The sequence below is a fragment of the Dendrobates tinctorius genome, unplaced genomic scaffold, assembly GCF_039654945.1.
Source record: "Dendrobates tinctorius isolate UK_male_01 unplaced genomic scaffold, ASM3965494v1 ptg000127l, whole genome shotgun sequence".
Taxonomy (NCBI): domain Eukaryota; kingdom Metazoa; phylum Chordata; class Amphibia; order Anura; family Dendrobatidae; genus Dendrobates; species Dendrobates tinctorius.
In genome coordinates this window covers 409,690-481,778 of record NW_027361795.1, presented here as the reverse complement: position 1 = coordinate 481,778, position 72,089 = coordinate 409,690, and the positions used below count along the sequence as shown (strand labels likewise).

The following is a 72,089-nucleotide window of genomic DNA, read 5'->3' as shown; positions in this document are numbered from 1 at the left end:
AATTCATTTGGTACTGCTATGTTGTTTGCTTGTGCATTGAATGCAAGGCCTGCCCTGCACCAAAGTTGCACACACCCCAATAAGCCTTTGAACTGAGGTACTGGATGGCCACATGCAACCAACATTCCCAAAATTCATTTGGTACTTCCATACTGTTTGATTATGCATTGACAGCACGGCCAATGTAAAGAGGAAGTGGCAAAACTCACATATTGCTGAAATAGCTCAGTTGGGATAGCGTTAGACTGAAGAGCTAAAGGTCACTGGTTCGATCCCGGGATTCGGCACATGTTTTTTAACCCCTTCACTACCAAGGGTGGTTTGCACGTTAACTCCCGGGCCAATTTTTACAATTCTGACCACTGTCCCTTTATGAGGTCATAACTCTGAAACGCTTCCATGGATCCCGGTGATTCTGACACTGTTTTCTCATGACATATTGTCCTTCATGTTAGTGGTAAAATTGCATTCAAACAACTTGCGTTTATTTGTGAAAAAAAACGGAAATTTGGCGAAAATTTTGAAAATTTCGCAATTTTCCAACGTTGAATTTTTATGCCCTTAAATCACAGCGATATGGCACACAAAAAACTTAATAAATAACATTTACCACATGTTTACTTTACATCAGCACAATTGTGGAACCAAAATTTTTTATTGTTAGGAAGTTATAAGGGTTAAAAATTGACCAGCGATTTCTCATTTTTGCAACACCATTTTATTTTTAGGGACCACATCACATTTGAAGCCACTTTGAGGGGTCTATATGATAGAAAATACCCAAAAGTGACACCATTCTAAAAACTGCACCCCTTAAGGTGCTTAAAACCACATTCAAGAAGTTTATTAACCCTTTAGGTGCGTCACAGGAATTTTTTGAATATTTAAAAAAAAAATGAACATTTAAATTTTTTTCACAAAAAAAATACTTCAGGTTCAATTTTCTTTATTTTACCAAGGGTAACAGGAGAAATTGGACTGCAAAAGTTATTGTGCAATTTGTCCTGAGTACGCTGATACCTGATATGTGGGGGGAACCACTGTTTCGGCGCATGGCAGAGCTCAGAAGGGAAAGAGCGCCGTTTGACTTTTTCAATGCAAAATTGGCTGGAATTCAGATCGGACGCCATGTCGCGTTTGGAGAGCCCCTGATGTACCTAAACAGTGGAAACCCCCCCCAAGTGACCCCATTTTGGAAACTAGACCCCCAAGGAACTTATCTAGATATGTGGTGAGAACTTTTAACGCCCAAGAGCTTCACAGAAGTTTATAACATATAGCCGTGCAATTAAAAAATCATATTTTTTCGAGAAAAATGATCTTTTCACCCTCAATTCTTATTTTTCCAAGAGGAACAGGACCCTAAAAGATATTGTGCAATTTATCCTGAGTGCGCTGATACCCCACATGTGGGGGTAAACCACTATTTGGGCGCATGGCAGAGCTCGGAAGGGAAGCAGCACCATTTGACGTTTTTGTCTGGAATTGAGATCGGACACCATGTCGCGTTTGGAAAGCACCTGATGTACCAAAACAGTAGAAACCCCCCACAAATGACACCATTTTGGAAACTAGACCCCCCAAGGAACTTATCTAGATGTGTGGTGAGCACTTTGAACCCCCCCAGTGCTTCACAGAAGTTTATAACACTCGGGCGTGAAAATAAAAAAATCGTATTTTTTCCACAAACATCATCAACCCCAAAAGTTGTTGTCCAATTTGTCCTGAGTATGCTGAAACCCCATATGTGGGAGAAAACTACTGTATGGGCACACGTCGGGGCTCGGAAGGGAAGTAGTGACGTTTTGGAATGCAGACTTTGATGGAATGGTCTGCGGGTGTCATGTTGCCTTTGGAGAGCCCCTAATGTACCTAAACAGTGGAAACCCCCCACAAATGACCCCTAGGATCGCCTAGTGTGACAGGTAAGTAGCGACCCCCGTCCCCAGCGATGTCGCTGGTGAGATCTGTCTGTGTGGCAGCTCACTAGCGACCACTTAGCGATGTACCAGCGATCCTGACCGCGTCATATTGCTGGTCGGGATCACTGGTGCATCGCTAAGTGTGACAGTACCTTTACACCAATTTTACAGACTCACAATAAAACATACAGAAACGAAACCAAAATGGATTTTCCTGGTAAATTTGGTAAGGAACATCCGTTCCAGGGTAATGACTTTTATATAAGGCAAAATAAATAAGCCAAAACAAAAATGTTCCTCCACCACTTGGGCTATGTTCACACGTAGCGTTTTTGATGTGTTTTTCAACTTTATCATTGCTTTCAAGCAAGACAAATGCATTCACTGGGAAATGTCATTTTAACAGTTTACAATCTTACTTGGGCATGTGGTGTGTGACACATCATCAGACACATCCTGTTTTTTTATGAGGGAGGGACTCTGAAAGTCACTAAGTCTATTTTATAAGGCCAGCCGTCGGACCTCAATTTTCTTAGAGAGCCATCAGCCGGCTATGCTTTGTTGTTCCCATTATTAAACATTGGGTCCCTTATACTGTTTTTACCTATGCAGTGAGTGGCAAAATTTGGATGCACCCCAACAACCCATTTAAAAGACATCATGGATGACCACATCCAACCAAAAGTTCCAAGTATTCATTTGGTACACCATACTGTTTGCTTATGCATTGAAGGCAAGGCCTGCCCTGCAACAAAATTACACTCATCCCAATTAGCCTTTGAACCCACATACTGGATGGCCACAGGAAAACTAAGTTCACATAATTCATTTGGTACTGCCATATTGTTTGCTTGTGCATTGAATGCAAGGCCTGCCCTGCACCAAAGTTACACACACCCCAATAAGCCTTTGAACAGAGGTACTGGATGGCCACATGCAATCAACGTTCCCAGTATTCATTTGGTACACCATACTGTTTGCTTATGCATTGAAGGCAAGGCCTGCCCTGCACCAAAATTACACTCATCCCAATTAGCCTTTGAACCCACATACCGGATGGCCACAGGAAAACTAAGTTCACATAATTCATTTGGTACTGCTATGTTGTTTGCTTGTGCATTGAATGCAAGGCCTGCCCTGCACCAAAGTTACACACACCCCAATAAGCCTTTGAACTGAGGTACTGGATGGCCACATGCAACCAACGTTCCCAAAATTCATTTGGTACTTCCATACTGTTTGATTATGCATTGACAGCACGGCCAATTAGCATGTAAAGAGGAAGTGGCAAAACTCATATATTGCAGAAATAGCTCAGTTGGGATAGCGTTAGACTGAAGATCTAAAGGTCCCTTGTTCGATGCCGTGTTTCGGCACATGTTTTTTAACCCCTTCACTACCAAGGGTGGTTTGCACGTTAACTCCCGGGCCAATTTTTACAATTCTGACCACTGTCCCTTTATGAGGTCATAACTCTGAAACGCTTCCATGGATCCCGGTGATTCTGACACTGTTTTCTCATGACATATTGTACTTCATGTTAGTCGTAAAATTGCACTCAAATAACTTGCGTTTATTTGTGAAAAAAATGGAAATTTGGCGAAAATTTTGAAAATTTCGCAATTTTCCAACTTTGAATTTTTATGCCCTTAAATCACAGCGATATGGCACACAAAAAACTTAATAAATAACATTTCCCACATGTTTACTTTACATCAGCACAATTGTGGAACCAAAATTTTTTATTGTTAGGAAGTTATAAGGGTTAAAAATTGACCAGCGATTTCTCATTTTTGCAACACCATTTTATTTTTAGGGACCACATCACATTTGAAGCCACTTTGAGGGGTCTATATGATAGAAAATACCCAAAAGTGACACCATTCTAAAAACTGCACCCCTTAAGGTGCTTAAAACCACATTCAAGAAGTTTATTAACCCTTTAGGTGCGTCACATGAATTTTTTGAATATTTAAAAAAAAAATGAACATTTAACTTTTTTTCACAAAAAAAATACTTCAGGTTCAATTTTCTTTATTTTACCAAGGGTAACAGGAGAAATTGGACTGCAAAAGTTATTGTGCAATTTGTCCTGAGTACGCTGATACCTGATATGTGGGGGGAACCACTGTTTCGGCGCATGGCAGAGCTCAGAAGGGAAAGAGCGCCGTTTGACTTTTTCAATGCAAAATTGGCTGGAATTCAGATCGGACGCCATGTCGCGTTTGGAGAGCCCCTGATGTACCTAAACAGTGGAAACCCCCCCAAGTGACCCCATTTTGGAAACTAGACCCCCCAAGGAACTTATCTAGATATGTGGTGAGAACTTTGAACCCCCAAGAGCTTCACAGAAGTTTATAACATACAGCCATGCAATTAAAAAATCATATTTTTTCCACAAAAATGATCTTTTCACCCTCAATTCTTATTTTTCCAAGAGTAACAGGACCCTAAAAGATATTGTGCAATTTATCCTGAGTGCGCTGATACCCCACATGTGGGGGTAAACCACTATTTGGGCGCATGGCAGAGCTCGGAAGGGAAGCAGCACCATTTGACGTTTTTGGCTGGAATTGAGATCGGACACCATGTCGCGTTTGGAAAGCCCCTGATGTACCAAAACAGTAGAAACCCCCAACAAATGACACCATTTTGGAAACTAGACCCCCCAAGGAACTTATCTAGATGTGTGGTGAGCACTTTGAACCCCCCAGTGCTTCACAGAAGTTTATAACGCTCGGGCATGAAAATAAAAAAATCGTATTTTTTCCACAAACATCATCTTTTAGTCCCCATTTTTTTATTTTCCCAAGGGTAACAGAAGAAATTGGACCCCAAAAGTTGTTGTCCAATTTGTCCTGAGTATGCTGAAACCCCATATGTGGGAGAAAACTACTGTATGGGCACACGTCGGGGATCGGAAGGGAAGTAGTGACGTTTTGGAATGCAGACTTTGATGGAATGGTCTGCGGGTGTCATGTTGCCTTTGGAGAGCCCCTAATGTACCTAAACAGTGGAAACCCCCCACAAATGACCCCTAGGATCGCCTAGTGTGACAGGTAAGTAGCGACCCCCGTCCCCAGCGATGTCGCTGGTGAGATCTGCCTGTGTGGCAGCTCACTAGCGACCACTTAGCGATGTACCAGCGATCCTGACCGCGTCATATTGCTGGTCGGGATTGCTGGTGCATCCCTAAGTGTGACAGTACCTTTACACCAATTTTACAGACTCACAATAAAACATACAGAAACGAAGCCAAAATGGATTTTCCTGGGAAATATGGTAAGGAACATCCGTTCCAGGGTAATGACTTTTATATAAGGCAAAATAAATAAGCCAAAACAAAAATGTTCCTCCACCACTTGGGCTATGTTCACACGTAGCGTTTTTGATGTGTTTTTCAACTTTATCATTGCTTTCAAGCAAGACAAATGCATTCACTGGGAAATGTCATTTTAACAGTTTACAATCTTACTTGGGCATGTGGTGTGTGACACATCATCAGACACATCCTGTTTTTTTTTGAGTGAGGGACTCTGAAAGTCACTAAGTCTATTTTATAAGGCCAGCCGTCGGACCTCAATTTTCTTAGAGAGCCATCAGCCAGCTATGCTTTGTTGTTCCCATTATTAAACATTGGGTCCCTTATACTGTTTTTACCTATGCAGTGAGTGGCAAAATTTGGATTCACCCCAACAACCCATTTAAAAGACATCATGGATGACCACATCCAACCAAAAGTTCCAAGTATTCATTTGGTACACCATACTATTTGCTTATGCATTGAAGGCAAGGCCTGCCCTGCACCAAAATTACACTCATCCCAATTAGCCTTTGAACCCACATACTGGATGGCCACAGGAAAACTAAGTTCACATAATTCATTTGGTACTGCCATATTGTTTGCTTGTGCATTGAATGCAAGGCCTGCCCTGTACCAAAGTTACACACACCCCAAAAAGCCTTTGAATAGAGGTACTGGATGGCCACATGCAATCAACGTTCCCAGTATTCATTTGGTACACCATACTGTTTGCTTATGCATTGAAGGCAAGGCCTGCCCTGCACCAAAATTACACTCATCCCAATTAGCCTTTGAACCCACATACCGGATGGCCACAGGAAAACTAAGTTCACATAATTCATTTGGTACTGCTATGTTGTTTGCTTGTGCATTGAATGCAAGGCCTGCCCTGCACCAAAGTTACACACACCCCAATAAGCCTTTGAACTGAGGTACTGGATGGCCACATGCAACCAACGTTCCCAAAATTCATTTGTTACTTCCATACAGTTTGATTATGCATTGACAGCACGGCCAATTAGCATGTAAAGTGGAAGTGGCAAAACTCCTATATAGCTGAAATAGCTCAGTTGGGATAGCGTTAGACTGAAGATCTAAAGGTCCCTGGTTCAATCCTGGGTTTCGGCATGTGTTTTTTAACCCCTTCACTACCAAGGGTGGTTTGCACGTTAACTCCCGGGCCAATTTTTACAATTCTGACCACTGTCCCTTTATGAGGTCATAACTCTGAAACGCTTCCATGGATCCCGGTGATTCTGACACTGTTTTCTCATGACATATTGTACTTCATGTTAGTGGTAAAATTGCATTCAAATAACTTGCGTTTATTTGTGAAAAAAACGGAAATTTGGCGAAAATTTTGAAAATTTCGCAATTTTCCAACTTTGAATTTTTATGCCCTTAAATCACAGCAATACAGCACACAAAAAACTTAATAAATAACATTTCCCACATGTTTACTTTACATCAGCACAATTGTGGAACCAAAATTTTTTATTGTTAGGAAGTTATAAGGGTTAAAAATTGACCAGCGATTTCTCATTTTTGCAACACCATTTTATTTTTAGGGACCACATCACATTTGAAGCCACTTTGAGGGGTCTACATGATAGAAAATATCCAAAAGTGACACCATTCTAAAAACTGCACCCCTTAAGGTGCTTAAAACCACATTCAAGAAGTTTAATAACCCTTTAGGTGCGTCACAGGAATTTTTTGAATATTTAAAAAAAAAAATGAACATTTAACTTTTTTTCACAAAAAAAATACTTCAGGTTCAATTTTCTTTATTTTACCAAGGGTAACAGGAGAAATTGGACTGCAAAAGTTATTGTGCAACTTGTCCTGAGTACACTGATACCTGATATGTGGGGGGAACCACTGTTTCGGCGCATGGCAGAGCTCAGAAGGGAAGGAGCGCCGTTTGACTTTTTCAATGCAAAATTGGCTGGAATTCAGATCGGACGCCATGTCGCGTTTGGAGAGCCCCGATGTATCTAAACAGTGGAAACCCCCCCAAGTGACCCCATTTTGGAAACTAGACCCCCAAGGAACTTATCTAGATATGTGGTGAGAACTTTGAATCCCCAAGAGCTTCACAGAAGTTTATAACATACAGCCGTGCAATTAAGAAATCATATTTTTTCCACAAAAATGATCTTTTCACCCTCAATTCTTATTTTTCCAAGAGTAACAGGACCCTAAAAGATATTGTGCAATTTATCCTGAGTGCGCTGATACCCCACATGTGGGGGTAAACCACTATTTGGGCGCATGGCAGAGCTCGGAAGGGAAGCAGCACCATTTGACGTTTTTGGCTGGAATTGAGATCGGACACCATGTCGCGTTTGGAAAGCCCCTGATGTACCAAAACAGTAGAAACCCCCCACAAATGACACCATTTTGGAAACTAGACCCCCGAAGGAACTTATCTAGATGTGTGGTGAGCACTTTGAACCCCCCAGTGCTTCACAGAAGTTTATAACGCTCGGGCGTGAAAATAAAAAAATCGTTTTTTTTCCACAAACATCATCTTTTAGTCCCCATTTTTTTATTTTCCCAAAGGTAACAGGAGAAATTGGACCCCAAAAGTTGTTGTCCAATTTGTCCTGAGTATGCTGAAACCCCATATGTGGGAGAAAACTACTGTATGGGCACACGTCGGGGCTCGGAAGGGAAGTAGTGACAATTTGGAATGCAGACATTGATGGAATGGTCTGCAGGTGTCATGTTGCCTTTGGAGAGACCCTAATGTACCTAAACAGTGGAAACCCCCCACAAATGACCCCTAGGATCGCCTAGTGTGACAGGTATGTAGCGACCCCCGTCCCCAGCGATGTCGCTGGTGAGATCTGCCTGTGTGGCAGCTCACTAGCGACCACTTAGCGATGTACCAGCGATCCTGACCGCGTCATATTGCTGGTCGGGATCGCTGGTGCATCGCTAAGTGTGACAGTACCTTTACACCAATTTTACAGACTCACAATAAAACATACAAAAACGAAACCAAAATGGATTTTCCTGGGAAATATGGTAAGGAACATCCGTTCCAGGGTAATGACGTTTATATAAGGCAAAATAAATAAGCCAAAACAAAAATGTTCCTCCACCACTTGGGCTATGTTCACACGTAGCGTTTTTGATGTGTTTTTCAACTTTATCATTGCTTTCAAGCAAGACAAATGCATTCACTGGGAAATGTCATTTTAACAGTTTACAATCTTACTTGGGCATGTGGTGTGTGACACATCATCAGACACATCCTGTTTTTTTTATGAGGGAGGGACTCTGAAAGTCACTAAGTCTATTTTATAAGGCCAGCCGTCGGACCTCAATTTTCTTAGAGAGCCATCAGCCGGCTATGCTTTGTTGTTCCCATTATCAAACATTGGGTCCCTTATACTGTTTTTACCTATGCAGTGAGTGGCAAAATTTGGATGCACCCCAACAACCCATTTAAAAGACATCATGGATGACCACATCCAACCAAAAGTTCCAAGTATTCATTTGGTACACCATACTGTTTGCTTATGCATTGAAGGCAAGGCCTGCCCTGCAACAAAATTACACTCATCCCAATTAGCCTTTGAACCCACATACTGGATGGCCACAGGAAAACTAAGTTCACATAATTCATTTGGTACTGCCATATTGTTTGCTTGTGCATTGAATGCAAGGCCTGCCCTGCACCAAAGTTACACACACCCCAATAAGCCTTTGAACAGAGGTACTGGATGGCCACATGCAATCAACGTTCCCAGTATTCATTTGGTACACCATACTGTTTGCTTATGCATTGAAGGCAAGGCCTGCCCTGCACCAAAATTACACTCATCCCAATTAGCCTTTGAACCCACATACCGGATGGCCACAGGAAAACTAAGTTCACATAATTCATTTGGTACTGCTATGTTGTTTGCTTGTGCATTGAATGCAAGGCCTGCCCTGCACCAAAGTTGCACACACCCCAATAAGCCTTTGAACTGAGGTACTGGATGGCCACATGCAACCAACGTTCCCAAAATTCATTTGGTACTTCCATACTGTTTGATTATGCATTGACAGCACAGCCAATGTAAAGAGGAAGTGGCTAACCTCACAAATTGCTGAAATAGCTCAGTTGGGATAGCGTTAGACTGAAGAGCTAAAGGTCCCTGGTTCGATCCCGGGTTTCGGCACATGTTTTTTAACCCCTTCACTACCAAGGGTGGTTTGCACGTTAACTCTCGGGCCAATTTTTACAATTCTGACCACTGTCCCTTTATGAGGTCATAACTCTGAAACGCTTCCATGGATCCCGGTGATTCTGACACTGTTTTCTCATGACATATTGTACTTCATGTTAGTCATAAAATTGCATTCAAATAACTTGCGTTTATTTGTGAAAAAAACGGAAATTTGGCGAAAATTTTGAAAATTTCGCAATTTTCCAACGTTGAATTTTTATGCCCTTAAATCACAGCGATACGGCACACAAAAAACTTAATAAATAACATTTCCCACATGTTTACTTTACATCAGCACAATTGTGGAACCAAAATTTTTTATTGTTAGGAAGTTATAAGGGTTAAAAATTGACCAGCGATTTCTCATTTTTGCAACACCATTTTATTTTTAGGGACCACATCATATTTGAAGCCACTTTGAGGGGTCTATATGATAGAAAATACCCAAAAGTGACACCATTCTAAAAACTGCACCCCTTAAGGTGCTTAAAACCACATTCAAGAAGTTTATTAACCCTTTAGGTGCGTCACAGGAATTTTTTGAATATTTAAAAAAAAAATGAACATTTAACTTTTTTTCACAAAAAAAATACTTCAGGTTCAATTTTCTTTATTTTACCAAGGGTAACAGGAGAAATTGGACTGCAAAAGTTATTGTGCAATTTGTCCTGAGTACGCTGATACCTGATATGTGGGGGGAACCACTGTTTCGGCGCATGGCAGAGCTCAGAAGGGAAAGAGCGCCGTTTGACTTTTTCAATGCAAAATTGGCTGGAATTCAGATCGGACGCCATGTCGCGTTTGGAGAGCCCCTGATGTACCTAAACAGTGGAAACCCCCCCAAGTGACCCCATTTTGGAAACTAGACCCCCCAAGGAACTTATCTAGATATGTGGTGAGAACTTTGAACGCCCAAGAGCTTCACAGAAGGTTATAACATACAGCCGTGCAATTAAAAAATCATATTTTTTCCACAAAAATGATCTTTTCACCCTCAATTCTTATTTTTCCAAGAGTAACAGGACCCTAAAAGATATTGTGCAATTTATCCTGAGTGCGCTGATACCCCACATGTGGGGGTAAACCACTATTTGGGCGCATGGCAGAGCTCAGAAGGGAAGCAGCACCATTTGACGTTTTTGTCTGGAATTGAGATCGGACACCATGTCGCGTTTGGAAAGCACCTGATGTACCAAAACAGTAGAAACCCCCCACAAATGACACCATTTTGGAAACTAGACCCCCCAAGGAACTTATCTAGATGTGTGGTGAGCACTTTGAACCCCCCAGTGCTTCACAGAAGTTTATAACGCTCGGGCGTGAAAATAAAAAAATCGTATTTTTTCCACAAACATCATCTTTTAGTCCCCATTTTTTTATTTTCCCAAGGGTAACAGGAGAAATTGGACCCCAAAAGTTGTTGTCCAAGTTGTCCAGAGTATGCTGAAACCCCATATGTGGGAGAAAACTACTGTATGGGCACACGTCGGGGCTCGGAAGGGAAGTAGTGACGTTTTGGAATGCAGACTTTGATGGAATGGTCTGCGGGTGTCATGTTGCCTTTGGAGAGCCCCTAATGTACCTAAACAGTGGAAACCCCCCACAAATGACCCCTAGGATCGCCTAGTGTGACAGGTAAGTAGCGACCCCCGTCCCCAGCGATGTCGCTGGTGAGATCTGCCTGTGTGGCAGCTCACTAGCGACCACTTAGCGATGTACCAGCGATCCTGACCGCGTCATATTGCTGGTCGGGATCACTGGTGCATCGCTAAGTGTGACAGTACCTTTACACCAATTTTACAGACTCACAATAAAACATACAGAAACGAAACCAAAATGGATTTTCCTGGGAAATATGGTAAGGAACATCCGTTCCAGGGTAATGACTTTTATATAAGGCAAAATAAATAAGCCAAAACAAAAATGTTCCTCCACCACTTGGGCTATGTTCACACGTAGCGTTTTTGATGTGTTTTTCAACTTTATCATTGCTTTCAAGCAAGACAAATGCATTCACTGGGAAATGTCATTTTAACAGTTTACAATCTTACTTGGGCATGTGGTGTGTGACACATCATCAGACACATCCTGTTTTTTTATGAGGGAGGGACTCTGAAAGTCACTAAGTCTATTTTATAAGGCCAGTCGTCGGACCTCAATTTTCTTAGAGAGCCATCAGCCGGCTATGCTTTGTTGTTCCCATTATTAAACATTGGGTCCCTTATACTGTTTTTACCTATGCAGTGAGTGGCAAAATTTGGATGCACCCCAACAACCCATTTAAAAGACATCATGGATGACCACATCCAACCAAAAGTTCCAAGTATTCATTTGGTACACCATACTGTTTGCTTATGCATTGAAGGCAAGGCCTGCCCTGCAACAACATTACACTCATCCCAATTAGCCTTTGAACCCACATACTGGATGGCCACAGGAAAACTAAGTTCACATAATTCATTTGGTACTGCCATATTGTTTGCTTGTGCATTGAATGCAAGGCCTGCCCTGCACCAAAGTTACACACACCCCAATAAGCCTTTGAACAGAGGTACTGGATGGCCACATGCAATCAACGTTCCCAGTATTCATTTGGTACACCATACTGTTTGCTTATGCATTGAAGGCAAGGCCTGCCCTGCACCAAAATTACATTCATCCCAATTAGCCTTTGAACCCACATACCGGATGGCCACAGGAAAACTAAGTTCACATAATTCATTTGGTACTGCTATGTTGTTTGCTTGTGCATTGAATGCAAGGCCTGCCCTGCACCAAAGTTACACACACCCCAATAAGCCTTTGAACTGAGGTACTGGATGGCCACATGCAACCAACGTTCCCAAAATTCATTTGGTACTTCCATACTGTTTGATTATGCATTGACAGCACGGCCAATTAGCATGTAAAGAGGAAGTGGCAAAACTCATATATTGCAGAAATAGCTCAGTTGGGATAGCGTTAGACTGAAGAGCTAAAGGTCCCTGGTTCGATCCCGGGTTTCAGCACATGTTTTTTAACCCCTTCACTACCAAGGGTGGTTTGCACGTTAACTCCCGGGCCAATTTTTACAATTCTGACCACTGTCCCTTTATGAGGTCATAACTCTGAAACGCTTCCATGGATCCCGGTGATTCTGACACTGTTTTCTCATGACATATTGTACTTCATGTTAGTCGTAAAATTGCATTCAAATAACTTTCGTTTATTTGTGAAAAAAACGGAAATTTGGCGAAAATTTTGAAAATTTCGCAATTTTCCAACTTTGAATTTTTATGCCCTTAAATCACAGCGATATGGCACACAAAAAACTTAATAAATAACATTTCCCACATGTTTACTTTACATCAGCACAATTGTGGAACCAAAATTTTTTATTGTTAGGAAGTTATAAGGGTTAAAAATTGACCAGCGATTTCTCATTTTTGCAACACCATTTTATTTTTAGGGACCACATCACATTTGAAGCCACTTTGAGGGGTCTATATGATAGAAAATACCCAAAAGTGACACCATTCTAAAAACTGCACCGTTTAAGGTGCTTAAAACCACATTCAAGAAGTTTATTAACCCTTTAGGTGCGTCACATGAATTTTTTGAATATTTAAAAAAAAATGAACATTTAACTTTTTTTCACAAAAAAAATACTTCAGGTTCAATTTTCTTTATTTTACCAAGGGTAACAGGAGAAATTGGACTGCAAAAGTTATTGTGCAATTTGTCCTGAGTACACTGATACCTGATATGTGGGGGGAACCACTGTTTCGGCGCATGGCAGAGCTCAGAAGGGAAAGAGCGCCGTTTGACTTTTTCAATGCAAAATTGGCTGGAATTCAGATCGGACGCCATGTCGCGTTTGGAGAGCCCCTGATGTACCTAAACAGTGGAAACCCCCCCAAATGACCCCATTTTGGAAACTAGACCCCCCAAGGAACTTATCTAGATATGTGGTGAGAACTTTGAACCCCCAAGAACTTCACAGAAGTTTATAACATACAGCCGTACAATTAAAAAATCATATTTTTTCCACAAAAATGATCTTTTCACCCTCAATTCTTATTTTTCCAAGAGTAACAGGACCCTAAAAGATATTGTGCAATTTATCCTGAGTGCGCTGATACCCCACATGTGGGGGTAAACCACTATTTGGGCGCATGGCAGAGCTCGGAAGGGAAGCAGTACCATTTGACGTTTTTGGCTGGAATTGAGATCGGACACCATGTCGCGTTTGGAAAGCCCCTGATGTACCAAAACAGTAGAAACCCCCCACAAATGACACCATTTTGGAAACTAGACCCCCCAAGGAACTTATCTAGATGTGTGGTGAGCACTTTGAACCCCCCAGTGCTTCACAGAAGTTTATAACGCTCGGGCATGAAAATAAAAAAATCATATTTTTTCCACAAACATGATCTTTTAGTCCCCATTTTTTTATTTTCCCAAGGGTAACAGGAGAAATTGGACCCCAAAAGTTGTTGTCCAATTTGTCCTGAGTATGCTGAAACCCCATATGTGGGAGAAAACTACTGTATGGGCACACGTCGGGGCTCGGAAGGGAAGTAGTGACGTTTTGGAATGCAGACTTTGATGGAATGGTCTGCGGGTGTCATGTTGCCTTTGGAGAGCCCTTAATGTACCTAAACAGTGGAAACCCCCCACAAATGACCCCTAGGATCGCCTAGTGTGACAGGTAAGTAGCAACCCCCGTCCCCACCGATGTCGCTGGTGAGATCTGCCTGTGTGGCAGCTCACTAGCGACCACTTAGCGATGTACCAGCGATCCTGACCGCGTCATATTGCTGGTCGGGATCGCTGGTGCATCGCTAAGTGTGACAGTACTTTTACACCAATTTTACAGACTCACAATAAAACATACAGAAACGAAGCCAAAATGGATTTTCCTGGGAAATATGGTAAGGAACATCCGTTCCAGGGTAATGACTTTTATATAAGGCAAAATAAATAAGCCAAAACAAAAATGTTCCTCCACCACTTGGGCTATGTTCACACGTAGCGTTTTTGATGTGTTTTTCAACTTTATCATTGCTTTCAAGCAAGACAAATGCATTCACTGGGAAATGTCATTTTAACAGTTTACAATCTTACTTGGGCATGTGGTGTGTGACACATCATCAGACACATCCTGTTTTTTTTATGAGGGAGGGACTCTGAAAGTCACTAAGTCTATTTTATAAGGCCAGCCGTCGGACCTCAATTTTCTTAGAGAGCCATCAGCCGGCTATGCTTTGTTGTTCCCATTATTAAACATTGGGTCCCTTATACTGTTTTTACCTATGCAGTGAGTGGCAAAATTTGGATGCACCCCAACAACCCATTTAAAAGACATCATGGATGACCACATCCAACCAAAAGTTCCAAGTATTCATTTGGTACACCATACTGTTTGCTTATGCATTGAAGGCAAGGCCTGCCCTGCAACAAAATTACACTCATCCCAATTAGCCTTTGAACCCACATACTGGATGGCCACAGGAAAACTAAGTTCACATAATTCATTTGGTACTGCCATATTGTTTGCTTGTGCATTGAATGCAAGGCCTGCCCTGCACCAAAGTTACACACACCCCAATAAGCCTTTGAACAGAGGTACTGGATGGCCACATGCAATCAACGTTCCCAGTATTCATTTGGTACACCATACTGTTTGCTTATGCATTGAAGGCAAGGCCTGCCCTGCACCAAAATTACACTCATCCCAATTTGCCTTTGAACCCACATACCGGATGGCCACAGGAAAACTAATTTCACATAATTCATTTGGTACTGCTATGTTGTTTGCTTGTGCATTGAATGCAAGGCCTGCCCTGCACCAAAGTTACACACACCCCAATAAGCCTTTGAACTGAGGTACTGGATGGCCACATGCAACCAACGTTCCCAAAATTCATTTGGTACTTCCATACTGTTTTATTATGCTTTGACAGCATGGCCAATTAGCATGTAAAGAGGAAGTGGCAAAACTCCTATATAGCTGAAATAGCTCAGTTGGGATAGCGTTAGACTTAAGATCTAAAGGTCCCTGGTTCGATCCCGGGTTTCGGCACATGTTTTTTAACCCCTTCACTACCAAGGGTGGTTTGCACGTTAACTCCCGGGCCAATTTTTACAATTCTGACCACTGTCCCTTTATGAGGTCATAACTCTGAAACGCTTCCATGGATCCCGGTGATTCTGACACTGTTTTCTCATGACATATTGTACTTCATGTTAGTCATAAAATTGCATTCAAATAACTTGCGTTTATTTGTGAAAAAAACGGAAATTTGGCGAAAATTTTGAAAATTTCGCAATTTTCCAACTTTGAATTTTTATGCCCTTAAATCACAGCGATATGGCACACAAAAAACTTAATAAATAACATTTCCCACATGTTTACTTTACATCAGCACAATTGTGGAACCAAAATTTTTTATTGTTAGGAAGTTATAAGGGTTAAAAATTGACCAGCGATTTCTCATTTTTGCAACACCATTTTATTTTTAGGGACCACATCACATTTGAAGCCACTTTGAGGGGTCTACATGATAGAAAATATCCAAAAGTGACACCATTCTAAAAACTGCACCCCTTAAGGTGCTTAAAACCACATTCAAGAAGTTTAATAACCCTTTAGGTGCGTCACAGGAATTTTTTGAATATTTAAAAAAAAAAATGAACATTTAACTTTTTTTCACAAAAAAAATACTTCAGGTTCAATTTTCTTTATTTTACCAAGGGTAACAGGAGAAATTGGACTGCAAAAGTTATTGTGCAATTTGTCCTGAGTACACTGATACCTGATATGTGGGGGGAACCACTGTTTCGGCGCATGGCAGAGCTCAGAAGGGAAGGAGCGCCGTTTGACTTTTTCAATGCAAAATTGGCTGGAATTCAGATCGGACGCCATGTCGCGTTTGGAGAGCCCCGATGTATCTAAACAGTGGAAACCCCCCCAAGTGACCCCATTTTGGAAACTAGACCCCCCAAGCAACTTATCTAGATATGTGGTGAGAACTTTGAATCCCCAAGAGCTTCACAGAAGTTTATAACATACAGCCGTGCAATTAAGAAATCATATTTTTTCCTCAAAAATGATCTTTTCACCCTCAATTCTTATTTTTCCAAGAGTAACAGGACCCTAAAAGATATTGTGCAATTTATCCTGAGTGCGCTGATACCCCACATGTGGGGGTAAACCACTATTTGGGCGCATGGCAGAGCTCGGAAGGGAAGCAGCACCATTTGACATTTTTGGCTGGAATTGAGATCGGACACCATGTCGCGTTTGGAAAGCCCCTGATGTACCAAAACAGTAGAAACCCCCCACAATTGACACCATTTTGGAAACTAGACCCCCCAAGGAACTTATCTAGATGTGTGGTGAGCACTTTGAACCCCCCAGTGCTTCACAGAAGTTTATAACGCTCGGGCGTGAAAATAAAAAAATCGTTTTTTTTCCACAAACATCATCTTTTAGTCCCCATTTTTTTATTTTCCCAAAGGTAACAGGAGAAATTGGACCCCAAAAGTTGTTGTCCAATTTGTCCTGAGTATGCTGAAACCCCATATGTGGGAGAAAACTACTGTATGGGCACACGTCGGGGCTCGGAAGGGAAGTAGTGACGTTTTGGAATGCAGACATTGATGGAATGGTCTGCGGGTGTCATGTTGCCTTTGGAGAGCCCCTAATGTACCTAAACAGTGGAAACCCCCCACAAATGACCCCTAGGATCGCCTAGTGTGACAGGTATGTAGCGACCCCCGTCCCCAGCGATGTCGCTGGTGAGATCTGCCTGTGTGGCAGCTCACTAGCGACCACTTAGCGATGTACCAGCGATCCTGACCGCGTCATATTGCTGGTCGGGATCGCTGGTGCATCGCTAAGTGTGACAGTACCTTTACACCAATTTTACAGACTCACAATAAAACATACAAAAACGAAACCAAAATGGATTTTCCTGGGAAATATGGTAAGGAACATCCGTTCCAGGGTAATGACGTTTATATAAGGCAAAATAAATAAGCCAAAACAAAAATGTTCCTCCACCACTTGGGCTATGTTCACACGTAGCGTTTTTGATGTGTTTTTCAACTTTATCATTGCTTTCAAGCAAGACAAATGCATTCACTGGGAAATGTCATTTTAACAGTTTACAATCTTACTTGGGCATGTGGTGTGTGACACATCATCAGACACATCCTGTTTTTTTTATGAGGGAGGGACTCTGAAAGTCACTAAGTCTATTTTATAAGGCCAGCCGTCGGACCTCAATTTTCTTAGAGAGCCATCAGCCGGCTATGCTTTGTTGTTCCCATTATTAAACATTGGGTCCCTTATACTGTTTTTACCTATGCAGTGAGTGGCAAAATTTGGATGCACCCCAACAACCCATTTAAAAGACATCATGGATGACCACATCCAACCAAAAGTTCCAAGTATTCATTTGGTACACCATACTGTTTGCTTATGCATTGAAGGCAAGGCCTGCCCTGCAACAAAATTACACTCATCCCAATTAGCCTTTGAACCCACATACTGGATGGCCACAGGAAAACTAAGTTCACATAATTCATTTGGTACTGCCATATTGTTTGCTTGTGCATTGAATGCAAGGCCTGCCCTGCACCAAAGTTACACACACCCCAATAAGCCTTTGAACAGAGGTAATGGATGGCCACATGCAATCAACGTTCCCAGTATTCATTTGGTACACCATACTGTTTGCTTATGCATTGAAGGCAAGGCCTGCCCTGCACCAAAATTACACTCATCCCAATTAGCCTTTGAACCCACATACCGGATGGCCACAGGAAAACTAAGTTCACATAATTCATTTGGTACTGCTATGTTGTTTGCTTGTGCATTGAATGCAAGGCCTGCCCTGCACCAAAGTTACACACACCCCAATAAGCCTTTGAACAGAGGTACTGGATGGCCACATGCAATCAACGTTCCCAGTATTCATTTGGTACACCATACTGTTTGCTTATGCATTGAAGGCAAGGCCTGCCCTGCACCAAAATTACACTCATCCCAATTTGCCTTTGAACCCACATACCGGATGGCCACAGGAAAACTAATTTCACATAATTCATTTGGTACTGCTATGTTGTTTGCTTGTGCATTGAATGCAAGGCCTGCCCTGCACCAAAGTTACACACACCCCAATAAGCCTTTGAACTGAGGTACTGGATGGCCACATGCAACCAACGTTCCCAAAATTCATTTGGTACTTCCATACTGTTTTATTATGCTTTGACAGCATGGCCAATTAGCATGTAAAGAGGAAGTGGCAAAACTCCTATATAGCTGAAATAGCTCAGTTGGGATAGCGTTAGACTTAAGATCTAAAGGTCCCTGGTTCGATCCCGGGTTTCGGCACATGTTTTTTAACCCCTTCACTACCAAGGGTGGTTTGCACGTTAACTCCCGGGCCAATTTTTACAATTCTGACCACTGTCCCTTTATGAGGTCATAACTCTGAAACGCTTCCATGGATCCAGGTGATTCTGACACTGTTTTCTCATGACATATTGTACTTCATGTTAGTCATAAAATTGCATTCAAATAACTTGCGTTTATTTGTGAAAAAAACGGAAATTTGGCGAAAATTTTGAAAATTTCGCAATTTTCCAACTTTGAATTTTTATGCCCTTAAATCACAGCGATATGGCACACAAAAAACTTAATAAATAACATTTCCCACATGTTTACTTTACATCAGCACAATTGTGGAACCAAAATTTTTTATTGTTAGGAAGTTATAAGGGTTAAAAATTGACCAGCGATTTCTCATTTTTGCAACACCATTTTATTTTTAGGGACCACATCACATTTGAAGCCACTTTGAGGGGTCTACATGATAGAAAATATCCAAAAGTGACACCATTCTAAAAACTGCACCCCTTAAGGTGCTTAAAACCACATTCAAGAAGTTTAATAACCCTTTAGGTGCGTCACAGGAATTTTTTGAATATTTAAAAAAAAAAATGAACATTTAACTTTTTTTCACAAAAAAAATACTTCAGGTTCAATTTTCTTTATTTTACCAAGGGTAACAGGAGAAATTGGACTGCAAAAGTTATTGTGCAATTTGTCCTGAGTACACTGATACCTGATATGTGGGGGGAACCACTGTTTCGGCGCATGGCAGAGCTCAGAAGGGAAGGAGCGCCGTTTGACTTTTTCAATGCAAAATTGGCTGGAATTCAGATCGGACGCCATGTCGCGTTTGGAGAGCCCCGATGTATCTAAACAGTGGAAACCCCCCCAAGTGACCCCATTTTGGAAACTAGACCCCCCAAGCAACTTATCTAGATATGTGGTGAGAACTTTGAATCCCCAAGAGCTTCACAGAAGTTTATAACATACAGCCGTGCAATTAAGAAATCATATTTTTTCCTCAAAAATGATCTTTTCACCCTCAATTCTTATTTTTCCAAGAGTAACAGGACCCTAAAAGATATTGTGCAATTTATCCTGAGTGCGCTGATACCCCACATGTGGGGGTAAACCACTATTTGGGCGCATGGCAGAGCTCGGAAGGGAAGCAGCACCATTTGACATTTTTGGCTGGAATTGAGATCGGACACCATGTCGCGTTTGGAAAGCCCCTGATGTACCAAAACAGTAGAAACCCCCCACAATTGACACCATTTTGGAAACTAGACCCCCCAAGGAACTTATCTAGATGTGTGGTGAGCACTTTGAACCCCCCAGTGCTTCACAGAAGTTTATAACGCTCGGGCGTGAAAATAAAAAAATCGTTTTTTTTTCCACAAACATCATCTTTTAGTCCCCATTTTTTTATTTTCCCAAAGGTAACAGGAGAAATTGGACCCCAAAAGTTGTTGTCCAATTTGTCCTGAGTATGCTGAAACCCCATATGTGGGAGAAAACTACTGTATGGGCACACGTCGGGGCTCGGAAGGGAAGTAGTGACGTTTTGGAATGCAGACATTGATGGAATGGTCTGCGGGTGTCATGTTGCCTTTGGAGAGCCCCTAATGTACCTAAACAGTGGAAACCCCCCACAAATGACCCCTAGGATCGCCTAGTGTGACAGGTATGTAGCGACCCCCGTCCCCAGCGATGTCGCTGGTGAGATCTGCCTGTGTGGCAGCTCACTAGCGACCACTTAGCGATGTACCAGCGATCCTGACCGCGTCATATTGCTGGTCGGGATCGCTGGTGCATCGCTAAGTGTGACAGTACCTTTACACCAATTTTACAGACTCACAATAAAACATACAAAAACGAAACCAAAATGGATTTTCCTGGGAAATATGGTAAGGAACATCCGTTCCAGGGTAATGACGTTTATATAAGGCAAAATAAATAAGCCAAAACAAAAATGTTCCTCCACCACTTGGGCTATGTTCACACGTAGCGTTTTTGATGTGTTTTTCAACTTTATCATTGCTTTCAAGCAAGACAAATGCATTCACTGGGAAATGTCATTTTAACAGTTTACAATCTTACTTGGGCATGTGGTGTGTGACACATCATCAGACACATCCTGTTTTTTTTATGAGGGAGGGACTCTGAAAGTCACTAAGTCTATTTTATAAGGCCAGCCGTCGGACCTCAATTTTCTTAGAGAGCCATCAGCCGGCTATGCTTTGTTGTTCCCATTATTAAACATTGGGTCCCTTATACTGTTTTTACCTATGCAGTGAGTGGCAAAATTTGGATGCACCCCAACAACCCATTTAAAAGACATCATGGATGACCACATCCAACCAAAAGTTCCAAGTATTCATTTGGTACACCATACTGTTTGCTTATGCATTGAAGGCAAGGCCTGCCCTGCAACAAAATTACACTCATCCCAATTAGCCTTTGAACCCACATACTGGATGGCCACAGGAAAACTAAGTTCACATAATTCATTTGGTACTGCCATATTGTTTGCTTGTGCATTGAATGCAAGGCCTGCCCTGCACCAAAGTTACACACACCCCAATAAGCCTTTGAACAGAGGTACTGGATGGCCACATGCAATCAACGTTCCCAGTATTCATTTGGTACACCATACTGTTTGCTTATGCATTGAAGGCAAGGCCTGCCCTGCACCAAAATTACACTCATCCCAATTAGCCTTTGAACCCACATACCGGATGGCCACAGGAAAACTAAGTTCACATAATTCATTTGGTACTGCTATGTTGTTTGCTTGTGCATTGAATGCAAGGCCTGCCCTGCACCAAAGTTACACACACCCCAATAAGCCTTTGAACTGAGGTAGTGGATGGCCACATGCAACCAGCGTTCCCAAAATTCATTTGGTACTTCCATACTGTTTTATTATGCATTGACAGCATGGCCAATTAGCATGCAAAGAGGAAGTGGCAAAACTCCTATATAGCTGAAATAGCTCAGTTGGGATAGCGTTAGACTGAAGATCTAAAGGTCCCTGGTTCGATCCCGGGTTTCGGCACATGTTTTTTTAACCCCTTCACTACCAAGGGTGGTTTGCACGTTAACTCCCGGGCCAATTTTTACAATTCTGACCACTGTCCCTTTATGAGGTCATAACTCTGAAACGCTTCCATGGATCCAGGTGATTCTGACACTGTTTTCTCATGACATATTGTACTTCATGTTAGTCATAAAATTGCATTCAAATAACTTGCGTTTATTTGTGAAAAAAACGGAAATTTGGCGAAAATTTTGAAAATTTCGCAATTTTCCAACTTTGAATTTTTATGCCCTTAAATCACAGCGATATGGCACACAAAAAACTTAATAAATAACATTTCCCACATGTTTACTTTACATCAGCACAATTGTGGAACCAAAATTTTTTATTGTTAGGAAGTTATAAGGGTTAAAAATTGACCAGCGATTTCTCATTTTTGCAACACCATTTTATTTTTAGGGACCACATCACATTTGAAGCCACTTTGAGGGGTCTACATGATAGAAAATATCCAAAAGTGACACCATTCTAAAAACTGCACCCCTTAAGGTGCTTAAAACCACATTCAAGAAGTTTAATAACCCTTTAGGTGCGTCACAGGAATTTTTTGAATATTTAAAAAAAAAAATGAACATTTAACTTTTTTTCACAAAAAAAATACTTCAGGTTCAATTTTCTTTATTTTACCAAGGGTAACAGGAGAAATTGGACTGCAAAAGTTATTGTGCAATTTGTCCTGAGTACACTGATACCTGATATGTGGGGGGAACCACTGTTTCGGCGCATGGCAGAGCTCAGAAGGGAAGGAGCGCCGTTTGACTTTTTCAATGCAAAATTGGCTGGAATTCAGATCGGACGCCATGTCGCGTTTGGAGAGCCCCGATGTATCTAAACAGTGGAAACCCCCCCAAGTGACCCCATTTTGGAAACTAGACCCCCCAAGCAACTTATCTAGATATGTGGTGAGAACTTTGAATCCCCAAGAGCTTCACAGAAGTTTATAACATACAGCCGTGCAATTAAGAAATCATATTTTTTCCTCAAAAATGATCTTTTCACCCTCAATTCTTATTTTTCCAAGAGTAACAGGACCCTAAAAGATATTGTGCAATTTATCCTGAGTGCGCTGATACCCCACATGTGGGGGTAAACCACTATTTGGGCGCATGGCAGAGCTCGGAAGGGAAGCAGCACCATTTGACATTTTTGGCTGGAATTGAGATCGGACACCATGTCGCGTTTGGAAAGCCCCTGATGTACCAAAACAGTAGAAACCCCCCACAATTGACACCATTTTGGAAACTAGACCCCCCAAGGAACTTATCTAGATGTGTGGTGAGCACTTTGAACCCCCCAGTGCTTCACAGAAGTTTATAACGCTCGGGCGTGAAAATAAAAAAATCGTTTTTTTTCCACAAACATCATCTTTTAGTCCCCATTTTTTTATTTTCCCAAAGGTAACAGGAGAAATTGGACCCCAAAAGTTGTTGTCCAATTTGTCCTGAGTATGCTGAAACCCCATATGTGGGAGAAAACTACTGTATGGGCACACGTCGGGGCTCGGAAGGGAAGTAGTGACGTTTTGGAATGCAGACATTGATGGAATGGTCTGCGGGTGTCATGTTGCCTTTGGAGAGCCCCTAATGTACCTAAACAGTGGAAACCCCCCACAAATGACCCCTAGGATCGCCTAGTGTGACAGGTATGTAGCGACCCCCGTCCCCAGCGATGTCGCTGGTGAGATCTGCCTGTGTGGCAGCTCACTAGCGACCACTTAGCGATGTACCAGCGATCCTGACCGCGTCATATTGCTGGTCGGGATCGCTGGTGCATCGCTAAGTGTGACAGTACCTTTACACCAATTTTACAGACTCACAATAAAACATACAAAAACGAAACCAAAATGGATTTTCCTGGGAAATATGGTAAGGAACATCCGTTCCAGGGTAATGACGTTTATATAAGGCAAAATAAATAAGCCAAAACAAAAATGTTCCTCCACCACTTGGGCTATGTTCACACGTAGCGTTTTTGATGTGTTTTTCAACTTTATCATTGCTTTCAAGCAAGACAAATGCATTCACTGGGAAATGTCATTTTAACAGTTTACAATCTTACTTGGGCATGTGGTGTGTGACACATCATCAGACACATCCTGTTTTTTTTATGAGGGAGGGACTCTGAAAGTCACTAAGTCTATTTTATAAGGCCAGCCGTCGGACCTCAATTTTCTTAGAGAGCCATCAGCCGGCTATGCTTTGTTGTTCCCATTATTAAACATTGGGTCCCTTATACTGTTTTTACCTATGCAGTGAGTGGCAAAATTTGGATGCACCCCAACAACCCATTTAAAAGACATCATGGATGACCACATCCAACCAAAAGTTCCAAGTATTCATTTGGTACACCATACTGTTTGCTTATGCATTGAAGGCAAGGCCTGCCCTGCAACAAAATTACACTCATCCCAATTAGCCTTTGAACCCACATACTGGATGGCCACAGGAAAACTAAGTTCACATAATTCATTTGGTACTGCCATATTGTTTGCTTGTGCATTGAATGCAAGGCCTGCCCTGCACCAAAGTTACACACACCCCAATAAGCCTTTGAACAGAGGTACTGGATGGCCACATGCAATCAACGTTCCCAGTATTCATTTGGTACACCATACTGTTTGCTTATGCATTGAAGGCAAGGCCTGCCCTGCACCAAAATTACACTCATCCCAATTAGCCTTTGAACCCACATACCGGATGGCCACAGGAAAACTAAGTTCACATAATTCATTTGGTACTGCTATGTTGTTTGCTTGTGCATTGAATGCAAGGCCTGCCCTGCACCAAAGTTACACACACCCCAATAAGCCTTTGAACTGAGGTAGTGGATGGCCACATGCAACCAGCGTTCCCAAAATTCATTTGGTACTTCCATACTGTTTTATTATGCATTGACAGCATGGCCAATTAGCATGCAAAGAGGAAGTGGCAAAACTCCTATATAGCTGAAATAGCTCAGTTGGGATAGCGTTAGACTGAAGATCTAAAGGTCCCTGGTTCGATCCCGGGTTTCGGCACATGTTTTTTTAACCCCTTCACTACCAAGGGTGGTTTGCACGTTAACTCCCGGGCCAATTTTTACAATTCTGACCACTGTCCCTTTATGAGGTCATAACTCTGAAACGCTTCCATGGATCCAGGTGATTCTGACACTGTTTTCTCATGACATATTGTACTTCATGTTAGTCATAAAATTGCATTCAAATAACTTGCGTTTATTTGTGAAAAAAACGGAAATTTGGCGAAAATTTTGAAAATTTCGCAATTTTCCAACTTTGAATTTTTATGCCCTTAAATCACAGCGATATGGCACACAAAAAACTTAATAAATAACATTTCCCACATGTTTACTTTACATCAGCACAATTGTGGAACCAAAATTTTTTATTGTTAGGAAGTTATAAGGGTTAAAAATTGACCAGCGATTTCTCATTTTTGCAACACCATTTTATTTTTAGGGACCACATCACATTTGAAGCCACTTTGAGGGGTCTACATGATAGAAAATATCCAAAAGTGACACCATTCTAAAAACTGCACCCCTTAAGGTGCTTAAAACCACATTCAAGAAGTTTAATAACCCTTTAGGTGCGTCACAGGAATTTTTTGAATATTTAAAAAAAAAAATGAACATTTAACTTTTTTTCACAAAAAAAATACTTCAGGTTCAATTTTCTTTATTTTACCAAGGGTAACAGGAGAAATTGGACTGCAAAAGTTATTGTGCAATTTGTCCTGAGTACACTGATACCTGATATGTGGGGGGAACCACTGTTTCGGCGCATGGCAGAGCTCAGAAGGGAAGGAGCGCCGTTTGACTTTTTCAATGCAAAATTGGCTGGAATTCAGATCGGACGCCATGTCGCGTTTGGAGAGCCCCGATGTATCTAAACAGTGGAAACCCCCCCAAGTGACCCCATTTTGGAAACTAGACCCCCCAAGCAACTTATCTAGATATGTGGTGAGAACTTTGAATCCCCAAGAGCTTCACAGAAGTTTATAACATACAGCCGTGCAATTAAGAAATCATATTTTTTCCACAAAAATGATCTTTTCACCCTCAATTCTTATTTTTCCAAGAGTAACAGGACCCTAAAAGATATTGTGCAATTTATCCTGAGTGCGCTGATACCCCACATGTGGGGGTAAACCACTATTTGGGCGCATGGCAGAGCTCGGAAGGGAAGCAGCACCATTTGACATTTTTGGCTGGAATTGAGATCGGACACCATGTCGCGTTTGGAAAGCCCCTGATGTACCAAAACAGTAGAAACCCCCCACAATTGACACCATTTTGGAAACTAGACCCCCCAAGGAACTTATCTAGATGTGTGGTGAGCACTTTGAACCCCCCAGTGCTTCACAGAAGTTTATAACGCTCGGGCGTGAAAATAAAAAAATCGTTTTTTTTCCACAAACATCATCTTTTAGTCCCCATTTTTTTATTTTCCCAAAGGTAACAGGAGAAATTGGACCCCAAAAGTTGTTGTCCAATTTGTCCTGAGTATGCTGAAACCCCATATGTGGGAGAAAACTACTGTATGGGCACACGTCGGGGCTCGGAAGGGAAGTAGTGACGTTTTGGAATGCAGACATTGATGGAATGGTCTGCGGGTGTCATGTTGCCTTTGGAGAGCCCCTAATGTACCTAAACAGTGAAAACCCCCCACAAATGACCCCTAGGATCGCCTAGTGTGACAGGTATGTAGCGACCCCCGTCCCCAGCGATGTCGCTGGTGAGATCTGCCTGTGTGGCAGCTCACTAGCGACCACTTAGCGATGTACCAGCGATCCTGACCGCGTCACATTGCTGGTCGGGATCGCTGGTGCATCGCTAAGTGTGACAGTACCTTTACACCAATTTTACAGACTCACAATAAAACATACAAAAACGAAACCAAAATGGATTTTCCTGGGAAATATGGTAAGGAACATCCGTTCCAGGGTAATGACGTTTATATAAGGCAAAATAAATAAGCCAAAACAAAAATGTTCCTCCACCACTTGGGCTATGTTCACACGTAGCGTTTTTGATGTGTTTTTCAACTTTATCATTGCTTTCAAGCAAGACAAATGCATTCACTGGGAAATGTCATTTTAACAGTTTACAATCTTACTTGGGCATGTGGTGTGTGACACATCATCAGACGCATCCTGTTTTTTTTATGAGGGAGGGACTCTGAAAGTCACTAAGTCTATTTTATAAGGCCAGCCGTTGGACCTCAATTTTCTTAGAGAGCCATCAGCCGGCTATGCTTTGTTGTTCCCATTATAAAACATTGGGTCCCTTATACTGTTTTTACCTATGCAGTGAGTGGCAAAATTTGGATGCACCCCAACAACCCATTTAAAAGACATCATGGATGACCACATCCAACCAAAAGTTCCAAGTATTCATTTGGTACACCATACTGTTTGCTTATGCATTGAAGGCAAGGCCTGCCCTGCAACAAAATTACACTCATCCCAATTAGCCTTTGAACCCACATACTGGATGGCCACAGGAAAACTAAGTTCACATAATTCATTTGGTACTGCCATATTGTTTGCTTGTGCATTGAATGCAAGGCCTGCCCTGCACCAAAGTTACACACACCCCAATAAGCCTTTGAACAGAGGTACTGGATGGCCACATGCAATCAACGTTCCCAGTATTCATTTGGTACACCATACTGTTTGCTTATGCATTGAAGGCAAGGCCTGCCCTGCACCAAAATTACACTCATCCCAATTAGCCTTTGAACCCACATACCGGATGGCCACAGGAAAACTAAGTTCACATAATTCATTTGGTACTGCTATGTTGTTTGCTTGTGCATTGAATGCAAGGCCTGCCCTGCACCAAAGTTGCACACACCCCAATAAGCCTTTGAACTGAGGTACTGGATGGCCACATGCAACCAACGTTCCCAAAATTCATTTGGTACTTCCATACTGTTTGATTATGCATTGACAGCACGGCCAATGTAAAGAGGAAGTGGCTAACCTCACAAATTGCTGAAATAGCTCAGTTGGGATAGCGTTAGACTGAAGAGCTAAAGGTCCCTGGTTCGATCCCGGGTTTCGGCACATGTTTTTTAACCCCTTCACTACCAAGGGTGGTTTGCACGTTAACTCCCGGGCCAATTTTTACAATTCTGACCACTGTCCCTTTATGAGGTCATAACTCTGAAACGCTTCCATGGATCCAGGTGATTCTGACACTGTTTTCTCATGACATATTGTACTTCATGTTAGTCATAAAATTGCATTCAAATAACTTGCGTTTATTTGTGAAAAAAACGGAAATTTGGCGAAAATTTTGAAAATTTCGCAATTTTCCAACTTTGAATTTTTATGCCCTTAAATCACAGCGATATGGCACACAAAAAACTTAATAAATAACATTTCCCACATGTTTACTTTACATCAGCACAATTGTGGAACCAAAATTTTTTATTGTTAGGAAGTTATAAGGGTTAAAAATTGACCAGCGATTTCTCATTTTTGCAACACCATTTTATTTTTAGGGACCACATCACATTTGAAGCCACTTTGAGGGGTCTACATGATAGAAAATATCCAAAAGTGACACCATTCTAAAAACTGCACCCCTTAAGGTGCTTAAAACCACATTCAAGAAGTTTAATAACCCTTTAGGTGCGTCACAGGAATTTTTTGAATATTTAAAAAAAAAAATGAACATTTAACTTTTTTTCACAAAAAAAATAATTCAGGTTCAATTTTCTTTATTTTACCAAGGGTAACAGGAGAAATTGGACTGCAAAAGTTATTGTGCAATTTGTCCTGAGTACACTGATACCTGATATGTGGGGGGAACCACTGTTTCGGCGCATGGCAGAGCTCAGAAGGGAAGGAGCGCCGTTTGACTTTTTCAATGCAAAATTGGCTGGAATTCAGATCGGACGCCATGTCGCGTTTGGAGAGCCCCGATGTATCTAAACAGTGGAAACCCCCCCAAGTGACCCCATTTTGGAAACTAGACCCCCCAAGCAACTTATCTAGATATGTGGTGAGAACTTTGAATCCCCAAGAGCTTCACAGAAGTTTATAACATACAGCCGTGCAATTAAGAAATCATATTTTTTCCACAAAAATGATCTTTTCACCCTCAATTCTTATTTTTCCAAGAGTAACAGGACCCTAAAAGATATTGTGCAATTTATCCTGAGTGCGCTGATACCCCACATGTGGGGGTAAACCACTATTTGGGCGCATGGCAGAGCTCGGAAGGGAAGCAGCACCATTTGACATTTTTGGCTGGAATTGAGATCGGACACCATGTCGCGTTTGGAAAGCCCCTGATGTACCAAAACAGTAGAAACCCCCCACAATTGACACCATTTTGGAAACTAGACCCCCCAAGGAACTTATCTAGATGTGTGGTGAGCACTTTGAACCCCCCAGTGCTTCACAGAAGTTTATAACGCTCGGGCGTGAAAATAAAAAAATCGTTTTTTTTCCACAAACATCATCTTTTAGTCCCCATTTTTTTATTTTCCCAAAGGTAACAGGAGAAATTGGACCCCAAAAGTTGTTGTCCAATTTGTCCTGAGTATGCTGAAACCCCATATGTGGGAGAAAACTACTGTATGGGCACACGTCGGGGCTCGGAAGGGAAGTAGTGACGTTTTGGAATGCAGACATTGATGGAATGGTCTGCGGGTGTCATGTTGCCTTTGGAGAGCCCCTAATGTACCTAAACAGTGAAAACCCCCCACAAATGACCCCTAGGATCGCCTAGTGTGACAGGTATGTAGCGACCCCCGTCCCCAGCGATGTCGCTGGTGAGATCTGCCTGTGTGGCAGCTCACTAGCGACCACTTAGCGATGTACCAGCGATCCTGACCGCGTCATATTGCTGGTCGGGATCGCTGGTGCATCGCTAAGTGTGACAGTACCTTTACACCAATTTTACAGACTCACAATAAAACATACAAAAACGAAACCAAAATGGATTTTCCTGGGAAATATGGTAAGGAACATCCGTTCCAGGGTAATGACGTTTATATAAGGCAAAATAAATAAGCCAAAACAAAAATGTTCCTCCACCACTTGGGCTATGTTCACACGTAGCGTTTTTGATGTGTTTTTCAACTTTATCATTGCTTTCAAGCAAGACAAATGCATTCACTGGGAAATGTCATTTTAACAGTTTACAATCTTACTTGGGCATGTGGTGTGTGACACATCATCAGACGCATCCTGTTTTTTTTATGAGGGAGGGACTCTGAAAGTCACTAAGTCTATTTTATAAGGCCAGCCGTCGGACCTCAATTTTCTTAGAGAGCCATCAGCCGGCTATGCTTTGTTGTTCCCAATATTAAACATTGGGTCCCTTATACTGTTTTTACCTATGCAGTGAGTGGCAAAATTTGGATGCACCCCAACAACCCATTTAAAAGACATCATGGATGACCACATCCAACCAAAAGTTCCAAGTATTCATTTGGTACACCATACTGTTTGCTTATGCATTGAAGGCAAGGCCTGCCCTGCAACAAAATTACACTCATCCCAATTAGCCTTTGAACCCACATACTGGATGGCCACAGGAAAACTAAGTTCACATAATTCATTTGGTACTGCCATATTGTTTGCTTGTGCATTGAATGCAAGGCCTGCCCTGCACCAAAGTTACACACACCCCAATAAGCCTTTGAACAGAGGTACTGGATGGCCACATGCAATCAACGTTCCCAGTATTCATTTGGTACACCATACTGTTTGCTTATGCATTGAAGGCAAGGCCTGCCCTGCACCAAAATTACACTCATCCCAATTAGCCTTTGAACCCACATACCGGATGGCCACAGGAAAACTAAGTTCACATAATTCATTTGGTACTGCTATGTTGTTTGCTTGTGCATTGAATGCAAGGCCTGCCCTGCACCAAAGTTGCACACACCCCAATAAGCCTTTGAACTGAGGTACTGGATGGCCACATGCAACCAACGTTCCCAAAATTCATTTGGTACTTCCATACTGTTTGATTATGCATTGACAGCACAGCCAATGTAAAGAGGAAGTGGCTAACCTCACAAATTGCTGAAATAGCTCAGGTGGGATAGCGTTAGACTGAAGAGCTAAAGGTCCCTGGTTCGATCCCGGGTTTCGGCACATGTTTTTTAACCCCTTCACTACCAAGGGTGGTTTGCACGTTAACTCCCGGGCCAATTTTTACAATTCTGACCACTGTCCCTTTATGAGGTCATAACTCTGAAACGCTTCCATGGATCCCGGTGATTCTGACACTGTTTTCTCATGACATATTGTACTTCATGTTAGTGGTAAAATTGCATTCAAATAACTTGCGTTTATTTGTGAAAAAAACGGAAATTTGGCGAAAATTTTGAAAATTTCGCAATTTTCCAACGTTGAATTTTTATGCCCTTAAATCACAGCGATACGGCACACAAAAAACTTAATAAATAACATTTCCCACATGTTTACTTTACATCAGCACAATTGTGGAACCAAAATTTTTTATTGTTAGGAAGTTATAAGGGTTAAAAATTGACCAGCGATTTCTCATTTTTGCAACACCATTTTATTTTTAGGGACCACATCACATTTGAAGCCACTTTGAGGGGTCTATATGATAGAAAATACCCAAAAGTGACACCATTCTAAAAACTGCACCCCTTAAGGTGCTTAAAACCACATTCAAGAAGTTTATTAACCCTTTAGGTGCGTCACAGGAATTTTTTGAATATTTAAAAAAAAAATGAACATTTAACTTTTTTTCACAAAAAAAATACTTCAGGTTCAATTTACTTTATTTTACCAAGGGTAACAGGAGAAATTGGACTGCAAAAGTTATTGTGCAATTTGTCCTGAGTACGCTGATACCTGATATGTGGGGGGTAACCCTTGTTTCGGGCATGGCAGAGCTCAGAAGGGAAGGAGCGCCGTTTGACTTTTTCAATGCAAAATTGGCTGGAATTCAGATCGGACGCCATGTCGCGTTTGGAGAGCCCCTGATGTACCTAAACAGTGGAAACCCCCCCAAGTGACCCCATTTTGGAAACTAGACCCCCCAAGGAACTTATCTAGATATGTGGTGAGAACTTTGAACCCCCAAGAGCTTCACAGAAGTTTATAACATACAGCCGTACAATTAAAAAATCATATTTTTTCCACAAAAATGATCTTTTCACCCTCAATTCTTATTTTTCCAAGAGTAACAGGACCCAAAAAGATATTGTGCAATTTATCCTGAGTGCGCTGATACCCCACATGTGGGGGTAAACCACTATTTGGGCGCATGGCAGAGCTCGGAAGGGAAGCAGCACCATTTGACGTTTTTGGCTGGAATTGAGATCGGACACCATGTCGCGTTTGGAAAGCCCCTGATGTACCAAAACAGTAGAAACCCCCCACAAATGACACCATTTTGGAAACTAGACCCCCAAGGAACTTATCTAAATGTGTGGTGAGCACTTTGAACCCCCCAGTGCTTCACAGAAGTTTATAACGCTCTGGCGTGAAAATAAAAAAATCGTATTTTTTCCACAAACATCATCTTTTAGTCCCCATTTTTTTATTTTCCCAAGGGTAACAGGAGAAATTGGACCCCAAAAGTTGTTGTCCAATTTGTCCTGAGTATGCTGAAACCCCATATGTGGGAGAAAACTACTGTATGGGCACACGTCGGGGCTCGGAAGGGAAGTAGTGACGTTTTGGAATGCAGACTTTGATGGAATGGTCTGCGGGTGTCATGTTGCCTTTGGAGAGCCCCTAATGTACCTAAACAGTGGAAACCCCCCACAAATGACCCCTAGGATCGCCTAGTGTGACAGGTAAGTAGCGACCCCCGTCCCCAGCGATGTCGCTGGTGAGATCTGCCTGTGTGGCAGCTCACTAGCGACCACTTAGCGATGTACCAGCGATCCTGACCACATCATATTGCTGGTCGGGATCGCTGGTGCATCGCTAAGTGTGACAGTACCTTTACACCAATTTTACAGACTCACAATAAAACATACAGAAACGAAACCAAAATGGATTTTCCTGGGAAATATGGTAAGGAACATCCGTTCCAGGGTAATGACTTTTATATAAGGCAAAATAAATAAGTCAAAACAAAAATGTTCCTCCACCACTTGGGCTATGTTCACACGTAGCGTTTTTGATGTGTTTTTCAACTTTATCATTGCTTTCAAGCAAGACAAATGCATTCACTGGGAAATGTCATTTTAACAGTTTACAATCTTACTTGGGCATGTGGTGTGTGACACATCATCAGACACATCCTGTTTTTTTATGAGGGAGGGACTCTGAAAGTCACTAAGTCTATTTTATAAGGCCAGCCGTCGGACCTCAATTTTCTTAGAGAGCCATCAGCCGGCTATGCTTTGTTGTTCCCATTATTAAACATTGGGTCCCTTATACTGTTTTTACCTATGCAGTGAGTGGCAAAATTTGGATGCACCCCAACAACCCATTTAAAAGACATCATGGATGGCCACATCCAACCAAAAGTTCCAAGTATTCATTTGGTACACCATACTGTTTGCTTATGCATTGAAGGCAAGGCCTGCCCTGCACCAAAATTACACTCATCCCAATTAGCCTTTGAACCCACATACTGGATGGCCACAGGAAAACTAAGTTCACATAATTCATTTGGTAATGCCATATTGTTTGCTTGTGCATTGAATGCAAGGCCTGCCCTGCACCAAAGTTACACACACCCCAATAAGCCTTTGAACAGAGGTACTGGATGGCCACATGCAATCAACGTTCCCAGTATTCATTTGGTACTTCCATACTGTTTGCTTATGCATTGAAGGCAAGGCCTGCCCTGCACCAAAATTACACTCATCCCAATTAGCCTTTGAACCCACATACCGGATGGCCACAGGAAAACTAAGTTCACATAATTCATTTGGTACTGCTATGTTGTTTGCTTGTGCATTGAATGCAAGGCCTGCCCTGCACCAAAGTTACACACACCCCAATAAGCCTTTGAACTGAGGTACTGGATGGCCACATGCAACCAACGTTCCCAAAATTCATTTGGTACTTCCATACTGTTTGATTATGCATTGACAGCAAGGCCAATTAGCATGTAAAGAGGAAGTGGCAAAACTCATATATTGCCGAAATAGCTCAGTTGGGATAGCTTTAGACTGAACATCTGAAGGTCCCTGGTTCGATCCCGTGTTTCGGCACATGTTTTTTAACCCCTTCACTACCAAGGGTGGTTTGCACGTTAACTCCCGGGCCAATTTTTACAATTCTGACCACTGTCCCTTTATGAGGTCATAACTCTGAAACGCTTCCATGGATCCCGGTGATTCTGACAGTTTTCTCATGACATATTGTACTTCATGTTAGTGGTAAAATTGCATTCAAATAACTTGCGTTTATTTGTGAAAAAAACGGAAATTTGGCGAAAATTTTGAAAATTTCGCAATTTTCCAACTTTGAATGTTTATGCCCTTAAATCACAGCAATACAGCACACAAAAAACTTAATAAATAACATTTCCCACATGTTTACTTTACATCAGCACAATTGTGGAACCAAAATTTTTTATTGTTAGGAAGTTATAAGGGTTAAAAATTGACCAGCGATTTCTCATTTTTGCAACACCATTTTATTTTTAGGGACCACATCACATTTGAAGCCACTTTGAGGGGTCTACATGATAGAAAATATCCAAAAGTGACACCATTCTAAAAACTGCACCCCTTAAGGTGCTTAAAACCACATTCAAGAAGTTTATTAACCCTTTAGGTGCGTCACAGGAATTTTTTGAATATTTAAAAAAAAAATGAACATTTAACTTTTTTTCACAAAAAAATACTTCAGGTTCAATTTTCTTTATTTTACCAAGGGTAACAGGAGAAATTGGACTGCAAAAGTTATTGTGCAATTTGTCCTGAGTACGCTGATACCTGATATGTGGGGGGAACCACTGTTTCGGCGCATGGCAGAGCTCAGAAGGGAAAGAGCGCCGTTTGACTTTTTCAATGCAAAATTGGCTGGAATTCAGATCGGACGCCATGTCGCGTTTGGAGAGCCCCTGATGTACCTAAACAGTGGAAACCCCCCCAAGTGACCCCATTTTGGAAACTAGACCCCCCAAGGAACTTATCTAGATATGTGGTGAGAACTTTGAACGCCCAAGAGCTTCACAGAAGGTTATAACATACAGCCGTGCAATTAAAAAATCATATTTTTTCCACAAAAATGATCTTTTCACCCTCAATTCTTATTTTTCCAAGAGTAACAGGACCCTAAAAGATATTGTGCAATTTATCCTGAGTGCGCTGATACCCCACATGTGGGGGTAAACCACTATTTGGGCGCATGGCAGAGCTCGGAAGGGAAGCAGCACCATTTGACGTTTTTGTCTGGAATTGAGATCGGACACCATGTCGCGTTTGGAAAGCACCTGATGTACCAAAACAGTAGAAACCCCCCACAAATGACACCATTTTGGAAACTAGACCCCCAAGGAACTTATCTAGATGTGTGGTGAGCACTTTGAACCCCCCAGTGCTTCACAGAAGTTTATAACGCTCGGGCGTGAAAATAAAAAAATCGTATTTTTTCCACAAACATCATCTTTTAGTCCCCATTTTTTTATTTTCCCAAGGGTAACAGGAGAAATTGGACCCCAAAAGTTGTTGTCCAATTTGTCCAGAGTATGCTGAAACCCCATATGTGGGAGAAAACTACTGTATGGGCACACGTCGGGGCTCGGAAGGGAAGTAGTGACGTTTTGGAATGCAGACTTTGATGTAATGGTCTGCGGGTGTCATGTTGCCTTTGGAGAGCCCCTAATGTACCTAAACAGTGGAAACCCCCCACAAATGACCCCTAGGATCGCCTAGTGTGACAGGTAAGTAGCGACCCCCGTCCCCAGCGATGTCGCTGGTGAGATCTGCCTGTGTGGCAGCTCACTAGCGACCACTTAGCGATGTACCAGCGATCCTGACCGCGTCATATTGCTGGTCGGGATCACTGGTGCATCGCTAAGTGTGACAGTACCTTTACACCAATTTTACAGACTCACAATAAAACATACAGAAACGAAACCAAAATGGATTTTCCTGGGAAATATGGTAAGGAACATCCGTTCCAGGTTAATGACTTTTATATAAGGCAAAATAAATAAGCCAAAACAAAAATGTTCCTCCACCACTTGGGCTATGTTCACACGTAGCGTTTTTGATGTGTTTTTCAACTTTATCATTGCTTTCAAGCAAGACAAATGCATTCACTGGGAAATGTCATTTTAACAGTTTACAATCTTACTTGGGCATGTGGTGTGTGACACATCATCAGACACATCCTGTTTTTTTATGAGGGAGGGACTCTGAAAGTCACTAAGTCTATTTTATAAGGCCAGCCGTCGGACCTCAATTTTCTTAGAGAGCCATCAGCCGGCTATGCTTTGTTGTTCCCATTATTAAACATTGGGTCCCTTATACTGTTTTTACCTATGCAGTGAGTGGCAAAATTTGGATGCACCCCAACAACCCATTTAAAAGACATCATGGATGACCACATCCAACCAAAAGTTCCAAGTATTCATTTGGTACACCATACTGTTTGCTTATGCATTGAAGGCAAGGCCTGCCCTGCAACAAAATTACACTCATCCCAATTAGCCTTTGAACCCACATACTGGATGGCCACAGGAAAACTAAGTTCACATAATTCATTTGGTACTGCCATATTGTTTGCTTGTGCATTGAATGCAAGGCCTGCCCTGCACCAAAGTTACACACACCCCAATAAGCCTTTGAACAGAGGTACTGGATGGCCACATGCAATCAACGTTCCCAGTATTCATTTGGTACACCATACTGTTTGCTTATGCATTGAAGGCAAGGCCTGCCCTGCACCAAAATTACATTCATCCCAATTAGCCTTTGAACCCACATACCGGATGGCCACAGGAAAACTAAGTTCACATAATTCATTTGGTACTGCTATGTTGTTTGCTTGTGCATTGATTGCAAGGCCTGCCCTGCACCAAAGTTGCACACACCCCAATAAGCCTTTGAACTGAGGTACTGGATGGCCACATGCAACCAACGTTCCCAAAATTCATTTGGTACTTCCATACTGTTTGATTATGCATTGACAGCACGGCCAATTAGCATGTAAAGAGGAAGTGGTAAAACTCATATATTGCAGAAATAGCTCAGTTGGGATAGCGTTAGACTGAAGAGCTAAAGGTCCCTGGTTCGATCCCGGGTTTCGGCACATATTTTTTAACCCCTTCACTACCAAGGGTGGTTTGCACGTTAACTCCTGGGCCAATTTTTACAATTCTGACCACTGTCCCTTTATGAGGTCATAACTCTGAAACGCTTCCATGGATCCCGGTGATTCTGACACTGTTTTCTCATGACATATTGTACTTCATGTTAGTGGTAAAATTGCATTCAAATAACTTGCGTTTATTTGTGAAAAAAACGGAAATTTGGCGAAAATTTTGAAAATTTCGCAATTTTCCAAATTTGAATTTTTATGCCCTTAAATCACAGCGATATGGCACACAAAAAACTTAATAAATAACATTTCCCACATGTTTACTTTACATCAGCACAATTGTGGAACCAAAATTTTTTATTGTTAGGAAGTTATAAGGGTTAAAAATTGACCAGCGATTTCTCATTTTTGCAACACCATTTTATTTTTAGGGACCACATCACATTTGAAGCCACTTTGAGGGGTCTATATGATAGAAAATACCCAAAAGTGACACCATTCTAAAAACTGCACCGCTTAAGGTGCTTAAAACCACATTCAAGAAGTTTATTAACCCTTTAGGTGCGTCACATGAATTTTTTGAATATTTAAAAAAAAAATGAACATTTAACTTTTTTTCACAAAAAAAATACTTCAGGTTCAATTTTCTTTATTTTACCAAGGGTAACAGGAGAAATTGGACTGCAAAAGTTATTGTGCAATTTGTCCTGAGTACACTGATACCTGATATGTGGGGGGAACCACTGTTTCGGCGCATGGCAGAGCTCAGAAGGGAAAGAGCGCCGTTTGACTTTTTCAATGCAAAATTGGCTGGAATTCAGATCGGACGCCATGTCGCGTTTGGAGAGCCCCTGATGTACCTAAACAGTGGAAACCCCCCCAAGTGACCCCATTTTGGAAACTAGACCCCCCAAGGAACTTATCTAGATATGTGGTGAGAACTTTGAACCCCCAAGAACTTCACAGAAGTTTATAACATACAGTCGTGCAATTAAAAAATCATATTTTTTCCACAAAAATGATCTTTTCACCCTCAATTCTTATTTTTCCAAGAGTAACAGGACCCTAAAAGATATTGTGCAATTTATCCTGAGTGCGCTGATACCCCACATGTGGGGGTAAACCACTATTTGGGCGCATGGCAGAGCTCGGAAGGGAAGCAGCACCATTTGACGTTTTTGGCTGGAATTGAGATCGGACACCATGTCACGTTTGGAAAGCCCCTGATGTACCAAAACAGTAGAAACCCCCCACAAATGACACCATTTTGGAAACTAGACCCCCCAAGGAACTTATCTAGATGTGTGGTGAGCACTTTGAAACCCCAGTGCTTCACAGAAGTTTATAACGCTCGGGCATGAAAATAAAAAAATCGTATTTTTTCCACAAACATGATCTTTTAGTCCCCATTTTTTTATTTTCCCAAGGGTAACAGGAGAAATTGGACCCCAAAAGTTGTTGTCCAATTTGTCCTGAGTATGCTGAAACCCCATATGTGGGAGAAAACTACTGTATGGGCACACGTCGGGGCTCGGAAGGGAAGTAGTGACGTTTTGGAATGCAGACATTGATGGAATGGTCTGCGGGTGTCATGTTGCCTTTGGAGAGCCCTTAATGTACCTAAACAGTGGAAACCCCCCACAAATGACCCCTAGGATCGCCTAGTGTGACAGGTAAGTAGCAACCCCCGTCCCCAGCGATGTCGCTGGTGAGATCTGCCTGTGTGGCAGCTCACTAGCGACCACTTAGCGATGTACCAGCGATCCTGACCGCGTCATATTGCTGGTCGGGATCGCTGGTGCATCGCTAAGTGTGACAGTACTTTTACACCAATTTTACAGACTCACAATAAAACATACAGAAACGAAACCAAAATGGATTTTCCTGGGAAATATGGTAAGGAACATCCGTTCCAGGGTAATGACGTTTATATAAGGCAAAATAAATAAGCCAAAACAAAAATGTTCCTCCACCACTTGGGCTATGTTCACACGTAGCGCTTTTGATGTGTTTTTCAACTTTATCATTGCTTTCAAGCAAGACAAATGCATTCACTGGGAAATGTCATTTTAACAGTTTACAATCTTACTTGGGCATGTGGTGTGTGACACATCATCAGACACATCCTGCTTTTTTTATGAGGGAGGGACTCTGAAAGTCACTAAGTCTATTTTATAAGGCCAGCCGTCGGACCTCAATTTTCTTAGAGAGCCATCAGCCGGCTATGCTTTGTTGTTCCCATTATTAAACATTGGGTCCCTTATACTGTTTTTACCTATGCAGTGAGTGGCAAAATTTGGATGCACCCCAACAACCCATTTAAAAGACATCATGGATGACCACATCCAACCAAAAGTTCCAAGTATTCATTTGGTACACCATACTGTTTGCTTATGCATTGAAGGCAAGGCCTGCCCTGCAACAAAATTACACTCATCCCAATTAGCCTTTGAAACCACATACTGGATGGCCACAGGAAAACTAAGTTCACATAATTCATTTGGTACTGCCATATTGTTTGCTTGTGCATTGAATGCAAGGCCTGCCCTGTACCAAAGTTACACACACCCCAAAAAGCCTTTGAACAGAGGTACTGGATGGCCACATGCAATCAACGTTCCCAGTATTCATTTGGTACACCATACTGTTTGCTTATGCATTGAAGGCAAGGCCTGCCCTGCACCAAAATTACACTCATCCCAATTAGCCTTTGAACCCACATACCGGATGGCCACAGGAAAACTAAGTTCACATAATTCATTTGGTACTGCTATGTTGTTTGCTTGTGCATTGAATGCAAGGCCTGCCCTGCACCAAAGTTACACACACCCCAATAAGCCTTTGAACTGAGGTACTGGATGGCCACATGCAACCAACGTTCCCAAAATTCATTTGGTACTTCCATACTGTTTGATTATGCATTGACAGCACGGCCAATTAGCATGTAAAGAGGAATTGGCAAAACTCACATATTGCTGAAATATCTCAGTTGGGAGAGCGTTAGACTGAAGATCTTAAGGTCCCTGGTTCGATCCCGGGTTTCGGCACATGTTTTTTAACCCCTTCACTACCAAGGGTGGTTTGCACGTTAACTCCCGGGCCAATTTTTACAATTCTGACCACTGTCCCTTTATGAGGTCATAACTCTGAAACGCTTCCATGGATCCCGGTGATTCTGACACTGTTTTCTCATGACATATTGTACTTCATGTTAGTGGTAAAATTGCATTCAAATAACTTGCGTTTATTTGTGAAAAAAACGGAAATTTGGCGAAAATTTTGAAAATTTCGCAATTTTCCAACTTTGAATTTTTATGCCCTTAAATCACAGCGATATGGCACACAAAAAACTTAATAAATAACATTTCCCACATGTTTACTTTACATCAGCACAATTGTGGAACCAAAATTTTTTATTGTTAGGAAGTTATAAGGGTTAAAAATTGACCAGCGATTTCTCATTTTTGCAACACCATTTTATTTTTAGGGACCACATCACATTTGAAGCCACTTTGAGGGGTCTATATGATAGAAAATACCCAAAAGTGATACCATTCTAAAAACTGCACCCCTTAGGGTGCTTAAAACCACATTCAAGAAGTTTATTAACCCTTTAGGTGCGTCACAGGAATTTTTTGAATATTAAAAAAAAAAATGAACATTTAACTTTTTTTCACAAAAAAAATAATTCAGGTTCAATTTTCTTTATTTTACCAAGGGTAACAGGAGAAATTGGACTGCAAAAGTTATTGTGCAATTTGTCCTGAGTACGCTGATACCTGATATGTGGGGGGAACCACTGTTTCGGCGCATGGCAGAGCTCAGAAGGGAAAGAGCGCCGTTTGACTTTTTCAATGCAAAATTGGCTGGAATTCAGATCGGACGCCATGTCGCGTTTGGAGAGCCCCTGATGTACCTAAACAGTGGAAACCCCCCCCCAAGTGACCCCATTTTGGAAACTAGACCCCCCAAGGAACTTATCTAGATATGTGGTGAGAACTTTGAATCCCCAAGAGCTTCACAGAAGTTTATAACATACAGCCGTGCAATTAAAAAATCATATTTTTTCCACAAAAATGATCTTTTCACCCTCAATTCTTATTTTTCCAAGAGTAACAGGACCCTAAAAGATATTGTGCAATTTATCCTGAGTGCGCTGATACCCCACATGTGGGGGTAAACCACTATTTGGGCGCATGGCAGAGCTCGGAAGGGAAGCAGCACCATTTGACGTTTTTGGCTGGAATTGAGATCGGACACCATGTCGCGTTTGGAAAGCCCCTGATGTACCAAAACAGTAGAAACCCCCCACAAATGACACCATTTTGGAAACTAGACCCCCCGAGGAACTTATCTAGATGTGTGGTGAGCACTTTGAACCCCCCAGTGCTTCACAGAAGTTTATAACGCTCGGGCGTGAAAATAAAAAAATCGTATTTTTTCCACAAACATCATCTTTTAGTCCCCATTTTTTTATTTTCCCAAAGTTAACAGGAGAAATTGGACCCCAAACGTTGTTGTCCAATTTGTCGTGAGTATGCTGAAACCCCATATGTGGGAGAAAACTACTGTATGGGCACACGTCGGGGCTCGGAAGGGAAGTAGTGACGTTTTGGAATGCAGACATTGATGGAATGGTCTGCGGGTGTCATGTTGCCTTTGGAGAGCCCTTAATGTACCTAAACAGTGGAAACCCCCCACAAATGACCCCTAGGATCGCCTAGTGTGACAGGTATGTAGCGACCCCCGTCCCCAGCGATGTCGCTGGTGAGATCTGCCTGTGAGGCAGCTCACTAGCGACCACTTAGCGATGTACCAGCGATCCTGACCGCGTCATATTGCTGGTCGGGATCGCTGGTGCATCGCTAAGTGTGACAGTACCTTTACACCAATTTTACAGACTCACAATAAAACATACAAAAACGAAACCAAAATGGATTTTCCTGGGAAATATGGTAAGGAACATCCGTTCCACTGTAATGACGTTTATATAAGGCAAAATAAATAAACCAAAACAAAAATGTTCCTCCACCACTTGGGCTATGTTCACACGTAGCGTTTTTGATGTGTTTTTCAACTTTATCATTGCTTTCAAGCAAGACAAATGCATTCACTGGGAAATGTCATTTTAACAGTTTACAATCTTACTTGGGCATGTGGTGTGTGACACATCATCAGACACATCCTGTTTTTTTTATGAGGGAGGGACTCTGAAAGTCACTAAGTCTATTTTATAAGGCCAGCCGTCGGACCTCAATTTTCTTAGAGAGCCATCAGCCGGCTATGCTTTGTTGTTCCCATTATTAAACATTGGGTCCCTTATACTGTTTTTACCTATGCAGTGAGTGGCAAAATTTGGATGCACCCCAACAACCCATTTAAAAGACATCATGGATGACCACATCCAACCAAAAGTTCCAAGTATTCATTTGGTACACCATACTGTTTGCTTATGCATTGAAGGCAAGGCCTGCCCTGCAACAAAATTACACTCATCCCAATTAGCCTTTGAACCCACATACCGGATAGCCACAGGAAAACTAAGTTCACATAATTCATTTGGTACTGCTATGTTGTTTGCTTGTGCATTGAATGCAAGGCCTGCCCTGCACCAAAGTTACACACACCCCAATAAGCCTTTGAACTGAGGTACTGGATGGCCACATGCAATCAACGTTCCCAGTATTCATTTGGTACACCATACTGTTTGCTTATGCATTGAAGGCAAGGCCTGCCCTGCACCAAAATTACACTCATCCCAATTAGCCTTTGAACCCACATACTGGATGGCCACAGGAAAACTAAGTTCACATAATTCATTTGGTACTGCTATATTGTTTGCTTGTGCATTGAATGCAAGGCCTGCCCTGCACCAAAGTTACACACACCCCAATAAGCCTTTGAACAGAGGTACTGGATGGCCACATGCAATCAACGTTCCCAGTATTCATTTGGTACACCATACTGTTTGCTTATGCATTGAAGGCAAGGCCTGCCCTGCACCAAAATTACACTCATCCCAATTAGCCTTTGAACCCACATACCGGATAGCCACAGGAAAACTAAGTTCACATAATTCATTTGGTACTGCTATGTTGTTTGCTTGTGCATTGAATGCAAGGCCTGCCCTGCACCAAAGTTACACACACCCCAATAAGCCTTTGAACTGAGGTACTGGATGGCCACATGCAACCAACGTTCCCAAAATTCATTTGGTACTTCAATACTGTTTGATTATGCATTGACAGCACGGCCAATGTAAAGAGGAAGTGGCAAAACTCACATATTGCCGAAATAGCTCAGTTGGGATAGCGTTAGACTGAAGATCTAAAGGTCACTGGTTCGATCCCGAGTTTCGGCACATGTTTTTTAACCCCTTCACTACCAAGGGTGGTTTGCACGTTAACTCCCGGGCCAATTTTTACAATTCTGACCACTGTCCCTTTATGAGGTCATAACTCTGAAACGCTTCCATGGATCCTGGTGATTCTGACACTGTTTTCTCATGACATATTGTACTTCATGTTAGTGGTAAAATTGCATTCAAATAACTTGCGTTTATTTGTGAAAAAAATGGAAATTTGGCAAAAATTTTGAAAATTTCGCAATTTTCCAACTTTGAATTTTTATGCCCTTAAATCACAGCAATACGGCACACAAAAAACTTAATTAATAACATTTCCCACATGTTTACTTTACATCAGCACAATTGTGGAACCAAAATTTTTTATTGTTAGGAAGTTATAAGGGTTAAAAATTGACCAGCGATTTCTCATTTTTGCAACACCATTTTATTTTTAGGGACCACATCACATTTGAAGCCACTTTGAGGGGTCTATATGATAGAAAATATCCAAAAGTGACACCATTCTAAAAACTGCACCCCTTAAGGTGCTTAAAACCACATTCAAGAAGTTTAATAACCCTTTAGGTGCGTCACGGAATTTTTTGAATATTTAAAAAAAAAATGAACATTTAACTTTTTTTCACAAAAAAAATACTTCAGGTTCAATTTTCTTTATTTTATCAAGGGTAACAGGAGAAACTGGACTGCAAAATTTATTGTGCAATTTGTCCTGAGTACGCTGATACCTGATATGTGGGGGGAACCCTTGTTTCGGCGCATGGCAGAGCTCAGATGGGAAGGAGCGCCGTTTGACTTTTTCAATGCAAAATTGGCTGGAATTCAGATCGGACGCCATGTCGCGTTTGGAGAGCCCCTGATGTACCTAAACAGTGGAAACCCCCCCAAGTGACCCCATTTTGGAAACTAGACCCCCCAAGGAACTTATCTAGATATGTGGTGAGATCTTTGAACCCCCAAGAGCTTCACAGAAGTTTATAACATACAGCCGTACAATTAAAAAATCATATTTTTTCCACAAAAATGATCTTTTCACCCTCAATTCTTATTTTTCCAAGAGTAACAGGACCCTAAAAGATATTGTGCAATTTATCCTGAGTGCGCTGATACCCCACATGTGGGGGTAAAACACTATTTGGGCGCATGGCAGAGCTCGGAAGGGAAGCAGCACCATTTGACGTTTTTGGCTGGAATTGAGATCGGACACCATGTCGCGTTTGGAAAGCCCCTGATGTACCAAAACAGTAGAAACCCCCCCACAAATGACACCATTTTGGAAACTAGACCCCCCAAAGAACTTATCTAAATGTGTGGTGAGCACTTTGAACCCCCCAGTGCTTCACAGAAGTTTATAACGCTCGGGCGTGAAAATAAAAAAATCGTATTTTTTCCACAAACATCATCTTTTAGTCCCCATTTTTTTATTTTCCCAAGGGTAACAGGAGAAATTGGACCCCAAAAGTTGTTGTCCAATTTGTCCTGAGTATGCTGAAACCCCATATGTGGGAGAAAACTACTGTATGGGCACACGTCGGGGCTCGGAAGGGAAGTAGTTACGTTTTGGAATGCAGACTTTGATGGAATGGTCTGCGGGTGTCATGTTGCCTTTGGAGAGCCCCTAATGTACCTAAACAGTGGAAACCCCCCACAAATGACCCCTAGGATCGCCTAGTGTGACAGGTAAGTAGCGACCCCCGTCCCCAGCGATGTCGCTGGTGAGATCTGCCTGTGTGGCAGCTCACTAGCGACCACTTAGCGATGTACCAGCGATCCTGACCGCGTCATATTGCTGGTCGGGATCGCTGGTGCATCGCTAAGTGTGACAGTACCTTTACACCAATTTTACAGACTCACAATAAAACATACAAAAACGAAACCAAAATGGATTTTCCTGGGAAATATGGTAAGGAACATCCGTTCCAGGGTAATGACTTTTATATAAGGCAAAATAAATAAGCCAAAACAAAAATGTTCCTCCACCACTTGGGCTATGTTCACACGTAGCGTTTTTGATGTGTTTTTCAACTTTATCATTGCTTTCAAGCAAGACAAATGCATTCACTGGGAAATGTCATTTTAACAGTTTACAATCTTACTTGGGCATGTGGTGTGTGACACATCATCAGACACATCCTGTTTTTTTTATGAGGGAGGGACTCTGAAAGTCACTAAGTCTATTTTATAAGGCCAGCCGTCGGACCTCAATTTTCTTAGAGAGCCATCAGCCGGCTATGCTTTGTTGTTCCCATTATTAAACATTGGGTCCCTTATACTGTTTTTACCTATGCAGTGAGTGGCAAAATTTGGATGCACCCCAACAACCCATTTAAAAGACATCATGGATGACCACATCCAACCAAAAGTTCCAAGTATTCATTTGGTACACCATACTGCTTGCTTATGCATTGAAGGCAAGGCCTGCCCTGCACCAAAATTACACTCATCCCAATTAGCCTTTGAACCCACATACTGGATGGCCACAGGAAAACTAAGTTCACATAATTCATTTGGTACTGCCATATTGTTTGCTTGTGCATTGAATGCAAGGCCTGCCCTGTACCAAAGTTACACACACCCCAAAAAGCCTTTGAACAGAGGTACTGGATGGCCACATGCAATCAACGTTCCCAGTATTCATTTGGTACACCATACTGTTTGCTTATGCATTGAAGACATGGCCTGCCCTGCACCAAAATTACACTCATCCCAATTAGCCTTTGAACCCACATACCGGATGGCCACAGGAAAACAAAGTTCACATAATTCATTTGGTACTGCTATGTTGTTTGCTTGTGCATTGAATGCAAGGCCTGCCCTGCACCAAAGTTACACACACCCCAATAAGTCTTTGAACTGAGGTACTGGATGGCCACATGCAACCAACGTTCCCAAAATTCATTTGGTACTTCCATACAGTTTGATTATGCATTGACAGCACGGCCAATTAGCATGTAAAGAGGAAGTGGCAAATCTCATATATTGCCGAAATAGCTCAGTTGGGAGAGCGTTAGACTGAAGATCTAAAGGTCCCTGGTTCGATCCCGGGTTTCGGCACATGTCTTTTAACCCCTTCACTACCAAGGGTGGTTTGCACGTTAACTCCCGGGCCAATTTTTACAATTCTGACCAGTGTCCCTTTATGAGGTCATAACTCTGAAACGCTTCCATGGATCCCGGTGATTCTGACACTGTTTTCTCATGACATATTGTACTTCATGTTAGTGGTAAAATTGCATTCAAATAACTTGCGTTTATTTGTGAAAAAAACGGAAATTTGGCGAAAATTTTGAAAATTTCGCAATTTTCCAACGTTGAATTTTTATGCCCTTAAATCACAGCAATACGGCACACAAAAAACTTAATAAATAACATTTCCCACATGTTTACTTTACATCAGCACAATTGTGGAACCAAAATTTTTTATTGTTAGGAAGTTATAAGGGTTAAAAATTGACCAGCGATTTCTCATTTTTGCAACACCATTTTATTTTTAGGGACCACATCACATTTGAAGCCACTTTGAGGGGTCTATATGATAGAAAATATCCAAAAGTGACACCATTCTAAAAACTGCACCCCTTAAGGTGCTTAAAACCACATTCAAGAAGTTTATTAACCCTTTAGGTGCGTCACAGGAATTTTTTGAATATTTAAAAAAAAAATGAACATTTAACTTTTTTTCACAAAAAAATACTTCAGGTTCAATTTTCTTTATTTTATCAAGGGTAACAGGAGAAATTGGACTGCAATAGTTATTGTGCAATTTGTCCTGAGTACGCTGATATCTGATATGTGGGGGGAACCCTTGTTTCGGCGCATGGCAGAGCTCAGAAGGGAAGGAGCGCTGTTTGACTTTTTCAATGCAAAATTGGCTGGAATTCAGATCGGACGCCATGTCGCGTTTGGAGAGCCCCTGATGTACCTAAACAGTGGAAACCCCCCCAAGTGACCCCATTTTGGAAACTAGACCCCCCAAGGAACTTATCTAGATATGTGGTGAGAACTTTGAACCCCCAAGAGCTTCACAGAAGTTTATAACATACAGCCGTGCAATTAAAAAATCATATTTTTTCCACAAAAATGATCTTTTCACCCTCAATTCTTATTTTTCCAAGAGTAACAGGACCCTAAAAGATATTGTGCAATTTATCCTGAGTGCGCTGATACCCCACATGTGGGGGTAAACCACTATTTGGGCGCATGGCAGAGCTCGGAAGGGAAGCAGCACCATTTGACGTTTTTGGCTGGAATTGAGATCGGACACCATGTCGCGTTTGGAAAGCCCCTGATGTACCAAAACAGTAGAAACCCCCCACAAATGACACCATTTTGGAAACTAGACCCCCCAAGGAACTTATCTAGATGTGTGGTGAGCACTTTGAACCCCCCAGTGCTTCACAGAAGTTTATAACGCTCGGGCGTGAAAATAAAAAAATCGTATTTTTTCCACAAACATCATCTTTTAGTCCCCATTTTTTTATTTTCCCAAGGGTAACAGGAGAAATTGGACCCCAAAAGTTGTTGTCCAATTTGTCCTGAGTATGCTGAAACCCCATATGTGGGAGAAAACTACTGTATGGGCACACGTCGGGGCTCGGAAGGGAAGTAGTGACGTTTTGGAATGCAGACTTTGATGGAATGGTCTGCGGGTGTCATGTTGCCTTTGGAGAGCCCCTAATGTACCTAAACAGTGGAAACCCCACACAAATGACCCCTAGGATCGCCTAGTGTGACAGGTAAGTAGCGACCCCCGTCCCCAGCGATGTCGCTGGTGAGATCTGCCTGTGTGACAGCTCATTAGCGACCACTTAGCGATGTACCAGCGATCCTGACCGCGTCATATTGCTGGTCGGGATCGCTGGTGCATCGCTAAGTGTGACAGTACCTTTACACCAATTTTACAGACTCACAATAAAACATACAGAAATGAAACCAAAATGGATTTTCCTGGGAAATATGGTAAGGAACATCCGTTCCAGGGTAATGACTTTTATATAAGGCAAAATAAATAAGCCAAAACAAAAATGTTCCTCCACCACTTGGGCTATGTTCACACGTAGCGTTTTTGATGTGTTTTTCAACTTTATCATTGCTTTCAAGCAAGACAAATGCATTCACTGGGAAATGTCATTTTAACAGTTTACAATCTTACTTGGGCATGTGGTGTGTGACACATCATCAGACACATCCTGTTTTTTTTATGAGGGAGGGACTCTGAAAGTCACTAAGTCTATTTTATAAGGCCAGCCGTCGGACCTCAATTTTCTTAGAGAGCCATCAGCCGGCTATGCTTTGTTGTTCCCATTATTAAACATTGGGTCCCTTATACTGTTTTTACCTATGCAGTGAGAGGCAAAATTTGGATGCACCCCAACAACCCATTTAAAAGACATCATGGATGACCACATCCAACCAAAAGTTCCAAGTATTCATTTGGTACACCATACTGTTTGCTTATGCATTGAAGGCAAGGCCTGCCCTGCACCAAAATTACACTCATCCCAATTAGCCTTTGAACCCACATACTGGATGGCCACAGGAAAACTAAGTTCACATAATTCATTTGGTACTGCCATATTGTTTGCTTGTGCATTGAATGCAAGGCCTGCCCTGTACCAAAGTTACACACACCCCAAAAAGCCTTTGAACAGAGGTACTGGATGGCCACATGCAATCAACGTTCCCAGTATTCATTTGGTACACCATACTGTTTACTTATGCATTGAAGACAAGGCCTGCCCTGCACCAAAATTACACTCATCCCAATTAGCCTTTGAACCCACATACCGGATGGCCACAGGAAAACTAAGTTCACATAATTCATTTGGTACTGCTATGTTGTTTGCTTGTGCATTGAATGCAAGGCCTGCCCTGCACCAAAGTTACACACACCCCAATAAGCCTTTGAACTGAGGTACTGGATGGCCACATGCAACCAACGTTCCCAAAATTCATTTGGTACTTCCATACTGTTTGATTATGCATTGACAGCACGGCCAATTAGCATGTAAAGAGGAAGTGGCAAAACTCACATATTGCCGAAATAGCTCAGTTGGGAGAGCGTTAGACTGAAGATCTAAAGGTCCATGGTTCGATCCCGGGTTTCGGCACATGTTTTTTAACCCCTTCACTACCAAGGGTGGTTTGCACGTTAACTCCCGGGCCAATTTTTACAATTCTGACCACTGTCCCTTTATGAGGTCATAACTCTGAAACGCTTCCATGGATCCCGGTGATTCTGACACTGTTTTCTCATGACATATTGTACTTCATGTTAGTGGTAAAATTGCATTCAAATAACTTGCGTTTATTTGTGAAAAAAAAGGAAATTTGGCGAAAATTTTGAAAATTTCGCAATTTTCCAACGTTGAATTTTTATGCCCTTAAATCACAGCAATACAGCACACAAAAAACTTAATAAATAACATTTCCCACATGTTTACTTTACATCAGCACAATTGTGGAACCAAAATTTTTTATTGTTAGGAAGTTATAAGGGTTAAAAATTGACCAGCGATTTCTCATTTTTGCAACACCATTTTATTTTTAGGGACCACATCACATTTGAAGCCACTTTGAGGGGTCTATATGATAGAAAATATCCAAAAGTGACACCATTCTAAAAACTGCACCCCTTAAGGTGCTTAAAACCACATTCAAGAAGTTTATTAACCCTTTAGGTGCGTCACAGGAATTTTTTGAATATTTAAAAAAAAAATGAACATTTAACTTTTTTTCACAAAAAAAATACTTCAGGTTCAATTTTCTTTATTTTATCAAGGGTAACAGGAGAAACTGGACTGCAAAATTTATTGTGCAATTTGTCCTGAGTACGCTGATACCTGATATGTGGGGGGGAACCCTTGTTTCGGCGCATGGCAGAGCTCAGAAGGGAAAGAGCGCAGTTTGACTTTTTCAATGCAAAATTGGCTGGAATTCAGATCGGACGCCATGTCGCGTTTGGAGAGCCCCTGATGTACCTAAACAGTGGAAACCCCCCCAAGTGACCCCATTTTGGAAACTAGACCCCCCAAGGAACTTATCTAGATATGTGGTGAGAACTTTGAATCCCCAAGAGCTTCACAGAAGTTTATAACATACAGCCGTGCAATTAAAAATTCATATTTTTTCCACAAAAATGATCTTTTCACCCTCAATTCTTATTTTTCCAAGAGTAACAGGACCCTAAAAGATATTGTGCAATTTATCCTGAGTGCGCTGATACCCCACATGTGGGGGTAAACCACTATTTGGGCGCATGGCAGAGCTCGGAAGGGAAGCAGCACCATTTGACGTTTTTGGCTGGAATTGAGATCGGACACCATGTCGCGTTTGGAAAGCCCCTGATGTACCAAAACAGTAGAAACCCCCCACAAATGACACCATTTTGGAAACTAGACCCCCCAAGGAACTTATCTAGATGTGTGGTGAGCACTTTGAACCCCCCAGTGCTTCACAGAAGTTTATAACGCTCGGGCGTGAAAATAAAAAAATCGTATTTTTTCCACAAACATCATCTTTTAGTCCCCATTTTTTTATTTTCCCAAAGTTAACAGGAGAAATTGGACCCCAAAAGTTGTTGTCCAATTTGTCGTGAGTATGCTGAAACCCCATATGTGGGAGAAAACTACTGTATGGGCACACGTCGGGGCTCGGAAGGGAAGTAGTGACGTTTTGGAATGCAGACATTGATGGAATGGTCTGCGGGTGTCATGTTGCCTTTGGAGAGCCCCTAATGTACCTAAACAGTGGAAACCCCCCACAAATGACCCCTAGGATCGCCTAGTGTGACAGGTATGTAGCGACCCCCGTCCCCAGCGATGTCGCTGGTGAGATCTGCCTGTGAGGCAGCTCACTAGCGACCACTTAGCGATGTACCAGCGATCCTGACCGCGTCATATTGCTGGTCGGGATCGCTGGTGCATCGCTAAGTGTGACAGTACCTTTACACCAGTTTTACAGACTCACAATAAAACATACAAAAACGAAACCAAAATGGATTTTCCTGGGAAATATGGTAAGGAACATCCGTTCCAGGGTAATGACGTTTATATAAGGCAAAATAAATAAGCCAAAACAAAAATGTTCCTCCACCACTTGGGCTATGTTCACACGTAGCGTTTTTGATGTGTTTTTCAACTTTATCATTGCTTTCAAGCAAGACAAATGCATTCACTGGGAAATGTCATTTTAACAGTTTACAATCTTACTTGGGCATGTGGTGTGTGACACATCATCAGACACATCCTGTTTTTTTTATGAGGGAGGGACTCTGAAAGTCACTAAGTCTATTTTATAAGGCCAGCCGTCGGACCTCAATTTTCTTAGAGAGCCATCAGCCGGCTATGCTTTGTTGTTCCCATTATTAAACATTGGGTCCCTTATACTGTTTTTACCTATGCAGTGAGTGGCAAAATTTGGATGCACCCCAACAACCCATTTAAAAAACATCATGGATGACCACATCCAACCAAAAGTTCCAAGTATTCATTTGGTACACCATACTGTTTGCTTATGCATTGAAGGCAAGGCCTGCCCTTCAACAAAATTACACTCATCCCAATTAGCCTTTGAACCCACATACCGGATAGCCACAGGAAAACTAAGTTCACATAATTCATTTGGTACTGCTATGTTGTTTGCTTGTGCATTGAATGCAAGGCCTGCCCTGCACCAAAGTTACACCCACCCCAATAAGCCTTTGAACTGAGGTACTGGATGGCCACATGCAATCAACGTTCCCAGTATTCATTTGGTACACCATACTGTTTGCTTATGCATTGAAGGCAAGGCCTGCCCTGCACCAAAATTACACTCATCCCAATTAGCCTTTGAACCCACATACTGGATGGCCACAGGAAAACTAAGTTCACATAATTCATTTGGTACTGCCATATTGTTTGCTTGTGCATTGAATGCAAGGCCTGCCCTGCACCAAAGTTACACACACCCCAATAAGTCTTTGAACATAGGTACTGGATGGCCACATGCAATCAACGTTCCCAGTATTCATTTGGTACACCATACTGTTTGCTTATGCATTGAAGACAAGGCCTGCCCTGCACCAAAATTACACTCATCCCAATTAGCCTTTGAACCCACATACCGGATAGCCACAGGAAAACTAAGTTCACATAATTCATTTGGTACTGCTATGTTGTTTGCTTGTGCATTGAATGCAAGGCCTGCCCTGCACCAAAGTTACACACACCCCAATAAGCCTTTGAACTGATGTACTGGATGGCCACATGCAACCAACGTTCCCAAAATTCATTTGGTACTTCAATACTGTTTGATTATGCATTGACAGCACGGCCAATGTAAAGAGGAAGTGGCAAAACTCACATATTGCCGAAATAGCTCAGTTGGGATAGCGTTAGACTGAAGATCTAAAGGTCACTGGTTCGATCCCGTGTTTCGGCACATGTTTTTTAACCCCTTCACTACCAAGGGTGGTTTGCACGTTAACTCCCGGGCCAATTTTTACAATTCTGACCACTGTCCCTTTATGAGGTCATAACTCTGAAACGCTTCCATGGATCCTGGTGATTCTGACACTGTTTTCTCATGACATATTGTACTTCATGTTAGTGGTAAAATTGCATTCAAATAACTTGCGTTTATTTGTGAAAAAAATTGAAATTTCGCGAAAATTTTGAAAATTTCGCAATTTTCCAACGTTGAATTCTTATGCCCTTAAATCACAGCGATACGGCACACAAAAAACTTAATAAATAACATTTAACACATGTTTACTTTACATCAGCACAATTGTGGAACCAAAATTTTTTATTGTTAGGAAGTTATAAGGGTTAAAAATTGACCAGCGATTTCTCATTTTTGCAACACCATTTTATTTTTAGGGACCACATCACATTTGAAGCCACTTTGAGGGGTCTATATGATAGAAAATACCCAAAAGTGACACCATTCTAAAAACTGCACCCCTTAAGGTGCTTAAAACCACATTCAAGAAGTTTATTAACCCTTTAGGTGCGTCACAGGAATTTTTTGAATATTTAAAAAAAAAATGAATATTTAACTTTTTTTCACAAAAAAAATACTTCAGGTTCAATTTTCTTTATTTTACCAAGGGTAACAGGAGAAATTGGACTGCAAAAGTTATTGTGCAATTTGCCCAGAGTACGCTGATACCTGATATGTGGGGGCGAACCCTTGTTTCGGCGCATGGCAGAGCTCAGAAGGGAAGGAGCGCCGTTTGACTTTTTCAATGCAAAATTGGCTGGAATTCAGATCGGACGCCATGTCGCATTTGGAGAGCCCCTGATGTACCTAAACAGTGGAAACCCCCCCCAAGTGACCCCATTTTGGAAACTAGACCCCCCAAGGAACTTATCTAGATATGTGGTGAGAACTATGAACCCCCAAGAGCTTCACAGAAGTTTATAACATACAGCCGTACAATTAAAAAATCATATTTTTTCCAGAAAAATGATCTTTTCACCCTCAATTCTTATTTTTCCAAGAGTAACAGGACCCTAAAAGATATTGTGCAATTTATCCTGAGTGCGCTGATACCCCACATGTGGGGGTAAACCACTATTTGGGCGCATGGCAGAGCTCGGAAGGAAAGCAGCACCATTTGACGTTTTTGGCTGGAATTGAGATCGGACACCATGTCGCGTTTGGAAAGCCCCTGATGTACCAAAACAGTAGAAACCCCCCACAAATGACACCATTTTGGAAACTAGACCCCCCAAGGAATTTATCTAGATGTGTGGTGAGCACTTTGAACCCCCCAGTGCTTCACAGAAGTTTATAACGCTCGGGCGTGAAAATAAAAAAATCGTATTTTTTCCACAAACATCATCTTTTAGTCCCCATTTTTTTATTTTCCCAAAGGTAACAGGAGAAATTGGACCCCAAAAGTTGTTGTCCAATTTGTCCTGAGTATGCTGAAACCCCATATGTGGGAGAAAACTACTGTATGGGCACACGTCGGGGCTCGGAAGGGAAGTAGTGACGTTTTGGAATGCAGACATTGATGGAATGGTCTGCGGGTGTCATGTTGCCTTTGGAGAGCCCCTAATGTACCTAAACAGTGGAAACCCCCCACAAATGACCCCTAGGATCGCCTAGTGTGACAGGTATGTAGCGACCCCCGTCCCCAGTGATGTCGCTGGTGAGATCTGCCTGTGTGGCAGCTCACTAGCGACCACTTAGCGATGTACCAGCGATCCTGACCGCGTCATATTGCTGGTCGGGATCGCTGGTGCATCGCTAAGTGTGACAGTACCTTTACACCAATTTTACAGACTCACAATAAAACATACAAAAACGAAACCAAAATGGATTTTCCTGGGAAATATGGTAAGGAACATCCGTTCCAGGGTAATGACGTTTATATAAGGCAAAATAAATAAGCCAAAACAAAAATGTTCCTCCACCACTTGGGCTATGTTCACACGTAGCGTTTTTGATGTGTTTTTCAACTTTATCATTGCTTTCAAGCAAGACAAATGCATTCACTGGGAAATGTCATTTTAACAGTTTACAATCTTACTTGGGCATGTGGTGTGTGACACATCATCAGACACATCCTGTTTTTTTTATGAGGGAGGGACTCTGAAAGTCACTAAGTCTATTTTATAAGGCCAGCCGTCGGACCTCAATTTTCTTAGGGAGCCATCAGCCGGCTATGCTTTGTTGTTCCCATTATTAAACATTGGGTCCCTTATACTGTTTTTACCTATGCAGTGAGTGGCAAAATTTGGATGCACCCCAACAACCCATTTAAAAGACATCATGGATGACCACATCCAACCAAAAGTTCCAAGTATTCATTTGGTACACCATACTGTTTGCTTATGCATTGAAGGCAAGGCCTGCCCTGCAACAAAATTACACTCATCCCAATTAGCCTTTGAACCCACATACTGGATGGCCACAGGAAAACTAAGTTCACATAATTCATTTGGTACTGCCATATTGTTTGCTTGTGCATTGAATGCAAGGCCTGCCCTGCACCAAAGTTACACACACCCCAATAAGCCTTTGAACAGAGGTACTGGATGGCCACATGCAATCAACGTTCCCAGTATTCATTTGGTACACCATACTGTTTGCTTATGCATTGAAGGCAAGGCCTGCCCTGCACCAAAATTACACTCATCCCAATTAGCCTTTGAACCCACATACCGGATGGCCACAGGAAAACTAAGTTCACATAATTCATTTGGTACTGCTATGTTGTTTGCTTGTGCATTGAATGCAAGGCCTGCCCTGCACCAAAGTTACACACACCGCAATAAGCCTTTGAACTGAGGTACTGGATGGCCACATGCAACCAACATTCCCAAAATTCATTTGGTACTTCCATACTGTTTGCTTATGCATTGAAGGCAAGGCCTGCCCTGCACCAAAATTACACTCATCCCAATTAGCCTTTGAAGCCACATACCGGATGGCCACAGGAAAACTAAGTTCACATAATTCATTTGGTACTGCTATGTTGTTTGCTTGTGCATTGAATGCAAGGCCTGCCCTGCACCAAAGTTGCACACACCCCAATAAGCCTTTGAACTGAGGTACTGGATGGCCACATGCAACCAACGTTCCCAAAATTCATTTGGTACTTCCATACTGTTTGATTATGCATTGACAGCACGGCCAATGTAAAGAGGAAGTGGCAAAACTCACATATTGCTGATACCCCACATGTGGGGGTAAACCACTATTTGGGCGCATGGCAGAGCTCGGAAGGGAAGCAGCACCATTTGACGTTTTTGGCTGAAATTGAGATCGGACACCATGTCGCGTTTGGAAAGCCCCTGATGTACCAAAACAGTAGAAACCCCCCACAATTGACACCATTTTGGAAACTAGACCCACCAAGGAACTTATCTAAATGTGTGGTGAGCACTTTGAACCCCCCAGTGCTTCACAGAAGTTTATAACGCTCGGGCGTGAAAATAAAAAAATCGTATTTTTTCCACAAACATCATCTTTTAGTCCCCATTTTTTTATTTTCCCAAGGGTAACAGGAGAAATTGGACCGCAAAAGTTGTTGTCCAATTTGTCCTGAGTATGCTGAAACCCCATATGTGGGAGAAAACTACTGTATGGGCACACGTCGGGGCTCGGAAGGGAAGTAGTGACGTTTTGGAATGCAGACTTTGATGGAATGGTCTGCGGGTGTCATGTTGCCTTTGGAGAGCCCCTAATGTACCTAAACAGTGGAAACCCCCCACAAATGACCCCTAGGATCGCCTAGTGTGACAGGTAAGTAGCGACCCCCATCCCCAGTGATGTCGCTGGTGAGATCTGCCTGTGTGGCAGCTCACTAGCGACCACTTAGCGATGTACCAGCGATCCTGACCGCGTCATATTGCTGGTCGGGATCGCTGGTGCATCGCTAAGTGTGACAGTACCTTTACACCAATTTTACAGACTCACAATAAAACATACAAAAACGAAACCAAAATGGATTTTCCTGGGAAATATGGTAACGAACATCCGTTCCAGGGTAATGACTTTTATATAAGGCAAAATAAATAAGCCAAAACAAAAATGTTCCTCCACCACTTGGGCTATGTTCACACGTAGCGTTTTTGATGTGTTTTTCAACTTTATCATTGCTTTCAAGCAAGACAAATGCATTCACTGGGAAATGTCATTTTAACAGTTTACAATCTTACTTGGGCATGTGGTGTGTGACACATCATCAGACACATCCTTTTTTTATGAGGGAGGGACTCTGAAAGTCACTAAGTCTATTTTATAAGGCCAGCCGTCGGACCTCAATTTTCTTAGAGAGCCATCAGCCGGCTATGCTTTGTTGTTCCCATTATTAAACATTGGGTCCCTTATACTGTTTTTACCTATGCAGTGAGTGGCAAAATTTGGATGCACCCCAACAACCCATTTAAAAGACATCATGGATGACCACATCCAACCAAAAGTTCCAAGTATTCATTTGGTACACCATACTGTTTGCTTATGCATTGAAGGCAAGGCCTGCCCTGCACCAAAATTACACTCATCCCAATTAGCCTTTGAACCGACATACTGGATGGCCACAGGAAAACTAAGTTCACATAATTCATTTGGTACTGCCATATTGTTTGCTTGTGCATTGAATGCAAGGCCTGCCCTGCACCAAAGTTACACACACCCCAATAAGCCTTTGAACAGAGGTACTGGATGGCCACATGCAATCAACGTTCCCAGTATTCATTTGGTACACCATACTGTTTGCTTATGCATTGAAGGCAAGGCCTGCCCTGCACCAAAATTACATTCATCCCAATTAGCCTTTGATCCCACATACCGGATGGCCACAGGAAAACTAAGTTCACATAATACATTTGGTACTGCTATGTTGTTTGATTGTGCATTGAATGCAAGGCCTGCCCTGCACCAAAGTTACACACACACCCCAATAAGCCTTTGAACTGAGGTACTGGATGGCCACATGCAACCAACGTTCCCAAAATTAATTTGGTACTTCCATACTGTTTGATTATGCATTGACAGCACGGCCAATTAGCATGTAAAGAGGAAGTGGCAAAACTCACATATTGCCGAAATAGCTCAGTTGGGAGAGCGTTAGACTAAAGATCCCTGGTTTCGGCACATGTTTTTTAACCCCTTCACTACCAAGGGTGGTTTGCACGTTAACTTCCGGGCCAATTTTTACAATTCTGACCACTGTCCCTTTATGAGGTCATAACTCTGAAACGCTTCCATGGATCCCAGTGATTCTGACACTGTTTTCTCATGACATATTGTACTTCATGTAACAGGAGAAATTGGACTGCAAAAGTTATTGTGCAATTTGTCCTGAGTACGCTGATACCTGATATGTGGGGGGGAACCACTGTTTCGGCGCATGGCAGAGCTCAGAAGGGAAGCAGCGCCGTTTGACTTTTTCAATGCAAAATTGGCTGGAATTCAGATCGGACACCATGTCGCGTTTGGAGAGCCCCTGATGTACCTAAACAGTGGAAACCCCCCCAAGTGACCCCATTTTGGAAACTAGACCCCCCAAGGAACTTATCTAGATATGTGGTGAGAACTTTGAACCCCCAAGAGCTTCACAGAAGTTTATAACATACAGCCGTACAATTAAAAAATCATATTTTTTCCACAAAAATGATCTTTTCACCCTCAATTCTTATTTTTCCAAGAGTAACAGGACCCTAAAAGATATTGTGCAATTTATCCTGAGTGCGCTGATACCCCACATGTGGGGGGTAAACCACTATTTGGGCGCATGGCAGAGCTTGGAAGGGAAGCAGCACCATTTGACGTTTTTGGCTGGAATTGAGATCGGACACCATGTCGCGTTTGGAAAGCCCCTGATGTACCAAAACAGTAGAAACCCCCCACAAATGACACCATTTTGGAAACTAGACCCCCCAAGGAACTTATCTAGATGTGTGGTGAGCACTTTGAACCCCCCAGTGCTTCACAGAAGTTTATAACGCTCGGGCGTGAAAATAAAAAAATCGTATTTTTTCCACAAACATCATCTTTTAGTCCCCATTTTTTTATTTTCCCAAGGGTAACAGGAGAAATTGGACCCCAAAAGTTGTTGTCCAATTTGTCCTGAGTATGCTGAAACCCCATATGTGGGAGAAAACTACTGTATGGGCACACGTCGGGGCTCGGAAGGGAAGTAGTGACGTTTTGGAATGCAGACTTTGATGGAATGGTCTGCGGGTGTCATGTTGCCTTTGGAGAGCCTCTAATGTACCTAAACAGTGGAAACCCCCCACAAATGACCCCATTTTGGAAACTAGACCCCCTGAGGAACTTATCTAGATGTGAGGTGAGCACTTTGAACCCCTAAGGGCTTCACAGAAGTTTATAATGCCCAGGCATGAAAATTAAAAAATCGTATTTTTTCCACAAACATGATCAATTAGTCTCCAATTTTTTAATTTTTCCAAGGGTAACAGGAGAAATTGGATCCCAAAAGTTGTTGTCCAATTTGTCCTGAGTATGCTGATACCTCATGTGTGGGAGAAAACTACTGTATGGGCACACGTCGGGGCTCGGAAGGGAAGTAGTGACGTTTTGGAATGCAGACTTTGATGGCATATTCTGCGGGTGTCATGTTGCTTTTGGAGAGCCCCTGATGTACCTAAACAGTGGAAATCCCCCACAAGTGACCCCATTTTGGAAACTAGACCCCCTAATGAACTTATCTAGAGGTGTGGTGAGCACTTTGAACCCCCCAGTGCTTCACAGAAGTTTATAACGACCGGGCTTGAAAATAAAAATATCGTATTTTTTCAACAAACATCATCTTTTAGTCCCCATTTTTTTTATTTTCCCAAGGGTAACAGGAGAAATTGGACCCCAAAAGTTGTTGTCCAACTTGTCCTGAGTACGCTGATACCTCATGTGGGAGAAAACTACTGTTTGGGCACACGTCGGGGCTCGGAAGGAAAGTAGTGACGTTTTGGAATGCAGACTTTGATGGATTGGTCTGCGGGTGTCATGTGCGTTTGGAGAGCCCCTGATGTACCTAAACCATTGAAACTCCCCACAAGTGACCCCATTTTGGAAACTAGACCCCCCACAGAACTTATCTAGATGTGTGGTGAGCACTTTGAACCCCCAAGTGCTTCACAGAAGTTTATAACGCTTGGGCGTGAAAATAAAAAAATAATTTTTTACCGCAAAAATTATATTTTTGCCCCCAATTTTTTATTTTCCTAAGGGTAACAGGAGAAATTGGACCCCAAAAGTTGTTTTGTAATTTGTCCTGAGTAGGCTGATACCCCATATGTGGGGGTAAAACACTGTTTGGGCGCATGGCAGAGCTTGGAAGGTAAGGAGCACCATTTTACTTTTTCAACGCAGAATTGGCTGGAATTGAGATCAGATGCCATGTTGCCTTTGGAGAGCACCTGATGTGCTCAAACAGTGGAAACCCCCCAATTATAACTCCAACCCTAACCCCAACACACCTCTTACCCTAATCTGAGCCCTAACCCTAACCCTAGCCCTAACCCTAACCCTAACCCTAGCCCTAACCCTAACCATAGCCCTAACCCTAACCCTAACCTTAGCCCTAACCCTAGCCCTAGCCCTAACCCTAACCCTAATGGGAAAATGGAAATAAATACATTTTCTCTTAGTTTTATTATTTTTCTCTAACTAAGGGGGTGATAACGGGGGGTTTGATTTACTATTTATGGCGGTTTTTATGTTTGGCGGCTGTCAGATGCTAAAAGACGCTTTTTTTTTTAAAAATAGTTTTTGCATCACCACATATTGAGAGCTATAATTTTTCCGTATTTTGACCCACCGAGTCATGTGAGGTCTTATTTTTTGCGGGCCGAGTTGACGTTTTCATTGGTACCATTTTAGGGCACGTGACATTTTTTTGATCGCTTTTTATTCCGATTTTTGGGACGCAGAATGAACAAAAACCAGCTTTTCATGAATTTCTTTTGGGGGGTGCGTTTACACCGTTCTGTGTGAGGTAAAATTGATAAGGCGGTTTTATTCTTCGGGTCAGTTCGGTTACAGCGATACCTCATTTAGGTCGTTTTTTTAATGTTTTGTCGGTTTTATGCAATGAAAACTATTTTATATAAAAAATAATTATTTTTGCATCGCTTTATTCTGCGAGTTATAACTTTTTAAATTTTTTGCAGATGATGCTGTATGGTGGCTCGTTTTTTGCGGGACAAGATGACGTTTTCAGCGGTACCATGCATATTTATATGCGTCTTTTTGATCGCGCGTTATTGCACTTTTTGTTCGGTGGTATGATAATAAATCATTATTTTTTGCTTCGTTTTTTATTTTTATTTTTTAAGGAGTTCGCTAAAGGGGTTAACTAATGGGACAGTTTGATAGGGCGGGTCGCTACGGACGCGGCGATACCAAATATGTGTACTTTTATTGTTTTTTTTTTATTTTGAAAAAATGGATTTATTGGGGAATATTTTTTTTTTTTTTACTAATTTATTTAGCAATTTTTGTAAAATTATTTTTAACACTTTTTTTTTTTTTTTTTTACTTTATTACCTTGTCAGCTTCCTACAGGCCCCCGAAGGCCCCCGTCGCCATCTTGGATCCGGGGGCCTGTTGGGAAAGATACTTTTTTCATTTTTATTGCCCAGATGTAGTACTTTGCATTTCTCCCTGTTAAAAACCATTCTGTTAGTTGCTGCCCACTTCTCCAGTTTATTTAAATCTTTTTGAATCCTCTCTCTCTCTTCTCTAGTATTAGCTATCCCTCCTAGCTTTGTGTCATCAGCAAATTTAATCAGTTTACCCTCAATTCCTTCATCTAAATCGTTGATAAAGATGTTGAACAATACAGGGCCCAGGACAGAGCCCTGTGGTACCCCACTTGAGACATTCTTCCAACTGGATGTGCAGCCATTTACGACTACTCTTTGGGTCCGATCACTAAGCCAGTTATGAATCCACCTAACAGTTGCCTTGTCCATTCCATACTTAGTCATTTTTTCAATAAGGATTGTATGAGAGACTTTGTCAAATGCTTTGCTGAAGTCAAGATATACTATATCTACAGCATTTCCTTGATCCACCCAATCAGTGATACCGTCATAGAAGGAAATTCAGTTAGTCTGACATGACTTATTAGTTACAAACCCATGCTGACTCTGTTTAATCACTTCATTCTTATCCAGGTATTGACATACATGTTGTTTAATAATTTGTTCAAAGATCTTTCCTGGTATAGAAGTCAGACTCACCGGCCTATAGTTGCCTGGGTCCACCTTCTTCCCTTTTTTGAAGATAGGAACAACATTTGCTCTTCTCCAGTCTTCTGGCACTTCTCCTGTTCTCCAAGAATTTTCAAAGATTATGGAGAGGGGTTCAAAAATTGCTTCTGCTATCTCCTTCAGTACTCTGGGGTGTAATTCATCTGGACCTGGAGACTTGAATTCATTTAGGTTAGCTAAGTGTTTCCTCACTATCTTTCTGTTTATAGATATCCTGGATTCTTCTATTCCCTTAATAGGACAGTGAATAACAGTTGATGTTGCATTTCCTCTCTGAGAGAAAACAGATGCAAAATAGGAATTTAAAAGTTCAGCCTTCTCAACATCCTGTCTTACCATTTCATCATTTTCATCCTGTAAAAATCCTATAGCATCTTTGACTTTTCTTTTACTTTTGACATATCCCCAAAATCCTTTATTATTGCTTTTGACATCTCTTGCAAGCCTCAGTTCATTTTCAGCTTTAGATAATCTGATTTGTGCCCTGCAGGTTCTGCAGACAGCATTATATTCTTCTTTAGATATGCCTCCCTCTTTCCATTTTATAAACATTTTTTTCTTCCTTTTTAGCATGTGCTTAAGTTCTGTGTTCATCCATCCTGGTTTCCTTAAATGCTTCCTATTCTTCCCTCTTTTCGGAATTGTTAACAACTGTGCTTTGAGAATTTCGTTTTTCAAGATTTCCCATCCTTCCTGGACATTTTTGTCTTTAAGGATATCTAGCCATTGGATCCCTCCAATTCTCTTTCTGAATCCCTTAAAATCTGCCTTTCTGAAATCTAACCTTGACGTCTGAGTCTTCACAGGTCTTCCGCCTCTAGTTATCCAAAATTCTAAAATAGCATGGTCGCTTCCTCCTAGGGTCCCAGCCACTTTTACCTCCTCAACCATTTCCTCCCTGTTTATAAGGATTAGATCCAAGGTAGCAGTTCCCCTTGTTTTCTCCCTTACCTTTTGGAAGATAAAGTTGTCAGCAAGAGAGGATAAGAATTTCCTTGACCTGTTAGTTTTGCCTGAGAGAGATTCCCAACAAATGTCTGGATAGTTGAAATCTCCCATGACAACTATGTCATATTTTTTGGAGAACTTGGCCATCTGATGCATAAAGAGTTCATCCATATCTTCGGCTTGCACAGGCGGCCTGTAGTAAATGCCTACAATGGTGTCCTTTCCATTGTTCTGTCCTTGTATTCTTACCCAAACAGTTTCCACAGAACTCCCAGTCTCTGAAGCTTCAATCTCTGTGCAGATATATGCGTTTCGAACATACAATGCGACACCCCCTCCTCTTTTATCATGTCTGTTTCTTGCAAATAAGTTGTATCCTTCTAGTCTTGTATTCCAATCATGTGTATTGTCCCACCAAGTTTCAGTGATTCCAATGACATCATATTTCTTTTCCTGTGTTAGTAGTTCCAATTCTCCTTGTTTGTTGCCCATGCTTTGTGCATTAGTATAGAAACATTTTAGTTTGTGATTGGTTTCTCTTTCTCCAATATTTTTATTAATTAGATTCTTTCGTTTTTGTTCTTCCTTTCCACTTCTAATAGCAGAGTTCTCAATAGCATTTGTCAGGTGTATGGCTTTTTCTGGTCTTTTGCTTCCCTTCCCATGTTGTTCTAGTTTAAAGCTCTCCTTACAAGTGTAGCAAGGCGACTTCCAAATACATGCTTTCCAGTCTTCGTAAGGTGCACCCCATCTCTAGCAAGTAGTCCATCGTATAAGTAGTTCACTCCGTGATCCAGAAATCCAAATCGTTGCTGACGGCACCATCGACGTAGCCAGTTGTTCACCTGCAGAATCTTATTCCACCTCCTTCTTCCATGGCCATCCACTGGGAGGATGGAAGAGAAGACCACCTGCGCTCCCAGTTCTTTCACTTTCTTGCCTAAGTCTTCAAAGTCTCTGCAGATGGTTTCCAGGTCGTTTCTTGCGGTGTCATTTGTCCCCACATGTAGTAGCAGGAATGGGTAGTCATCTGTAGGTCTGAAGAGTCCTGATATCCTGTCAGACACATCTTTAATTTTTGCCTCTGGTAAAGCATCTAGCCCATCTGTACCAAACTCATCAAACCTCCAGCTCCCTTCACTTCAGCTGTCTAGCTGACTCCTGCCCTAAAAGCATCTGCCAGGTGACAGGTTGCCACATCTTCACGTTTCTGTACTGGCCCACTGCTATGACACACAGTGGCTGTGGGTAACGTGGGCTGAAGCGCTTGAACGTTGTGTAGCCCCATGGACAGTAGGGCGCCCTGGCCCCGTCTGCCTTAACTTCCTAGCCAACTATCCTGTTACTACCTGGCAGCCCCTTCTACAAATAACCCTCCTATCAGCTACACCTATCAGGCCCACTAGTATGCCCCATCTAGTGGCTCTCAACAGAACTACACTTACCCGAGTCTATAGGAGCTATATACTAAAAGTCCCCTCCTCTAATGGAGGAGGATGCACTAACTTTCCCTACTGTAATGCACAACAAGCACATTATATTATGTAATAATATGATACAAGAATACAAGACAATATATTACAACTTTCTACAAAACATACTGTACATGTGGCAATACCATTAAAAATGAGCGATAATACATAATTTAGAAGTCGCAGTACCGCAAGCATTTATCATAGACACATTTGTGAACATTAATGACCAGGAGACAATCAGAGAGAAGGGGAGCAAGTAAGACATAAAATCTCACCTCCTTACACAAACAGTGATGAAAAATACTGACCAAATACTGACATGTGAATGAGGTCTAATGAAACTTGCTCTTTATATATGCTGCTAGTTCCCTTTATAAACAGAAATTCGACATAATACTGCTGTTAGCATACACCATATACTGCCCATATACGCAGCACACCAGTAGGTGGGCGTAATGGCTGGGCACAAAATCTGTATCTGACGAAATTACTGGCCCTTCCCCTGTGTTACGTCCTTCACAATCTGCTATTTAGGAAGGAGGTGCTGAGGCCTCCTGTCCACAACCTGCAGTTGCACAGACACAACAGTCAGCAAATATGTCTAGTTCATTGTCTCGGTGCAGCATTCAGTTATAACTTGTCAGCATATATGTCCAGCGTCAGACTGGAGTATCTTGGGCCCACCAGAGAAAAATCATTCTTGGGGCCCACCATCATACCTCTCAACTGTTGGAGAAGGGAAAGAGGGACAAAGGCCACGACCGAACACACCCATTTCACAACTAGTGACACCCTTGTCCACACCCCAACCGCACCGATTTAGCACTGCTGATCAAACTGACTGGTACTGAGGGCACAGTGGCTGGCATTATGGGCACAGTGGCTGGTACTGTGGTTACACTGACTGGTACAAGGAAAAGAAAGAACAGAGAGAGAGAAAAAAGAAATCAGAGAGAGAGAAAGAAAGAGACAGAGAAAGAAAGAACAGAGAGAAATAAAGAAAGAACAGAGAGAGAAAGAAAGAAAAAACAGAGAGCAAAACAAAGAAAGAAAAGAGAGAAAGAAAGAAAGAGCAAAGATAGAAAGAAAAAGCAGATAGAGAGAAAGAAAGAACAAAGAGCAAAAGAAAGGAGAGAGAAAGAAAGAAGGGAAACAAAGAACAGAGAGAGAAACAAAGAAAGAACAGAGAGAGAAAGAAAGAGGGGAAAGAAAGAACAGAGTGAGAGAAAGAAAGAAGCAAAGAAACAAAGAACAGAGAGGGAGAAAGAAAGAGCTGAAACAAAGAACAGAGAGAGAAAGAAAGAACAGAGAGAGAAAGAAAGAAAGAACAGAGATAAAGAAAGAGGGGAAAGAAGGAAAGAAAGAACAGATAGAGAGAAAGAAAGAAGAGAGAAAGAAAGAGGGGAAAGGAAGAAAGAACAGAAAGGGAGAAAGAAGAAAGAGAAAGAACAGAGATGGATAGAGAAAGAAAGAAGAGAGAACAGAGAGAGAAAGAAGAAAACAGAGAGAAAGAAAGAGGAGAAAGAAAGAAAGAAAGAAAGAGAAGGAAAGAAAAGAAATAGCAGAGAGAGAAAGAAAGAACAGAGAGAGAAAGAAAGAAAGAAAGAACAGAGAGCAAAAGAAAGAACAGAGAGAGAAACAAAGAACAGAGAGAGAAAGAAAGAACAGATAGAGAGAAATAAAGAAAGAATAGAGAGCAAAGGAACGAACAGAGAGAGAAAGAATGAGGAGAAAGAAAGAACAGAGAGAGAGAAAGAAAGAAACAAAGAAAGAAAGAAAGAACAGAGAGAGAAATAAAGAAAGAACAGAGAGAGAAAGAAAGAAGGGACAGAAAATATAACATAGAGGGGAAAGAAAGAAAGAACAGAGAGAGAAAGAAAGAACAGAGAGAAAGAAACAGGGGAAAGAAAGAACAGAGAGAGAAAGAAAGAAGCAAAGAAATAAATAACAGAGAGACAGAAAGAAAGAAAGAAAGAAAGAGGGGAAAGAAAGAAAGAACAGAGAGAGAAAGAAAGAAGAGAGAAAGAAAGAAGAGAGAAAGAAAGAAGAGAGAAAGAAAGAACAGAGAGAGAAAGAAAGAGGGGAAAGAAAGAGCAGAGAGAGAAATAAAGAAAGTGAAAGAACAGAGATGGAGAGAGAAAGAAAGAACACAGAGAGAACAGAGAGAGAAAAAAAAACCAGAGAGAGAGAAAGAAAGAGGAGAAAGAAACGAAAGAAAGAGGGGAAAGAAAGAGCAGAGAGAGAGAAAGAAAGAATGAACAGAGAGAGAAAGAAAGAACAGAGACAGAGACAGAAAGAGGAAAGAAAGAACAGAGTGAGAGAAAGAAAGAACAGAGAGAAAGAAAGAAAGTCATGGCATGATAGTATTTATTCCATGTAAGTGGTATTATTCGGTCACTATGTGGAGGTAATATGTTGTCTGGTCATGGTGTGGTGGTATTTTTCCTTGTTTGTGGTATTACTTGGTTACCATGTGGTGGTGATATGTGGTTCAGCCATGGTGTTAAAGTATTAGTTCCTTGTATGTGTTATTATTGGTCATTGTAAAAAATGTTTGTGACACATTTCCTTAAAGAAAATTAAATAAAAATATACCTAAAAAGAGAATTGGATATTTTAAGAAATGTTTAATAGGTTAGAGTAGAGTAGAGCCCAGCCAAAAGAGTCTACCTTGTCGTGGTGGTGGATAAAAAAATATGTGATGTGGTGTTCGATGGGAACTGTTAATGTGTGAATGGTGAGGACGTGATTCAAAAGAGGAGTTTTTCAAAGAGTGTCGGTGGGACTGTGGAAGGTTCAAAAGGTGGAGGCAGAGCTTGTGGCGAGCCTGGGCAGAGTCTCAAGGGGGCTCGAAAATGTTATCAGTATGGGGCCCTGAAATTCCTGGTGGCAGCCCTAGGTTTACTTTACATAAAAATTAATACACCTACAAAAGGAAAAAATTGATGTAATACAAATTCAAATTTACAAAATAGTAATTTATCTCCTATCGCCAATGGGACAGGGGATAACTTATTGATTGCTAGTTGTCCAACTGCTGGGAACCCAGTGATCCAAAGATTGAGACTCAGGAACAAAGGAAATGGGCTTTGCAGAACTCACTCAGTATCATCCTACACTTAATTAATTGTCCATGGTACTGCCGAAAGTACCCAAGTGCTGTTCCAGGCTGTTCCTCAAAGATCAGTAATTTATCACCTATCATATTTTGGGAATAACCCATTTATTGATTATCATAATTATAGATTTTAATTTTATCACCCCGTAAGTAAATGGTTTCTACACGAACATTTAAATTCCTACAGCTATTCACAGTATGAGACACTGTGAAGATGTAAAGCTCAAGACTCATTGTAATATGATACAATGTCTGCTTCACTGCTGATGTGGCACTTGTAGCTACTTCTTAAAATAGACTGTGAAACTTTCTTGCAGAACATTAAAGAAGCTCCTGACCACCAGAATTCATATGGGTATAATACACATAATATATATATATATGTATATATATATATATAATGTATGTGTATATATATATGTGTGTGTGTGTATATATACAGTATATATCTATATATGTATATAAATATACAGATAATTGAAGTTCTTTGTTTGAGTACACTCACAGAAATCTGATCTGCTAGTTAAATTTGTCAAAATAAACAAAATGCCATATCTTTTTTCTAAAACCCTTATAGTGTTCAATGTACGAATAGTCTAACCAGGTTGATGGTATGGTCAGCATTATCGCACTGCTGGTTAGTAACAAATAGGCAGCAAACAGCGAGAGCAGAGGGGGCTCTTTGGTACCCGCCAGCCAATCATTTCAACAACTTCAATATCTCCATTTACATTATTTGATGCAGCTACAGAGAATAGGATTGTTTCATCTCTTCTATACTGCCACCTTTATTACTCCTGTACATATGGGGATCAATGTAAATTATTCATATTTTACAAAACTATTTGCATTACAATTCCTTTCATATAAAATTTCCCTTGATTTTGCAAACAATATTCGGCTTATGTCATTTAAAATAATTAATAAAATGTTGAGGAAATAAAATATTAAAGATGTGAAAATGTTACTTTCCTATCTCGCGGTTCTCAGGTTCCACTTCACAATCAAAATAAGTAATGACCTCTGCCTTTGCTGAACTGAATTTCCTGTACTACATCTGGAAACAAGACATCTCAGCTGACTCGTTGGTCTAGGGGTATGATTCTCGCTTAGGGTGCGAGAGGTCCCGGGTTCAAATCCCGGACGAGCCCTGATAATTTTATTAAATTTTATTGGCCAATATCTATATATATATACTTACCTAAAATTGTCCGTCATCCACTTACGTCTGGATGTCCTCGATTCCCATAATTTCATCGCACCAACTGGAAGTAGCCTGACCGTCATATTGAAACATCCATGTAATGGATGTTCCAATATGGCACCCGCTGGTGGTACCAGCCCCTTGCGCAGTACCACCAGCGGGTCACTGCCGGACCCCCACTGCTGGGACTCCCCCGCTGCAAGGACCCCTCTCCACCGCTGCTATAGCCACAACCAGGAGTATAAGCCAGCAGGGGAGGGTGAGCGGCAGGAGACAGCAGCTGTGACAGCATACTCACCCACTCCTGGCGCGGTGTCTGCAGTGTCCCTGCATCTATCTCTGATTTCCTGGCTTCCAGCAGCACTTGCTGTATTCAGCGGTCACATGGCTGAATACAGGAAGTGCTGCTGGAACCCGGTAATCAGAGACAGATGCAGGGACATTGCAGCCACTGCGTGATGAAGACCGGGGAGGACGAGTGAGGACCGGGGGAGCAGAGCCAAGGCAAGCCATGCATACAGGATGGGACCAGGGAGCCATACATGCAGGATGGGATCAGGGAGCCATGCATACAGGATGGAACGAGGGAGCCATGCAAACAGGATGGGACCAGGGAGTCATACATAGAGGATGGGACCAAGGAGCCATGCATACAGGATGGGACCAGGGAGCCATGCATACAGGATGGGACCAGGGAGCCATGCATACAGGATGGAACCAGGGAGTCATACATACAGGATGCATACCTACCAACTTTTCAAGAAGGGAAAGAGGGACAAAGGTTGCTGCCGCCACAAATTTTAGGCCATGCCTGACCACACCCATCTCACGACAAGTCACACCCATGTCCATGCCCAGTCACACCCATTTAGCACTGCTGATCACACTGACTGCTATTAGGGGCATAGTGGCTGGAATTATGGGCACAGTGGCTGGTACTGTGGGCACACTGACTGGTACTAAGGAAAAGAAAGAAAGAAAACAGAGAGAGAGAAAAAAGAAAATAGAGAGAGAAAGAAAGAAAGGAGAGCGAGAGAGAAAGAAAGAACAGAGAGAAGAACAGAGAGAGAAAGTAGAAAGAACAGAGAGAAAGAAAGAGGGGAAAGAAAGAACAGAGAGCGAAAGAAAGAACAGAGAGAGGAAGAAAGAAAAAACAGATAGCGAAAGAAAGCACAGAGAGAGAGAAAGAAAGGAGAAAGAAAGAACTGAGAAAAATAAAAAGGGTAAATAAAGAAAGAAGAGAGAAAAAGAGAGAAAGAAAGAACACAGAGAGAAAAAAGGGGGGACAGAAAAAAAGAACAGAGAGAGAGAGAAAGAGGGGAAAGAAAAAAGATAGATCAGAGAGAGAACAGATAGAGAGAAAGAAAGAGGGGAAAGAAAGAACAGAGAGAGAAAGAAAGAGGGGACAGAAAAAAGAACAGAGGGAGAGCGAAAGAAAGAGGGGAAAGAAAGAAATAATAGAGAGAGAAAGGAAAAGAAAGAAAGAAAAAAAAAAAAGAAAGAAAGAACAGAGAGAGAAAGAAAGAAAGAGGGGGAAAGAAAAAACAGAGCAAGAGAGAGAGAGAAAGAAAGAGGGGAAGAAAGAACAGAGAGAAAGAAAGAGAAAGAAAGATAAAAAAATGAAAGAAAGAAAGAAAGAAAGAACAGAGAAAGAAAGAAAGAGGGGAAAGAAAGAACACAGAGAGACTGAGAAAGAACAGAGGGAGAGAAAGAAAGAAGTAAAGAAAGAAAGTACAGAGAGAAAGAAAGAAAGAGAGGAAAGACAAAGAAAGAAAGAAAGAAAGATAGAGGGGAAAGAAAAAACAGAGAGAGAGAAAGAAAAAAAAGAAAGATTAGAGAGAGAAAGAAAGAACAGATAGAGAGAGAGAAAGAAAAAGAGGGAAAGACAGAACAGAGAATGAGAAAGAAACAGAGAGAAAGAAAGAACAGAGAAATAAAGAAACAGAGAGAGAGAGAGAAAGAAAGAAAGATTCTATAAAGATACTATAGCAGCCCGACTCCCAATGAAATGCCCACCTGAGCCTCCCGGTGCAGGACATATCATGATCCGCTCACATGGCCGGCATCCCCGATTCCAAGGTGATCCTGCTGTCCGTGCTGTCAGAAGACACGGTGATGGATCTGAAGCATTCCTGGTTCCGTCACAATCTCCTCATGAAATTAGCTCATTTCCGGTCAGCTTCCAGCACATCACTATTGGTGGAACGTCATGTGCGAGTTTTAAAGTGCTCCTTGGGGCTCCGCCATGTACTCCGGTGTCCGTGGGAAACGCCCACTTTGTATGCCTCGTACACACTTTGCTCCACTCCGTACATCCAGTACACATATGGCTCCACTCCGCACACACACGACTCCGCTCCATACACCTCGTACACGTGTGGCTCCTCTCCGTACACCTCGTACACGCGCGGCTCCACTCCATACACATGCGACTCTTCTCCGTACGCCCCGTACACACACGGCTCTGCTCCGTATGCCCCATACATGCGCTGTTCTGCTCTGTGCACCTTGTACACACGTGGCTCTGCTCCGTACACCTCGTACACACACAGCTCTGCTCCGTACACCTCGTACACACGTGGCTCTGCTCTATACACCTCGTACACACGGCTCTGCTACATCTACACTGTAAACCTCTCCTGACCACACACAGAAACTTTACCTCATCCAGCATGACAACCAGCACAGCAGACCAGACTCCTGCAGAGTGCAGACAGACATGGAGGCAGACACAGCCCCTGATCATGTGACCCCTGACTCCTCCCCTCTTACAGGTCCTGTGTGCACAGAACACACATAGCCCAGCCACATAGACATGGAGGGCCCTGATCATGTGACCCTTGACTCCTCCCCTCTCACAGGTCCTGTGTGCACAGAACACACACAGCCCAGCCACATAGACATGGAGGGCCCTGATCATGTGACCTCTGACTCCTCCCCTCTCACAGGTCCTCTGCGCACAGACAGAACACACAGCCCAGCCACATCATTGCAGACTGCGGTGCATCTATCTGGGATGGCGAGCATGGCGTCGGTGGATGGGGGGCGTGGCGTAGTGGCTCAGTGCAATGCG

At 41.9% G+C, this 72,089-nt stretch overlaps 5 non-coding genes across 5 annotated transcripts; all 5 read left to right on the top strand.

Moving 5' to 3' along the window:
• The first annotated feature begins 15,443 nt into the window (after positions 1–15,443).
• Positions 15,444–15,516, top strand: TRNAL-UAA (transfer RNA leucine (anticodon UAA)). The gene has a single exon. It is a non-coding gene; the product is annotated as a tRNA-Leu (tRNA).
• A 3,245-nt stretch (positions 15,517–18,761) lies between these two features.
• Positions 18,762–18,834, top strand: TRNAL-UAA (transfer RNA leucine (anticodon UAA)). Its single transcript has one exon. It is a non-coding gene; the product is annotated as a tRNA-Leu (tRNA).
• A 27,681-nt stretch (positions 18,835–46,515) lies between these two features.
• TRNAF-GAA (transfer RNA phenylalanine (anticodon GAA)) lies at positions 46,516–46,588 on the top strand. The gene has a single exon. It is a non-coding gene; the product is annotated as a tRNA-Phe (tRNA).
• Positions 46,589–49,571: 2,983 nt separating this feature from the next.
• Positions 49,572–49,644, top strand: TRNAF-GAA (transfer RNA phenylalanine (anticodon GAA)). The gene has a single exon. It is a non-coding gene; the product is annotated as a tRNA-Phe (tRNA).
• Positions 49,645–68,891: 19,247 nt separating this feature from the next.
• On the top strand, positions 68,892–68,963 carry TRNAP-AGG (transfer RNA proline (anticodon AGG)). Its single transcript has one exon. It is a non-coding gene; the product is annotated as a tRNA-Pro (tRNA).
• The last annotated feature ends 3,126 nt before the right edge of the window (positions 68,964–72,089 follow it).